Source organism: Danaus plexippus, chromosome 17 (assembly GCF_018135715.1).
Source record: "Danaus plexippus chromosome 17, MEX_DaPlex, whole genome shotgun sequence".
NCBI classification, from domain to species: Eukaryota; Metazoa; Arthropoda; class Insecta; order Lepidoptera; family Nymphalidae; genus Danaus; species Danaus plexippus.
Genome location: NC_083548.1, coordinates 8,636,738 through 8,695,339, shown reverse-complemented (window position 1 = coordinate 8,695,339; position 58,602 = coordinate 8,636,738). Strand labels below are relative to the sequence as shown.

At 41.5% G+C, this 58,602-nt stretch overlaps 4 protein-coding genes and 1 long non-coding RNA gene across 8 annotated transcripts; 1 reads left to right on the top strand and 4 right to left on the bottom strand.

Annotated features, from left to right (window-relative positions):
- Window positions 1-274: 274 nt before the first annotated feature.
- LOC116771590 (uncharacterized) lies at window positions 275-1,532 on the bottom strand. 2 transcript variants are annotated; one of them, XM_032663483.2, is made up of 3 exons: window positions 1,155-1,532; window positions 704-1,088; window positions 275-506 (listed from the first exon to the last, which is right to left on the bottom strand). In XM_032663483.2, exons 1-3 carry the CDS (start codon window positions 1,186-1,188, stop codon window positions 296-298), a joined length of 630 nt encoding a protein of 209 aa, XP_032519374.2. In that variant the 5' UTR covers window positions 1,189-1,532; the 3' UTR covers window positions 275-295. The 2 variants fall into 2 exon arrangements, with proteins under 2 accessions (XP_032519374.2, XP_032519376.2); XM_032663485.2 differs by having other exon boundaries at window positions 275-494; window positions 1,155-1,518.
- A 29,415-nt stretch (window positions 1,533-30,947) lies between these two features.
- Window positions 30,948-34,567, bottom strand: LOC116771136 (uncharacterized). 2 transcript variants are annotated; one of them, XM_032662869.2, is made up of 3 exons: window positions 34,032-34,567; window positions 32,662-32,821; window positions 30,948-32,539 (listed from the first exon to the last, which is right to left on the bottom strand). In XM_032662869.2, the coding sequence occupies exons 1-3, from the start codon at window positions 34,267-34,269 to the stop codon at window positions 32,086-32,088; spliced, it is 852 nt and encodes a 283-aa protein (XP_032518760.2). In that variant the 5' UTR covers window positions 34,270-34,567; the 3' UTR covers window positions 30,948-32,085. The 2 variants fall into 2 exon arrangements, with proteins under 2 accessions (XP_032518760.2, XP_032518759.2); XM_032662868.2 differs by having other exon boundaries at window positions 30,950-32,542; window positions 34,032-34,566.
- A 5,251-nt stretch (window positions 34,568-39,818) lies between these two features.
- LOC116771135 (uncharacterized) lies at window positions 39,819-42,602 on the bottom strand. Its single transcript, XM_032662867.2, has 2 exons — window positions 41,753-42,602; window positions 39,819-40,993 (listed from the first exon to the last, which is right to left on the bottom strand). The coding sequence occupies exons 1-2, from the start codon at window positions 41,886-41,888 to the stop codon at window positions 40,245-40,247; spliced, it is 885 nt and encodes a 294-aa protein (XP_032518758.2). The 5' UTR covers window positions 41,889-42,602; the 3' UTR covers window positions 39,819-40,244.
- Window positions 42,603-43,967: 1,365 nt separating this feature from the next.
- On the bottom strand, window positions 43,968-45,463 carry LOC133319289 (uncharacterized). The gene is made up of 2 exons (XR_009752970.1): window positions 45,359-45,463; window positions 43,968-45,251 (listed from the first exon to the last, which is right to left on the bottom strand). It is a non-coding gene; the product is annotated as an uncharacterized LOC133319289 (long non-coding RNA).
- A 3,588-nt stretch (window positions 45,464-49,051) lies between these two features.
- LOC116771166 (ring canal kelch homolog) lies at window positions 49,052-56,331 on the top strand. 2 transcript variants are annotated; one of them, XM_032662930.2, is made up of 10 exons: window positions 49,052-49,335; window positions 51,421-51,468; window positions 51,587-51,749; window positions 51,820-51,972; window positions 52,173-52,571; window positions 52,837-52,956; window positions 53,027-53,896; window positions 53,968-54,179; window positions 55,147-55,222; window positions 55,294-56,331. In XM_032662930.2, the coding sequence occupies exons 1-8, from the start codon at window positions 49,298-49,300 to the stop codon at window positions 54,064-54,066; spliced, it is 1,890 nt and encodes a 629-aa protein (XP_032518821.2). In that variant the 5' UTR covers window positions 49,052-49,297; the 3' UTR covers window positions 54,067-54,179; window positions 55,147-55,222; window positions 55,294-56,331. The 2 variants fall into 2 exon arrangements, with proteins under 2 accessions (XP_032518821.2, XP_032518820.2); XM_032662929.2 differs by having other exon boundaries at window positions 51,421-51,474.
- The last annotated feature ends 2,271 nt before the right edge of the window (window positions 56,332-58,602 follow it).

Sequence of the window (58,602 nt, the reverse complement as noted above, 5' to 3'; positions counted from 1 at the left end):
ACAAACGTTTGTGACTATTCTAAGCCTATTCGCTCGCTGTGACCATTCTCCTATAATTCTACTTCTGAAGCGGTCTCTGTTTCGATTCTAATAAAATTCCTCGTTTGCCACCTTCACCGGCGAAGAACATAACACGACTCAACAAGCGGTGGAATATGAACATGAGATACGGGTTCATTAAAAAACCAATCTAATGTAGTCTTGAATCTCACTGCTAGGTATATTTGGAACGTGAAGCGCAAACAGCGTTTGAATTGCAAATAATACAAGTATGTCATTTGTTTTGTACGGTTTATCATAAAAGCACTTTGGCGTTCTCCTCGTGGAACGCGATGACGTACTCCACGATGTAGAGGACGTCGAAGTACTTCTTCACGATGTGTGCGTACCAGAAGATTTGTTCGTAGACCCTCATGACCTTGGGTGACGTCTTCTTCTTGGACCTCCAGGCCAGCGTGTACACACGACGCATGTCTATCAAGATCTGCCTTAGTCTGAAACAACAACTGAGAACTATGATCACCCGTCTGCTGATAAGGACAGCGTCTTATTCAAGTATTCTGGAAATGCTAAACTGTTATCGGCAGTATTGACTATTCTCTAGAACTGAAGAATCACCTCGATGTCGGCGAGTCATTCCTCAATTGTTCGTTCAAATTATTAATTCTGAAGACTACGGGCAGTCCTACTTTTGGGAACGAACCTGTTAAAGATGAAAGCCATCCTGAAGCTAGCATCGTTCTCATATCTTCTCAATATCGGAATAAGGTTCTCCATCCTCTCTTGGGTGGTGTATATGGCTTGTCTCATCAAATCCAGCATTTTATTTTTCTGGGGCTCTAGTTTAGGCGGAAAGTATACCGGATAAATTCTCAAACTTCCCTTTGTCGAGTTCGCCGGTGGATACTCCGAGATGGAGGAGTTGAGGAAGCTATCACCACTCCTCAGTCCATTATAACTCACGAACGTGTCGATATCGAGCAGCAGAGCCGTGTCCGATGTATTTGTAGTTTTCAACGTGGCGTTTATTTTCCTCTCGATAGCCCCGTTGAAGATGTCGCAAAAGACGACGGACAACGCGCTTAGAACTGAAAGGGATTAGTTTTATAATTATCAGACTAGTATATATATATATAGACAGAGAGAGTACTCACACACGGTACGAGACAACATTGTGAGTCTCAGCATCGACAACGCAACGACCGAGATTAATGAGTTTTAGTGCGGCGTTAAATTAGTTGGTAGCCGAGAATTAACGAGTTGTTACACGTTTATTAGCGTACGAAGAACACAGTAGACGGCAGACCCGGCGGCGTGCACAGAGATTTAGGATAGGGTAAGCAGAATGTGTTGAAAAAAAATATACGAAGTTTCATCATAATTTTCTCCTCTAAAACATTGACAATAATAATAAACATCTTTAGCAAGTATTCATTTAAATGAAACTAATATTTTCTGATTACTATGCGTAATTTATTATTTTTAACGGGCAGACGAGATGTCTGGCGTGATTACAGTTGCTGCGAAGTAACCGAAACGTCGGGAGTGTGTAGTTTAAACATTGATAATATTCGCGCATAAAGTTACAGCAGCCTGATCAGAACGAACATCTATATATTTTATGAATTTCTCAACTACCTCTGAGCCACGAAGGTACCTTAAAACGATTACGATCTGTTCATCACAGTTTTATAATAGTTACTTAAATCGGAATATCCAGTGGAGATCCAAGCATTCTTAATATTATTATTTCAAAACAACAAACAAGGAAAACAAAACAACTTATTTGTGTGTTCACAACCTGCTAACTAAATAAAACTGTCATGATACTTTTTATTAAAACGAATAACTTTACCTTTATTTTAGTTCACTCTCAACTGGTCACACACCTTCCCTTTGTAATTATTTTAATTGTATCATCAAACAACAACAAACCACAACGACTAATTCAAAATTCAAACGACAATTGACAATGTGCTCGTAATTAATTTCGTTAAACACATCACCAGCACAGAGCTCACAGCTATAATTTTCTATAATTCGTTAATAAATTCACTCATTAGCTAATTAAAACTTATTCACTTGCGCTCAGAATGACAAATGACAATATTCAATAATAACAAAATGGCCAAAAAAATATGTGAACAGTTTACCGACCAATCGGAGAGTCGTTTCATTTGACAGTTAACGCACTTTCTACGGCTTTTTTTGACAGTTAACGCACTTTTTTGAAGAATAGGGTTAAGAAAGCAGATTCTCTTGAACCATAACTCATGCATAGTTTTTGCACACACACGTGCAAATATTTTCTTATACAACCAAGATTTGTAGATCGTCCTTGAGAATTTTTGCATGGTAAATACCACCGAGTAGTTGTGCCTACCGCCGCGCCGCTCCGGCTGCATAGCGGCGCTAGCAGTTAGCAGCGGGTGATTGATAATGTTTCGTTTTTACATTGATAGATGGTACAAACAAACAAATCGTGAATCAATTGTTATTTTAAATGTCTGAAAACAATTAATCATTCGTATTGCGTATTGTATGATTAAAAGTATGTAAGTAAGAATTAAACAATATAGGTTTAGTTGTTATATGGGTAGGGAACCAGTGCTTATTTGCATCTATGGTGTGCACGCCACTGGGTAGACCTGACTCATTTCCAGAGTGTCGTGAAGCCAACGATCCCCTCATCGATATAAAGTTACATTCTTATTTAAAAGTCTCTTTCATATTTAAGGTATAACCATATTGAAGGCACATATTTATAACAACTGCGTCTCCCCTTGTTTCCTCTCCTTCCCTCATCCGACTCTCGTCTCCTCCGCGAACGGTTTCTCTCAGTTTGTGAACACCCGAAACTAAATTTCCGGATGTTCGATGCTCTCGGCCTTTTTCCTTTCCCTTTGAAGAAACAAAGTTCGAACCCTCGTATAGAAGTGGGCCTTTCGAGTCGGACGATTTCAATTTTTGAATGCGATAAGATTTACGATACTCTATAATCATTTTTCAATAATATAAACTAGTAGTGTTGAGTCACAACATTCTGATGGGAGAAAATAATATAGTGATACTTACACTCTGCATGTCCTCCGAGAAACGGTTCTTAATATTATGCTAATTGAGTAACATTTGTTCTGCTACTAATATATCATATCGTCTTCACGAGCTGTGTATATCACTGTTAGTACGTTCGCCCGTCTTTTCTCATCCCTACACCCGACTCTGTCGACATCGCTTATTGTTCAGCACAAATGTCAGTTGATCGAAAGTGAACAGTGCGCTCGGCACTCGTGTCGCTCAAATTTGTTTCTAAAATATTTCTCTTTGAAATCTCAGGCTATTGTTACTGGAAATACACAAATGGCCTTCGCAGTTATCAAACGAGCGCAGTACAAAGGGTGATCAGGGAGGGGGAGCTCTTCTCAGGAGACACACCAATAGACGCTTCAGATCTCTGGAAATAGGAGTCAGCGAGGACAATGAATCCTCCCACAGTGAGAGAAACGAACACAACACGCGGCGATGGAACCTGCAGCCGAGGAGTCGGCATCACGAAGCAATTAGCTGATGGCTCACTATAGTATACAACCGAAATACGTGTTCCCACAGTTACAATAAAGACGATGCTTTGGAGAGCATTAGCTTAAAATAATGAGAATCACGCTCACGGCTATTATTAATATTTTAAAAGTTAATGTTATACGAGGCAGTATGGATATAGAAGAGACCAACACCGTTGATATAAGAATATGACAGAAATAATAAGTTTCAACAGGACCGGCATTTCATAGCGTGTAAATATTTCATGCTAACGATAAATCGGAAACCGATGTCAGCCACCCTTCTATAATCTATTAATAATATAATAATCTATTAATAATGTCCCGGTGACCTCGTGTCTCCGGTCCATCCCCGATCCAGGTTCCACACTCGAAGACAGATATCTTCCTAAACCACCTTAAATATCTCGGTGATTAAAAGTCACACAGTAAATCGTCGCCAATGAACCATTTATGGAATGAAAATTAAAAATCGGCCCTTCCCGACCTAGAACCCCCCATCCTCACTGAACTATCCCCGCTCCTCCTCCCCCGCCCCCACCTTTTCCAGGTGAGCTGGGTTAGTCTCTGCCTACAACTACACATAACGTACAAGTCAATACGAGCTCTCCAAGATATTAGTTTCTTTAATATATTAACGGGACAAGTTCAATTTAAAAGATAATTACTCATGTGTGTGCGACCCAGAGGTCGCAGAGACGGTGCAGCACCTCCTATTCGAGTGTCCGAGGCATGACCGCGACAGATGCGACCTGGAATTAAGTACAGGAAAAAGCCTAAATGAAACATCTATAGTTAGTATGATAGCAGATAAACACTCCAGGCCGCATCTGGAGCGGTTTTGCCTAAAAGTCGTAAAGATGGCAAACGATAGAAATAAAACGAGATAAAACAGGAGGATGCTGCACAAAGTATAATTTTAACCATTCAATTCCAATTTTGTAATTTTGTTTTATCATTTTAATTATTTATTGTTTTAAATTATTCAATTCTAATTTTTATTTATAATTTTAATTTTATTGTAATTTACATTTTATAATTCAATTTTAAAAATTTTATCGCAAATCATTTTAAATGTAATTTATTTTATGGTTTTACTATTTATTGAATTGAATTGTATTGAAATTTGTCGGAATGGTTTTTATAGTGTGCGACCGAGCCATCGGCAAGGCCACAGTACAAAAATGTAATTAATTTTAAGTAGTTTTAATAAAATCTGTACTGTTGGTAAATCAATAAATATTCAAATTCTTGCCATGCAAGAAAGATAGGATGGCAACAACACCCTGCGATGGCGGGTGCCTTTAATAAATATATATATATATATATATATATTAACGGGACATGCGATACATTGAATGTTTTAAATTATTGCTTAAAGGAATTCCCTTATTTTTGTCGGACAGCCTCCATTCTCCGTCGGTTATAATTAATTCTCGCTTTCACTAATAACATAACAAGGAGAATGTCTCAAACCCTATTCTTAAACTTTGTTTAAGACACTCGATGTTTAAGACCGAACTGTTGTCTTCTTTCCTAATGTTATTCTTGTCAGTCTTTGTATATAAGCATAATCTACGTACACATAGACCGCTCCTTATATTGCACTATATAGACTGCTGAGCTCAGTTTTTGAATTGTTTTGTACTTATGTTTGTAACGTGCAAGAGGGTATTAAGGTCTCAATGACTTACTCCATTGAGGGTCTGCACCCCGTCCCTCCGCAAGCGCACCCCCGCACCCCTCCGCCCCCTGCTTCGCCTCCTCACCCTCCGTTATATAAATAGCCGTCCTCGTTCAGTGTCAAGGTCAGCTCTGATCGATGCCATGCTTACGTCAAACAATGCTATTGATTTAATAATATTAATATGAACTAATTTATTTTCAAATATTTTTTGTATATATAACAATCCAGCCTCAGTCGGATCCTCGTAGCTCGGGTCCAGGTCCTCGGGTCATCATTGTTTTGTAACTTGTCTTGTTATATCAGCGAGGCTGGATGGCTCCAGCAAAGTTTTTTGGAGAGTTTTAAAATCTCCGGAGCATGCACATAGGTTTCTGCGTCCCACCCTAAAGTTAGAGTCAAGGTGACACCTACAATACATTATATGAATGGTATGAGCTCTGAGCGGCATGTCTTATAAGGTTAGGTATAGCCAGGTATAGCCAGGTATAGCCAGGGTTCAACTTGTTACCGTTTAATCGTTACGGAATATATTTTCTTGTAAACTCTTTTTACTACTTTAACATGCTCCTCACACCATACTCTATGTTTCTACACTATATTTTGAAGTTTGCTGATTTCTCTAAATGTCTGTCTGTCAGGGGGTCTGAAGATGAGGTGACTACATAGTCCATGATTTACTAAAATGATGGCTATAGTTAGCAGGTGTTGGAGGTGTTCGAGGAGCGGCCCTCAGCTCCCCGCGACCTCGCTGAAGATCGTCTGGCATATAATGCGATACTTATTGTATATAACGTTATGGTTGTCGGTTCCTATGGACCCTCGCGGTGACCGCTTCTCATCACGGCTGGTTCGACTGGTTCGACTCAGCTATCCTCATGAGATATCCCTGTCCTATCTTTTCTCAGATCTAATACGAAGTTTGTTTTATTATGAACGACAGTAATCGATCAAATCAAATCCCTCGTTATATTATTGTATGTATAAAGGAGCGCACTTCTCCCTCCCCCCGCGCCCCAGCACCCCCACGCCCCTGCACCCCCCGCGCTCCAATCATCCCGTATCTCCTTTTCACCACCTCATTGATATGAAATCTTTGCAATGAAAGTAAAAATAAGTAGTCTTCAATGAGAGGGACGATCAGCTGATTGTTGCTGGGGGAGCGGGAACCAACCTCGGGTAGTCGAGGATGGTTCCCCCCACCGATCGAGCGACTCGTCGGGCGACAGGTCGGCGGACCGGTCGCCTGGCTCTGCGCAGGTCCAGTATCGTCTGCCGACTAGAGCTCGGTGACCTCAGGCGATAACCTACCTTTAACATCCACGATAAAGTTCTCTGTAAGTTGCAGTCGATCCTTTAAGGGAGGCTTCGGTAAGTTACATCATGACGGAAACACGCCAAAATAAACTTTATTACCTAGCTGTAGAGGTCACCTAGTCAATGAAAATTATCGCCTGCGGGTCTCCATGTAACACGCCCTTCGTCCGTGTCTCAGAGTAAGGCTCGTAGAGCAACTAATTAGAAATGATACTTTGAGCTGCGACCCACTTAACTTTTATGTTTCATAAAAATTATGAAATTATTCTTTTGATACACGAATGGTCATAAAAAATATATTTAGTATTATAATTACTGAAACGAAATGAGAATATGTCGGACACTGGGTGAGGGGAGGGGGCGCGGATGGTGTTGCGGCGTCTGCAGATACCGGTGAATCGGTTAATGACATTAACAGAATTTTCCAATGGTTTTACATGAAATGTCGTGTGGTTGGAGGCTCTGAGTTTCACGATACATGAATTAGTGAGCCATGATCTCGTACTGATGCAGGAACCCTTCTGTGGTGTATTAAATCAGTGCATCAGTTATGAACCGTCCCCACTACAAGAGACAAGAGACGGCTTCGCGAGCCGCGACCACCGTCCTGAGGTCGCGATCACTAATCTAATTCTAATAATCATTGTGTTTTACTTTCACTGCGTGTGATGGATGGCTTGGGGTAACTTTAAAGTTCCTCAATAAATCTCGTGACTCTGTTTTCCCCGCGGCACGTTTCATCAGCTCGTCCCGCCATGCCTGTAGCTCGGCCGGTGTACTTCATACTATGTTTCATTTATCAAACGCGTCCCAGACATTATTCAAATATACCCACCGTACACTACACGAACCCTCCTCGTAATTGCATTATCTTAACAGTTACATATTTCATTCAGGGTTCATTAACTCGTTACTGCCGAGATTCCTTACAGAAGCTTAAAAAATCATTTATAAAATTGTATGTCTTTCATTTTGAACGGGGACTTCGAAGGTCGTGTCTTTCATTATGACACTGTGCTCGGAAACATTAATAACGATTTCTAAGCTAGATGTATACTTAAGAGATCCTTGAACTACAAACATAGCTTTCGCGATCGATCAACCTTTCAACGGTCTGTTGCTAGGTTAACAACTTTTATGAAGAGAGTACAAAAAAAGCATGCTTTTTTCACATCGTGTGTTGGTCGCGCGTCACCCGTGCGGCGTGACCTTGAACCTTCTCTCAGCTGTCAGAGCCCGGTTCAGCTCGCGCACAGAAACGACTACAGTATACACTGCCAACACCCGACGTCGTTTATGTTCATTTATAGTAATGTGTTACGAGTATTGGAGAGATTTTTCCCAAAACATCATCTCTTTATGTATAAAATTATATTATGATTTTGACGAAATTCTAAGTGAACATATTCGGGAGACGAAGACCCGTCCGGAACGCTGGCAGCTCGCCTGATCTGGACTCTTCACTGGGACGAAGCCAGAATGAATAATACAGTCCGCATCGGCTTCATGGAATGTTGTAAATGTTATTTGGATCCTTTTGCCAAATACACTTTTTTTCTGAGAGATACGACAGCAACCTAATAAACTTAATATCATACACGAGAACAGAAAATCCCCACAAAAGTTACAAATTTAATATCACCGAGCGAATTGTTCTCTATCGAAAAACATAATATAATTATTAGAATAACGAAGCTCATTCGCTCCCAGCAGTCGATCTAATCTCGGAGGGTTCGGAGCATGGCGGATGTAAATCCACGCCGAAATTACTTTTCCTTACAAATAAGCTGCTCCAAACCGTAAGCGACTAGAGAGCAGAGGCTCCTCGCGGGGTTTTAGGGCTGCTTTCTGAGACCTTCAGTGTTAATGTCGCCACCATAGCTATAAAACTTATGACAAGCATCCGACCCGCTTTCGATGTATCTTAGAAAACATACAATTAATTATTTAGGTAAATATAAATATTATAAAGTTTAGGTGATTCAGAAAATCGAGATAACAGATAATACGTTTAGTGTCGCCTGCAGCTTGGACATCGGGACGTTCACCGAACAGTATACTCTTGTTAAACGTTTCTTCTGACGTGCGATGTGTTTCGAAGATCGTAACTTTAAACATGATTCCGAGAAATTTTGGCTCGTCTCAACGGCGTAAATTTGTTACAAGATTACTGTCGCTAAGGGATATAGAGAGGAAGCGAGGTGTGGGAAGGGAGAGGGAGGGGAGAGGAAGATCTGGTAGACTTGACGTCCGCAGCGGTGGTGATCAGCGGACATGTCCAGAGATGGCGACCTGCCAGCGTCGCCCTGTCTGCCGCTGCCATACACCCTGCCCTGCCCTGCCCTGAACCCTGTCCACAGTCTCTCTATAATTACCTGATGACGTCTATCTGATGTCATTGTTATATTCAGTGATCTCTAGCCGCCATGGGGCCACACCCGTCACAACGATAAGGATATCGACTCTTAAATTAATTGAATATTTAATTTTAAGTCAATGTATTGGCATATTTTCCAATTGTTTAATGAAGCCGAAATATATAACCCAACCTCGCATTGTTTATGATAACATTCTTACTCGTCTGCGAAAATATAAACTTTGTTAGCGACGGATAGCTTCTGAGGGTATCCTCAACATTCAACGCCTGTGAATGTAGTTACACGAATATAAAACACTTTGTATGTTCCGCGACTCTGGGATGAGTCTGTTGAAATAAATTCGGGATTAAACCGACTCATCTCTAATCTATTAGACTGAAAACGAGTCTCGATTAAGTTGGCTCTGAGAAAACGGAGAGTGAAGTGAAGAAGATGCCTCGGATATCACAAAACACAGCGTAGGTTAGTAAATTCAAAGGAAATATTTCGGTTTTATTATTCGGTTTCAAAAACGAGTAGCTGACACAAGCACAAAGTGGACTTAAATTAGTTTAGCGACGAGCTGTCATCAATCAGCAGACCTTTGAAGTTCACATTGACATCATCAGTTAACGTCAGATATAGTATGAATCTTTTTCCCTTTTGCCAAAATTTACAATTATGTGTATAGAAATAAATATGTCAATATTCAGAAGCACCTTCATTATGCAGGCATTGAATCTTGACATCAGGCACACTTCTGTATTATAATAATTAATATTTTATTATGCTGTTTTTTATTAGACGAATATTTTTACTAATTTAATAAACGTAATCGATCAAGATTTGAATCAGTTGGTGTTGCCAAGTGAATCACTTTGATCTTCTATTAGATTCAAATATAATTTATTTTTATGCGAATTCGGTATGTTAAGTTCTCAAGTCCCTGTCAACACATGTGAAAAGCACTGAATCATGTACATATATAGGGTTTTCCATTAAGGGCGCTTGATCTTAGAAATGCAAAAAAAAATACATGTAGGAAAGATATTTGCAAAATTTTTTTTTTTATTTGGAAGGTCTATCGACCCCATTATGTATGGAATATGACATCATTCAAATGACCGCCACGGCTTCGGTTGGTGGCGCGCACACGAAAGGTCCAATTTTCGATGACTCTGGCGCACAAATCGGGCTGTATTTGATCGATGGCGTGGCGTATGTTGACTTTGAGGGCATCGGTGGTTTGCGGCTTGTTGGCATAGACCTGCGACTTAAGAAAACCCCACAAGAAAAAGTCCAGCGGGGTCAAATCGCACGATCTCGGTGGCCAGTTCACGTCGCCTCCGCGCGACATGACCATGTCGAGAAATTGCTCGTGCAGAACTTCCATCGTAGCGTGTGCTGTGTGGCACGTAGCGCCGTCCTGTTGAAACCACATGTTGTCCAGATCCATATTCTCGATTTCAGGCCAAAAGAAGTTGGTTATCATCGACCGGTATCGCTCACCATTGACGGTGACGGCCACACCATTATCGTTTTCGAAAAAATACGGACCAATCACGCCTCCGGCCCAAAATCCGCACCAAACAGTCACTTTCTGCGGGTGCATTGCCACTTGGTGAACCTCGTGTGGATTGGTCTCGTCCCAAATACGGCAATTTTGCTTGTTGACATAGCCATTCATCCAAAAATGCGCCTCGTCGCTGAAGATGATTTTTTTGCCAAAATCGGCGTCAACTTCCAACTGCTCTAATGCCCAGTCAGCGAACACACGGCGCTGTCTATGGTCATTAACCTTGAGCTCTTGGGTCAGCTGGATCTTGTACGGGTGCAGGCTCAAGTCACAACGCAAAATTCGCCAAGTTGTCGTCTGCGAAAGGCCAAGTTCCTGTGCGCGACGCGGAATTGACTGCCGCGGGTTTTCGAGGACACTGTCGCGCACAGCGGCGATATTCTCGGCAGATCTCGCGTTACGTTGACGCACGGGAACCGGCTGATTGTTAACTGACCCGGTTGACTCGAATTTGTCCACCAATCGACGGATAGTCGACTCGGCAGGACGATCATCGCGACCGTAAAACGGGCGAAGTGCGCGGAACGTTGCTCGAACTGAAGACCCATTTTCATAAAACAATTTTATGATTTGCACGTGCTGCTCGACACTGTAACCTGCCATGGTGGTTTGGGAGGACGGAATGAATATAACACACTGCATTTAACAGCTGTCACTCAAACAACATGGCCGCAATCAGCTGTCAAAGTTCAAGCGTCCCTATTGGAAAACCCCATATATCGGCGCAAGCAGCTTCAATGACGGATGCAACATGGAAATAACTTAAGGCTGGCATCAATTATTATAACAACTCATTGGTCGTCGTTACTATTGTTAAAAGTAAAACGAAATCAAAGAGAATAGAACTATGTTTGAATTCTGGTATAAATATGACGTCTGGACGCACGACAGCGGACTGCAGAGTTCAGACAGTGCGGATCATAAAGAATGTGATTATGAAGAACCTTCCAGAAATACAAGAACATTTAGAAGAATTGAAGTTTCATTTTGAAATATCTGGAACGTACTGAAACAAGTGACCTTAGTGACGTCAGCGAGGCTGGCGTCCCGTCTTTAAAATAATGAATTTGTAATAAATCCGATATCAGAAGTGGGATCGCTCTAGTGATCAATTACTGCCGGTCTTAGTGTATTTGTAAATCCTGATCCAGCTCAAGAAAATAATCATCCGGAGAACTTGCGTAATGAAGAACGCTCCTCAGTCTTTCATGCAAAGGATGTCAACAATGTGCAGAGCGTGACCGAACGTTTGCTACTAGAAAAACAAGGGATACGATTAAAATTACTAACAAGATCATATTAATTTTATGATATTTTGACTCCGGTGATAGTGTGTGTGTTCGGGATTGATTCAAACGCATCTTTACGGCTGGAAATACGTACCAAATCAGTAACTACGACATTCGAATTAAAGTCTTTTAAAGGAGCGAGCTAGAAAGTGTGCAGACGATTGGTTAGTTACAACATCTACACAAGAGGCATTACGCGAGACCATAGCTAACATTTGCTAGTATCCTTTGAGCAAACCTCGTGTCCATGATGTATTCTCAAGAGAACCATGAGATTCTGTAAGGAAGCCTTGTGGTACCGTGACAAGACAAGTATACATCACCGATCTGGAGAGCGTGACCTCTAAGCTAATCACGTGTTACCCATGAGCTAACCACGGGTCCTTGATGTATCCATAAGAGAACCATGAGACTCCGTAGGGATGCCTTGTGGAGCCGTGAGAAGACAAGTCTACACCACAGATGTGGAGAGCGCACCCCTGAACTAATCCCGTGTTACTCTTGTGCTAACCACAGGTCCTTGCTGTATCCTTAAGAATACCATGAGATGACGTAGTCAGGCCTTGAGAAGACTTGAGTAGAGAGGTATTCACTCGATCTATAAGAACTTGCATGATTTAAATACGACAATAGACATACTCTTCACAGTAATATTTGCAACATGACTGGTTAACACACGGCAGTGCCTCTACAAAAACGATGCTGTAATTCAAACGAAAGGATACTCGACTCCAAAATCCTGATCAAATACATCTATTGCGAATATAACTAATTTCTGTTCCTTTTGTGCTAACCGTGATCATGCGTTTGAATCGTGGTTCCGACGAGAAAAAGAAGATCACGCCGAATTTCAATTCAATATCGCTGGTAAAATGCAAGAGCGCAGTGGTGCAAGAATCAATTGCAAATGAAATCTCTGGGTGTAGAAAACAAATCTTTTCCTGGTTTTGAAACGACTACTGATATATTAACCGGAGCAGATTTATTACGTGATAAGAATACATGTGGAAAATTTAGTATCCTTGCCGATGTTTTGCACATAGGAACAAGTCAATTATGCTTTGACAGTTTAGATTACAATTCGACAATCAGTCCGTTTAAATCGAAGTAATGCACCAACACATTCAAAACAGGATGGTCGAGGCGGAGAGAGGATACAAAGCTAGGTTTTTGAGAGGTCGAGCTACGATTAAAAGATTCCAGAAGGGACATATTGTAATAATAAAAATTTAACCCCAGAAATCGGATATCCCTATATTTAAAATTTTGTGAAAATACAGAAAATAATTGAGAATGATAAATATCTTGTAAAGTGATTGCAGGCCATGGATGACTTCGAAATGTGGCACATGACCAGCTACGAAAAGTCTCACAGCATCTGAGAGTCGACACAGAAATACTACGCAAGCAGTGAGGTGGACTGTTCGCCTACCTAATAGTTATCCGGTGAGCGTATTTCATTTTGTTCAAATTACTTCATTCAAACGCATTACCATTAATCATTGCTAGTAATGTGATTGTCTAACACTTAGTTTGAGATATATTACTATAAAAGATGCATTTGGCGTGCGGATCGGAACCATAACAAAAAAAATAATATATTAATAAAAAATAATGTTGTAGACAGGTGGAGACGTCTTACGACAAATAAATAAAAAAAATAAATAAAAAAAAATAAAGAGAATGTTGTAGGCGGGTGGAGACGTCCTATGACATATGTTATGAATGTTCGTGTGATGCCCCAAAGCCATAGTAGCTTAGGTAATTGGACCTGATATTATGATTTCGTCTCACGATGAGTCGTAATAAACAACGTCACCCATACGACCACAACAAATTTGTTAACCATAACTATAACAATATAAAGTTATCTAGGTTTACTGTGGAAGTACCTAGACTACATAAGTATCTCTCTGTTATCACAGAAAACAATGCAGAGCACGCATCAGTATAACCGTATCGGCATGACTTCGGATGATGAAGCATCAATTCTTGAACCTGGCCCATCTACTCTACGAGACCTGCAACGGGTACGAGAACATAACGAAAGCTAAGCAAGAGAGAACACATCACCAGGCAGGTGCAGAGCACGCACCGCCTGCCAGAATGGACGTATCGGCGCAAGCAGTTTCAATGACGGATGCAACATGAAAATAACTCAAGACTGGCATCAATTACTATAACAACTTATTGGTCGTCGTTACTATTGTTAAAAGTAAAACGAAATCAAAGAGAATAGAACTATGCTTGAAATCTGGTATAAATATGACGTCTGGACGGCCGACAGCGGACTGCAGAGTTCAGCGAGTGCGGATCATCAAGAATGTGATTATGAAGAACCTTCGAGAAATACAAGAACATTTAGAAGAATTGAAGTTTCAGTTTAAAATGTGTGGAACGCACTAAAACAAGTGACATTAGTGACGTCAGCGAGGCTGGCGTCCTGTCTTACAACAATGAATTTATAATTAAATCCGATATATATAATTGTAATTTTTCTCAGGATCGTTGTCTAAAACATATCCCTGCTATATTCTGGGACACTGACGAGCCGATGATGTCAAGTTCAAGTGTCAAAGATGAGTCTATTTCTGTAGATGTGTTCCGGCTCAGATCTTGGCACTTTGGACTTGGCGTACTGACAGCGATCGTCAACGTTCACCCTTTCATCTGTCAAACACCGTAATGGAAATCCCTAAAGTATTTCGATTGTCACTCGTTACACTGATTATATCATTTAAAACATGTAAAGAGTGAGCATTACTTCTGACTTTAGGATATTGATGAGATGCATGAGTGATTAGCGATCATCAGCTCAGAACAAACGAACTCGCAGATCATATTTTTAACTTTGTACATAAGATCTGTGTGCTCACTCCAAGTATTCATGTCACACTACACAGGAAGCTTTTACAGCTTTCCCTTTCTAAATATTTTTACACAATCATTATAGTAGAGTATTAAAGTAGATTATTAACTAGAATAATGAACAACTTCGTGTGTAGTGTGAGGATGCTAACTTTTGCTAAAAACATTGGCGATTATAAAGGCCTTACAACAAGCGGCTTCCAATATGTTACGCGACACACACGCACACACACACACACACAACACACACACACACACACACACACACACACACACACACACACACACATCTATCATCCATGTATCCGTCGTCATTCGTAATTTGTCTGAAAGTATTGTTTTTTGGAGCACAAGTCTATTGTAACCACTAAGACTCCGTTGAGATATTACACAATTCTCATATCATATTATATTTTTCTAAATTGAAATACTCTTTTTCTTTTGCAAAAAATATAATAAAAGAAAATGTATCTGTATGTTTTAGGAAATGACCAATGTAACTTGGAACGTCACGTGTATTTCCGTGGTCCAGTTTCTGTTCGTTTGTCAGAACAGTTCATCTCGGATATATTGAAGGAGACAGACGAGTGTTGAGTGAGACAGAGCTGTCATAGAGAGACCTCTTGAAATTAATGGTTACGGTTAAGCCTGAGGTTCTTTAAGTAAGTCAAGCTGTCGGAGTTAGTTCTGGTGAAAGTCATAGACAGGAAGTTGCAACTGATAGTTATCTTACATTATTGCCAAATACTCCGTCCTGGGTTCGCTCCACTAATGAACGCCCCGAATAAACTCCAGCATCCAATTTCATCCTCTCCAGGGTTACGTCTCCTCGGCGATCAGTTCCTGCCTTCCTGTTTCATAACACAGTTCGAATTCTCTTAATGTGAAACGATGTCTTACATTCATTTCCTTTGAAATGTTCACCTTGTGTCGGTGATCATAAAGTCCAAAGTTGCTCGTCGCTGTGTCGGTCACTTGTATGAGTATGATTTAATCTCGTCTAGTGAACAATCGTTATGATATGCCCGTTCAAATAATTTAACTCTGAGCTAGTTAAATATCCTTCTTGTTTATAGAACGTTAAGTAATTTTTATCCAAGCATTGTGGATAAATTGAAGCACTTTTGGAATGTAATGAAAATTGTTTCTCATTCGCTGATAATGTCAGGTTATAAAGACAGGAGACGGGAAATGATACTAGCTGGGTGACTCCATCCAACGATGTGAACAACTTCAGAGGTCAGGTATGAATGTGTGGAATCGTTTAATATACGAGACTCGTCTCGTTCTCAAGTAAAGTAACTCACCGAGCACAACTCTGACCTTACAGCGGCTCTAAGCGGCTCGGCCGAAGCCAGGACTGAGAGGGCACTTCACTGTAACTAATATAAGTCAAATACACAGTTAGATGCTGTCTTGTATTTCTACCAATCGGAGGGAGCCAGGAGCCTGCCGTGCGCCCGCAGCCGGTTGCTATGGTAATAGCGCATTGTCACCGTTATAAATACAACATGACCTTTGCCTTATAAATACATCTCTTTATCTGTTAAATATAACCTGTATATATTTTAGTGCTCGCGTCGCCCGAACGCTCTCCGGTCACTGTGTGTTCACACACTCACAGCTCTTAATATATCTTTGTGTGTTTGTTTTTATAACAGTGTTTTATTTATTAATATGGTATAAAAAACTTTTATAAAAGAATTTAAGAAATTGCTGTATTGCAGACATAGCTCGTCCAGCTGTGAAGTCCTCGAGAAGAATTTCCTTAAACAGAAGCCTTACATTTATCGTGAAAAAATAGATGTTTTACTCGTCGCTTGACGTCAAAATACAAGACACGACAGGTCCTCCACAGACACAGCAGAAGTCACCGCACCCTGGTGACTCCTACCCTGACTGCTCAATTCTGTCGATCATTTTAAAATGTTATATTGCTCGTATGGTTGCTATGAAAATGATGTGAAAAGTAAGAGGCAGCCAATCAGTTGTGGTTTTATAAGAGCAGTGACATGATTGTAAGTAATAATTGATAATATGAATCTGTACGAGCAGGATCTGACGCTGGGACCTCCGGAGTGTCATGTTTTAGTTACTTTATCAATTAAGTAATCGTGACGTATATCGTATGTTACTGCGTGTGTGTGCTGCGCATGTCTGTGGGTGTGTGTGTGTGTGTGTGTATTTCGGATGTTTTAGGTTTCAACCGCGCTTAGTTAAAGATTATTTGGTTGTTTAGTTAAAAGATATTTTGAAACTGTTCGTAAATATCATCTATTATAATAAAGTTCAGCCACATGAGACTTGAATCCACCGCGCCTGGGTATAATGTTTGTGACCATTCAAAACTTTAATTTTCAATTTCCTGTTTTGTTAAAATTTATAATAGTTTTTGTTCAAGTTTCTTTTTGTAAGTGTTGTAACAGAGGAGATGGCATGTGCTGCCTCTCCGCCACGTCTTCAGTCTACATAAATTTATATTATCAACAATCATCGGAATGTGGTGACAGCGAGCTCGACTTAAAGAAAAGGATGCGGTGAAGCAACAGGGATCGAAGGGTTGGTGGCTGGGTGGAGGGCGGTGGTGGTAAGGGTGGATGGTGGGGTGGGGGGCTTCCGATAGATATATTCGATGACGTGCGGGTAGATTCTATTCATCAGGTAAATGTAAAGTCCCGTATATTCCTCCCGTATATACCAAACCTCGACCAGTTCACAGACAGCCGACTTCATCGATATTTAACTGTGTCTGTGTATTAAAATAATCCTTGTGATCCACGGTATCTGTATTCTTTGGTAGTCTTTATCTTGTTGAATACAACACACACACACACACACGCACAAAGACACACGCTACTGGGGACATTAATTATAATTTAAAACATTCAAATATTCACCAAACTGAGTAAGATAGACTTCAATGGATCTTATAATGTATGTATATTGCACTACCTAATGTATTTCTCTGCTCCTCCAGCACCAGTTCGTCTCATCACCGTCTTTCTTACTGATGTTCCTCCGTCAATCAGACTCAACTAACCGTTGTGTCCAATCGAGGAAGTCCCGTCTCTACAATCCGTCTTACCATCTTACCATCACTCCGAGGTTATGGCCCGATCTCTGTAACCTCGACCTCGTAATTTTTAATAGGCTAGTGACTCCATTTCTTTAACGTTGAAACTCTGAACATTTCTCATCCACACGCACCCTAAGGTCTGAGTGTTGATGTTCTGGTCTCCTCTTGCAGGGTGAGTGTTTAGTGTGACTCTGTACTTCTTCCTGTAACCAGCATAGGTTGCGTCACTGTCCTTGACTGTGTTATATGTCAATCAACCGTCACCTCTCAGATCGTTTGAGAACTAAATGTGTCCTAAAGTATAAAGTCTACTTATGACACGTGTTATGTAATACTGTTTCCTGTACAAACATCGGCTTTCACCTCGTCCGGAGAACGTTACTTTCTGTTAAAACACGTTGTTATACATTTCCTGTTGTGGTAGAACTTATTTGGCACTGCACCAATACAAGTACTCACCGAGACATACACAGGAGTGCTGTGAGCCGTCGCGGTGTGGCTTGTGTACAAACAGACTTCTTACAACTATTACTTACCCTCGACGCTGTTAAATAACAAACTTTCTGACAAAAAGACGTTCATTAATTAATATTGTTGTGTGAATCGTGTAAGTTAATTTTAATATATGTAAAATAAAACCGAAACTCGTTCCACCGCAAGCTCAGCTCCTGTCATGATATGTATAGTTAGTTATATATTATCAAAAGCTGCAAACTGACGGAAACAAGATTACTGAGACGAAGTAATCAAGTTCTGTGAATACTTTAATGGATGCCAAGACGCATCGGATGTGACGCGTGCTCCCTCGAGGACGGCGGCTCGGGGGTCGGGGGTCGGGGGTCGGGGGTCGGGGGTCGGTAAGTGGTTTTGTTTCAACCTGTAAGTCGTCTCTATGACAGCTTATATTCCTCCCTTCCATCGTATAATTCGTTGTATTCGTAACAGAATAAAATTCTCTAAGACCCTCGGCGCGGATCCAATCTATTCGGTATTACGTCCAGATTGTAAGGAGCAAAACAATAGAGTCTTTTATCCCGGTTTAATCAGGGCTCCGTTGAACGTCCAGTGATTTACGGTCTGAAGCCTGTATGTATGTATGTTTGTGGACTGTACCGAGCCTCACTCCTCCGGACCCGCGGTCCTCCTCCCCGTGTGTCCGTCTGTTTCTGTGTTAGTCAACATTGACTCGCGGGGGTTTATTCTAAACTCATATTCTGATCGCTGTTAATGTTTTGTAGCGATTTATTTACATCCCGATGTCTAACATAACCATAGAGATTCGTCGGAGGTCTTCAATTAATGTATAAGAAGAGTCGGTTTTTTATCAATTAATGTATAAGAAGAGTCGGTTTTTTATCAATTAATGTATAAGAAGAGTCGGTTTTTTATCAATTAATGTATAAGAAGAGTCGGTTTTTTATCAATTAATGTATAAGAAGAGTCGGTTTTTTATCAATTAATGTATAAGAAGAGTCGGTTTTTTATCAATTAATGTATAAGAAGAGTCGGTTTTTTATCAATTAATGTATAAGAAGAGTCGGTTTTTTATCAATTAATGTATAAGAAGAGTCGGTTTTTTATCAATTAATGTATAAGAAGAGTCGGTTTTTTATCAATGAATGTATAAGAAGAGTCGGTTTTTTATCAATTAATGTATAAGAAGAGTCGGTTTTTTATCAATTAATGTATAAGAAGAGTCGGTTTTTATCAATTAATGTATAAGAAGAGTCGGTTTTTTATCAATTAATGTATAAGAAGAGTCGGTTTTTTATCAATTAATGTATAAGAAGAGTCGGTTTTTTATCAATTAATGTATAAGAAGAGTCGGTTTTTTATCAATGAATGTATAAGAAGAGTCGGTTTTTTATCAATTAATGTATAAGAAGAGTCGGTTTTTTATCAATTAATGTATAAGAAGAGTCGGTTTTTTATCAATTAATGTATAAGAAGAGTCGGTTTTTTATCAATTAATGTATAAGAAGAGTCGGTTTTTTATCAATTAATGTATAAGAAGAGTCGGTTTTTTATCAATTAATGTATAAGAAGAGTCGGTTTTTTATCAATTAATGTATAAGAAGAGTCGGTTTTTTATCAATTAATGTATAAGAAGAGTTTCGCCTGCGTCTCGCTCTCCGCGACTTTCATCTGCATCTTTGTATCGGTCACTATAACAGAATCTTTATTTACTGAATCTCTGAAGAAAGGAACTTACAAGCTCTCCCACCGTACAGTATAATTATTATAAAGGTCGTGTCTCTGTCTTAATCTCACAGACCCGCGCGCGTCACCTGAACCCCAATTTCCATTTAAATTTTCCCCTTTCCCACTTTACGATCGTGTTTCATACAGCTGTAGTCGTCTTATAGATGTTAATTCACTACATAATAGATCCTTCATGTTAGGAAAGTGACCGAAACTCGTTTGAAATATGATTTGATTGAACATTTTTCTATATTTCTTCAACTATTTCAATGAATATTACAAGTTCAGAGTATTCATTTATTAGAAAACACATATTAAAATGTTGCAGCCGAGGAGAGAAGGAAAGTTAGTTACCTACAGGTAGTTTGATATATGTGTGAAGTAAACAAGGAAGATATTAGTTTACTATATGTTTACACGCGAGTTACCACCGTCTCGACGTGATGTGGGAGTAATGACGAATGTGATTGAGAGATCGTGTCGGAGCCGGCGGTGGTCGGCGACGCGCCGATGGGTTGTACGCTTGATGCTATGCTACTTGTTAAAGTATAATAAGACGAGTAACAAAACTACCATCAACTTTACTCCATTTTTATTTAAATGAAGGCTTTATCGAATCTTATAATGGTGTTCATAGGGTCGTCGTTGTTACGAACAATTCGACTTTCCCGAACCAGAACGAGGAGGAAATGATCGGGGAGCCCTGCAGCCAGCACATGATATATACAAGACATTAATTTAGACTTTGACATCGTTAAGTTCATGGCCGGCCGTCCCCCGGGAATAGCTTCCCCGTTACCCTAATTACCACGGAGCCGGCGATAGGTCACGACTCCTCTTCTGTGTTATAATCGAGCCTCGGATAATTATTTGGTATCATTCCTATTGTCAAGCCGCCTTGTCTCCTTTTGTTTGATGCGACCTCAAAAATAATGACTTCGATGTATTTTCACGCATCTCAAGTTCTCGGGTCTGAGGTCTTCTACAGAGACCGCTTCACCAAAACTAATGATCAACATTTGTATTTCGATGGATCATCTGGGTGGTTCTCTTTAAAATACACTCAGTCGTAATGTCTTACCGTTGGACAACGAAATCTTTCTATTTCATGTTTTCTGATAATTTTGCAATAACATTTTATAGACTTAAAACACTTAAAAGATCCTTACAAGCCGTCGTTCAAGATATCGCTCATTGTTCGCCGTCTTAGCGGGACACATCTTTCGGTTTTATAAAACGTGTGCCTGGATCGTTTACAATATCAGAAGTGGCCTTTGAACTCTGAGTGTTCTTTATTTATTCCTATCAACTGAAATCAACGGTTTCAACGGTGTAAAAAATATCAAAATTAACAATAAACAAAAAAGAAGCAGAATTGAGGATTTCCCTTTTTCTTAGTCGGTAAAAATAAGCTGGCAATATTATATAGTAGGTTGGTACCAGCATCCAACGGCCCTGTATGTTGGAGGAGTGGTATAGTTTATTGTGTCAAAAATAATTTGAATCTTAAGATGTGTCTCGGGGGGGGGGGGCAGGGGTCTACACACGGGACGGGGTCTTTTAACTGGTGCCGGCCACTCCTTATTAATGCGTTCTTTCTAGTAGTGATGCTGGCATCTCGCGTCTCTCGTGATAATACTCTAAGATTACTCTCGGGATCATCATCGATAGCTGTCGTTGTCGTGTCACATAGGAGTGAGGAGCAAGGCTGACGGTCTCAAGTTACCAATGTTCATAATGAGTGGAATGATTGGATCAGATAAGATTAGTTCACTGACAAAACGACACAAATCTAATAAATATATAAATAAAATACACAATAAAAGATATACAAACATAATTGTTTACGCAGTTACTGAAAAATAAATATCCGGTATCCGTGTTATAAAATGGTCTATTAAGTCCGGACACGATGAAGAAATGCGTTTTATAAGAAAATGCGTTTTATAACATAAAGAAATGCGTTTTATAAGATACTTTAAACACAAACATTACGTTTGATCGACTTTAACAGTCACAAGACGGGTACCACATGACGGGCCTCTAACAGTCACTTCTTATTTGGCGTAAAGGTCAGAGGTCAGAGGTCGCAGAATTATAATAATATAAAGTGACGTCTCATGAAGCTTGTTTATTTTTAAAATGTGTTATTGCTGTGAATGCCTCACATTGTATTGTTTCAACTAAACTCTTTATCGGTATAATAGCTTCATTTATTATTTATGTTACTTTTATCAATCTCTCTTCGCTGCGAGTCCTTACTTTGTGTTCTTTCAGCTCCGTCGCATATTATATAATGTGGTTGTCCCACTTTGATTGTTGAATGACTTTTTCAAGAGCATAAACTTTTTAAACGGTCGTTATTATATATATGATGTTTTATAACTACATAGTTCCGCTGGCACGCCTTGCTCTCAGAGTTTGTTTAATCCTCTAAGAGTAAAACTTATTAACATCGAGGGAGTCAGACAGTTCTGTCGCTCCCAAATCCCAACTATATAATATATTTAATTCAGTGGATACACCCCCCCCCAGCCCCTTCCTTTCCCCCCTCCCCCCTATCCCCGGACCTCCCTTCCTCTCCTCCCCGTTTTCTTATCTGAGCTAAGTGTTATTTACTTCGCGAAGTACATGTGTGTTTTCACGCACGCATCACTGATACGGCTCTCCAACTTTCTTCAGACGACGTTGTTTATTGTCGGAGCGTTCGTCATACACTTTATTATAAACATTAAACGTATATTAAACGAATACATGATACTTTTATTTTAATGTCTTATAACATGTTCATGTTGATGTCGGAGTTGTCTTCCGAGGAACATGTTCGTGTGTTAAAACACAGAGTGATCTGACATCCCATATCACGGTATTGTAACACGGAACATCTTTCCGGGATCTGTGTCGCTTCCTCTGAATATCTTGGACCCGCCGACTATTCCAGACCTGCGATGGGTGTGTACAAAACCAAATACATACATTATATATATATATAGAATGTAGTACACGTTTATTCTTAGAAAAACATAAGAATTATATGAAGCACATTCCAAATGATGTCAAAGTGTTTCCTCAAGTCGTGAATTCAAACTCCAAACACTTCAAGAAATTTAAACTTCCTCCTCGAGGTCGTTCCGAGTTAATAAAAGGGGCTCCTTAAAACGCTCGTCGGGATCGTGGCCTTGGGAAATTTAGAGTAAAGTGAAACGCACACCAGGAGTGTCGTTGAATGTAGAGCTCTCTCTCCCGCAGGCTCTGACGAGACGGTCTCATGTGGGGCTTGATGATCCCGTGACATCATGAGGCTATCGACAGCGAGATTGTAGGAGCAGACCGACAAACACAAACAAACACATATTAGAACGAGGAAGGAATCTTTCGTTTACTGGTTAGTTGTTAGGAGACAGGGACGTTCAAGTTGGTCGACATTATTATAACAAAATACGTTGCTTAAGCCGGTCTCAAGACTGCTGTTTGTATTTTTACAATTCTCTAGTTTTATATCAAGATAAGTCAGGAAGTATCAACGATGTACCGCAAACCGAGACAGTGATCATGTTAATATTGTGTCCGGGGATATTTGTGTCCAACCGAGGCCCATACGATCCGTGGACTAATGACCCGAACGGACCCCACATTTACATCAATCGCTTCACGAGTTTAAATTCAAATGTTGTTATTTATTTTTTATAACAAAATATTATTTATTTTATATTAAAACGAGGTGTATTCAATGTTTATAGTTTATTGTTTTTGAATTATAATATACAATTTCAAAAGAAAAACGTCCCCAAGAGTCACACCGACATCAAATCTCTTACTTGCTGTGTTCACACTTTACAACTAGTTTGTGTGTGAAATAAACATTTTTAATGTGTTCTTCTTGAATGATATAAAAATAAATACATTGGAATAAGGGATCTATAACACTGAGCGATAGATGTATGAGAAGCATGCCAAGTGCGAGTCCAACTAACACTCAAGGGCTCCTTACATTGATTTATAAAAGCGGTACACAAATTATGAATTTTGTATTAAGGTGTGTCATGAGATACAATTTAGTGAAAGATGAACCCAAAGTAGAGGAGCAGTTTTAGTAATAGGGTTCTTTGGAAGCGGAAACCTAAAAACAAGATGACTTTATACCTACATATACTAACCACACGTCGTGCAACATAAAAATTATTGTTATTTAAAAATATATAAGGATTCAATATTTCAGTCATCTAATTCCATCTGAATCAAAGGTTTCGCGAGTATTTTCCATTTTCCCAGTTGAAGTACAACTAATCAACCTGGCACAATGTAAGCAGCATCACCGGATCAAGATGCAACAGAAAAAAACAGCAAGGGAATTAATGGTCTCTGTACATTCAAGTTACCAACACACGGCGATGAAATTAGTAGGGACAACATTTAACTAGACTACACCAGCGACGCCACCAGCGACTCCTCCGACGCGAGAAGCTTCTGTATCCAAATATGTGACTGGACGTCATGCTGAGCAGACTTGCACTCAGAGATCTAGCCGTTCTCCATGAAGGTCCGAGGCGTTTCATTACTGAATATTTCACCCACTAATGATGGTTGATACAACGAGTCACGCAGTCCAGTGCGGGCTCACTCGCGTCACGTCGCGGAGCTGGTGGATATTTTTAAATATAATTAATATATCACATAAAAATAAATTAGTACACGGTAACGATGTATTTGTGTTGTGGAAAATTTAAACAACTTTCTAAAAATATGTACCCATCCTTTTTTTAAATTGAAACGTTTAAATCATCACGCGAGCACAACCTCCGGCAACATCCATCATCCAGGACTACTTAAAACATTTAATGATGGTTCCGGGAAAATAAAATGAGAATATTGTATCGTTATCGGAACTAGCACTTGATAAATCAATACTAACATCCGGTGAAAACTACATCCGGTATCAAAATGGAATATAACAAAAATATAATAATTATAGTTATATAAATATAATAATAAAGAAACAAAACATAGGACTTTAAAGTGACATACACTTTACATGTGAAGGCAGCGGCCTGTTGTTGGTGACCGTCCTTTAATTATTAACAGTTACGTTTAATTTTTATATAAAATAAGAAACTTCAATTATAACTATGTTATTTATAAATTATTCAAGAGTCAGCTATAGTTATTGAAGTCTTAAACAACGGACTTATACGCAATGAAGAGAGCTTGGAATTATTCGAATATTTAACAGAATTGACAAAGAAAAGAAATAATAATGTATTGAGATAAGACGCCAAGAAAATTATTGGTAAAAATTAGTAATTACAGATAATACTAGAATAATGCTGAACCCCCGTAACGAAAAATAATAAGCAATGTATTCCAGTATTAAGTAACTAACTCGACAGTTACTGAGAACGGCGTCGCTAAATAATGTGCGCTGTAGGAAAAAATAAACATTAGTTACGAATCAAACGCTGAACGTGAAGAAAACTGACAACAATACTTTGTGTTATTGAATCAGGGCACTGAGTTCTATCACATTAATAAAATGAATGTCTGTCTTATTTTAGGAGCGAGCTTCGAGTGCGACTCTCCTCCCGAGTACGTTAACTAATGCACATCACAGTGATCTCTTATAGTTGTTAAGAAGAGGTTCTGTAACCTTCTGTATCTCGGTAGTGTTAACTAAAGGTATTCCAAGAGCTAGGACACATACAATCAGGCTTTAAACTGTAACTTAATGTATTTGCTACAAACTGTTCTTTGTTACTCTCGTTTTTCTAAAATAACAAATTAAACCGTCGATATTATATTTAAGTTTACCAAACTTCCGCGGCTCGCTCGATAACTTCTCCGGTCACCCTATTTTTTTGCAATCCGTTTCTGTATCTCACTCTGCGGATTATGTTCCGTACAATTTTAAAATATTTTTGTTTCTCTATTTTCTTTTATAATTATTGTAAATTGTTATTATTGGATATCTAGACGTCAACAGTAGCCAATATGGAACATTCAAACCGAGACCCGCTTCCATTCAAGACCCAAAAGATGTCTATATACCTAAGCCTACGATTGTTCTTGAAGGGTTTTATTCACAATTTATTGTTCTTAGTTATTTTGTCATTAGTTTAATAAATAACTGTAAACAATTAATTATAGAGCGAGCTGTACGTAACAGTTTATAATAAACTTATGAAATACGCTCAATCCTTACTCGCAGCATCAATAATATCTTTGCGTCTCGTCTCAGCTCCCGTCCACAGTCCACACATCTCCCGGCGCTGTGTTCAGCGATCACACTCGGGAATTTGTTACCTTCTAAATGAGTCTCTCAAACGAACACCGCTCATGAATACTTGCCATGTTTTACTGAATTGTCTAATGCTCGTATGTAACACAGAGCCCGGGCCCGCATCCGTCGGAGAGAAATACATATATTTTTTTCAGTGACACTTTTTATGTCATGATTACATCATTTTATATAGCCAAGTATAATTGTCGCCACGTGTACGTTGTTTGCGTTCATCGTTATAGTACATCTCTCTGCTATGAGTTTCTGCAGCATATTTTAATGACTCTGATGCCTGTATTATAATGTATAACGTCACACATAAATGGATCTGATGGATGATGGATGGAAGATTTAACTCATTTTAAACCCGCAATGGGAAATGAGACGTGCTACGAAGCCGCCGCCGACAGAGTGTATACTGTACAGGGGGAGTTGCGAAGATATAAAAACATTGCTCAATATTATATTAAACGTCGGGGACAGTGAGTCGACCCGAGCGACGCAGCAGACGAACACAGACACTCACAAACACACATACTTTAACAAAAAACATCATATAGGTACATACATATATACTTCACAAACATGTGTTCGAGCTGTGCTGGAGGTCTGTCGTGCATCTGTCCTGTTTAATGTGCTCACTTCACTGTACCTGTAACTGATTCCACACGCATTGAACAAGAGATGTGCCACTCTCTTACTCTCTGCTGCTACACCTCTAGGAACACAATACATGGCACAGCATTCTCTGTTTGAATAACGATAACTCTAACGGAGAGATATATGTATGAAATAAAAGTCTTATATATATATATATATATATATATATATATATATATATATATATATATATATGTAATAAGTGAAACAATTGCCAAGTTGTTGCTCTGTAAAGAGAAATTTATTTTACAGAAAACGTGTCACAAATCATCTACCATACACTTTTTAATAAACTTAACATATTTTAAAGAAATACAATGTAAATACTAACCTGTAAAGAGAAACAACATTAAATGCTATTGCTTCAAACAATCTTATTTATTTATAGTTTCTTATTAGTTAACTTATTAGTAAGTAATTAATTAAGTGCAATCTCCATATTAGACAATCCAGCAAAAAACCTGCCTTTGCCGTCACCACAGATAATATATGGAGAATGCGCGGTAAATTTAAATCACGAACCAAAGAGTTTCATTTACATATATATATTTATAAGAATATTGAAGACAGTGTAGTAGTTATTATAATCCTCTTCATGAATCATCGCAGAAATTACAAAATTGACTGTGAAAGATGTTATATGTACTAGAAATAAACATTAAACGAGACGTTTCACGAGCAGTGGCAGATGAAGCCGGGAGAATGATTTAAATACTACCCGCCACACCCGCCTTACTTTTGATTAGGGTAACTATTGAGAAATGTAGAAGTATTTATTGCGTATTATAATTCTATATCAATAAAATATATAAAAGCATCAGAAAACATCATTACTCACTTCATTTCAAATAAATACTAAAGAGATTTTAAATCACGTGAGAACAAATAGAATTCCTAATTAGTAAGAATAAACTTTTAACAGGGAACTACGAGAACAAAGCTCTGAGAGCAAGGACTCAGACGGGAAGAGTAATGTTGAAGAGAACTAATCAGAAATAACGCTGGGACTGTACTCTATACAGGCATGAGTACTGTACTATATAGAGATTCAACCAAGAATATTTAATCCCGGGACAGAACTTTCTCTGGAACCAATCCTGTACATGATTCAAGACAGCAGTTACATTTAATGAACAACCTTGACGCTCTCCGAACCTCCGCCTCATCTGAAAGTTAGCAAAAAATTCATTTAAAATCTTTAATTTTTCTCTAAAGCCACCGACGAGAGCCGGAACACTTGGAGTAATGAACGGCCACTAACGATTCACATCTCCCGTCCTCTCCAACCTTGTATATATAAAACATGTCAGCGTATATGTATGTCATTTGTCTGAACGCGTCGTTTATTTCGTATTATTTATATTTCCTTAAGGGATCCACCACCATCTGATTTTCTCGATCGTCGATTTGCTTGAAATTTAATTTTATTTTTACCCTCCGCGGCCGGATGTAACACGGGTACACGGCGAGGGTTCCTCACTCCCCCACTCCCCCACCCTACACCCCCCGGCATAAGTGAGATAAACCCGGTGGATAGAATGCCATAACCTACCCACCGACACATGCGAAACGATAACTCTATTTGAATGTAAACCTCGGCATCCTTCAATATTCATTAATATTCATCGTGTTCTCGTGTTTACAACTCGCTTGAGTTCAGTTCTTGAATGACACCTTACGTTAGTACGCTGTTTGCGAACGTTAAGTTTATGTCGTCACACTATACACGTGGCGTTTCGCGTTTCTCGTTCAGTAATCTACGTTAATAATAATGTGTGAAGATTTATGAATGACAAACTGTTACTGTTCCGTTACCGCACCCTATGTACTCGTAGTGTGACGAACCTGCACTAAGTAGACAACTTGAATGTGAACACAATCCTTACTTAGAGAATGTCACGTTTATATAAAAGATAAGTTCTTTTTAACACAAACCCTTGATAAAGACTCTGGTCGTCTCGTAAAAGATGTAAGTGATTGAACACTGAAGAACGACAGTCCGTAAGTCTCACGGAGTCGTAACTGAGTAACAATCGGAGAAGGAAAAGAAAAATCAAATTTAAAATACTTTTTACGTTGATTGAAAGAGTAAATAGATAATTCTAGCAGGAAATGCTTATTTCATGGTTAGAGAAGCCTCCAATATCCAGAGGCAGTCCACAACACATACAAGAATAATATGCTTAGGAAACCTTCTTCTCAATTAGTTAATCTCTATATTCTACATACACAGTTGTATAACGTGCCGTTGCCTGCCACCCTTCATCTCATCCCCCTCCCTTCTCCCTTTCTCTCTCTCTCTCTCTCACACCCTCACGAAACGCAGTCGGTGAATGTTATTTTGTTATTTTTAAAAAGCTTAAAAACCATACAATAATTGTTTGTGACGTGAATGTCCGTCAAAAGGACTTACGATATTTTGTGAACCCTCCCGTGATGTTTACTTGAGCTGTTTCTGAAGCGTCCTCTGCGGTAGAGTTAATATATTTTATGCTCGTTTCACTAACCAGACATTGATTAATATTTCTTACAACCAATGAAGGCCTTTCATGGACTAAACAGTTAAATGGACACGTAGAAATATATAAAGATATGCATATATACAAAATAGGCATTTGTGTTAGTTACATTATTTATAAGTCAAGGACGGCTGTGAGGATTTATCTGAAATTTAGTAGGGATCTCGCTTGGAAGCAGGCAACGAAAAAATAATAATTTAATAAGCTCCAAATCTATTTATTTACTGCTTCTAAGGCGGCACAGATCTCTCCCGGTCTGCTATACATTTCTAATTCTGAAACTGAGGCAGACACAGGAGCGGCCAAAAACTAGGTCTTCATATATATATATCACCGTCCACCGACCACCGACTACCGACCACCGTCCACCACCGGGCTTGTTATCGATTCATAAATCAAAGTGTGTCCAAACATAAACCAGTCGGTGTTCAGATGAGGCTGTGCATTCAATCTTCAGTTCTATATATATATATATATATATATATATATATATATATATATATATATATATATATATATCTTTATAAAAACAGTTAACTGCCCTATGACTTGATCGTAACATTAATTTGTACTTTAATTCGCAGCACTCTGTAATGTATCTCGTGAGCCGCCATCAACGCTCAGGGCTCCTCGATAGTATTCCAGCAGTCGTTTTAACTTTGACTCTTACCTTTAATGTCGACGAGTTCCGTAATCCAAGTTGTTTCTGAGATGAGTTATAAGCAGTACCTAAGTAGTAATGGATCGGGATCCTTACAACTCTTAACATTAAATGCAGTCCACTCACAAACAAACACTCAGGGTCCTCATTCTCACGTTCCGTTAAGTATTACATCTAAGCACAACAACTTGTCTACAATGTACATATATTTGTTTTGTATAATTTATTATTTTTTATATTTGTGTGTTGTTGTGAAGTGGATGCAGTTGAAGAGCTGGTGTCTACACCTGTGACTGGAGCGACGAGTTCGGTCACAGGACAGACGACCAGACCACAGACAACATCATCGCGTGACTACGACTCATGAACAGCTTTATTGAATCCATTACTAAAGCTCTCCATCACAGCCCATCTCCAGCACACACCACGCCACCACAACACCTCACATTCACAATATATGAACTTCAGTTCTACTACATGTCATCTTTTTTTTAATCGGAAACATTGTTACTTTAAGTTCACTCAAACTCCTCATACTGAGTTGATATGACCATGATTTTCTGCCAAATAGCGACACACAATACGTGTTCGTGGACTCGTCTTTAAATAAGATACCTTTCATAGTATATGTTGTCAGGTGTGTGGTGGAGTGGGGTGCTGTAATTAGTATAAACAATATGAAAGGAGGCAGTTTATTAATCTATAACAAAAAACGCATTCAAGAAGATTCCTGTCGCGGGTCTTAACTCGACCTGTTACCGTCGCGAGCCTTCTGGGCCGTCATTACTCATTATAATCTAAGAGAGAATGTAATTGATATCTGAATATCGATTAACTGATATGACTATTGTGATCAACAAGTCAACTGGCACTTGGTATGCTTTGAGGTTCTCGTCTACGGTTTTGGTGTCTCAGGTCTCAAAGGTCAGTTTTGTTTAATGTAAGAAGCCTTCATCAGCTGGTCACCGTTAATTTATATATTAAGTTTCAAACCGACGCCATCTACACTATAAGTGTCGGTGACTGGCGACTGGCGACTGGCGACTGGTAACGACTAACGAGTGTTCGGACTTCGGCGGGACGGGAAGGTTCGGGTTCGTACAAATTAAAATCACTTTATACAATTGATTCGTTTTAATAGTCATCGGCTTTCACTTTCATCACTAAAGCTGTGAAGTGTGCTTTGTTTATTCTTTATACAAACTTTTTTATTTTAAAAATAATAAATTTTGTTTAATTAATGCTTAAAGAGGAATACATTTGTTTTGTATACATTTTCATCTCGTTCGTGTTCATAATGTTTACAGTTATTGTGACCAACTTCTATACTCTGGACACAGGACTGAATGTACTGAGTTAATGTTTCATGATGCACCATCCACCTGACCCGCTCGCAGTGACACCCTGGACACCCTGACACCCTGAATACAGTCGACCACACAAACAATCCTCACAGGCCCCGTGGACGGACGACAGGTAGATGTGCAATGAATATATGCAGTGAATTATTTCTGTCACTGATGTACATTCAGACGATTGTCATTATACAATTTATTTACTTTCTCCACCAAACGACACTCTGCCGTGAGCCGACCCGCGGCCGTTTGTCTCTAGTTCTCTACACTACAGTGACAACACTCGTGGCGTCCTCCGTAAACATGACAGGCACACTCTGTTTACATTGATGGTTATTCAGATATCGACTCTATTACAACTAAACATATAGCCTACATCAGAGTGACCGTGTGAAGGTGTGCACTGTACTCCGTACGATTGTTTGTCATTATTTAGGACCGCGGCGGATGTAATCTTTGGAGACTATCACGACGTTAAAAATAAATAATAAGTATTAAAACAACTTACTAAACTAGATTAAAGTTCACTTACAAAGTGAAAACTGTGTGTCCTATGTGTGTCCTTAATGACTTATAACCTTGTTGTAAAGGAACTCGCGTTGACCTCTCCGTCACCTTCCACACAAACTGTGACGGACAGTTCGTCAGTAAATATTTGTCATAATTTCACTATAATCCTCGCAGCCATCAATTATTGGGAAGTATAAAACTCTCCTCGACCTGCGTCTTCTGCTCCTTGGCCTCGTCGTGCTGAGCTGAGTTGGACAGATTCAGCGCACTGTTGTCGTTAATGTACGAACTCGTCCGCTGGTTCTCCTCGCCATCCAACAGTTCGTGCAGCAGGCTGAGACATTTCCGTTTGAACACTCTCTGTTTCTTGGCCGGTAACTCTTGGTAATCGTTATGGATGCCTCTGAAGAATTGGAAATACGAGGAGTTCTCGTCGGGGGCGAAGGAGCCGGAGCTGTCGTCGGTGTGAAGGGAGGGAGGCGCTCGCGGCTCCGGCTTGGGCGAGTGCGGGGCGCTCAGGGTGAACCAGGGATTGTGGATGAACGGCTTCACGTCCACCGACTCCGGGTTAGAGGATTCGTTGATGTCCATCTCCAACATGGTCGGGGCGTAGCTTGAGTACGGAGACGATCTCCTTGTAACAGAAACACATCACTGAATACGGGGTATCGACCTCGTCTGAGTAGCGTCACGCTGGATCGCTACAATAGATCGTTAACAACGTGTCAAGGACTAGAGTGAAGTGGGTCTCACATGTCAGTGGCCATGTGTTCCCTGAGGAACTCCAGCTCGTCCGCCAGGTACCAGCGGCTGACCATCCGTCCCTTGCTGGTGCAGGCCCCGTGCATCTCATTACGGAGATGACGGGAGTAGGAGTTGCGGATGTGAGACCACTTGCGACGGACGTCCGCCACTACGACCACACGAAAACATTACACATTCAATTTATAGAAAACTGACTAAGAAGACTTTACTTTAACAATATCTCTACACTCCACAATGTTTGAAGACAGTTGTGTTTTAGGTTTCCTTAAAATAACATGACTCGTTAATAATATCAAGATGGAACGAGGACTTTGTTCCCTACAATATATTTGTATGCCAAAATACAATTCTACAATCTTTCTACTACAACCATCAAATAAACTATATTTTATAAAAATTCATATTCCGAGTGTTTTAATTGTTCGTAACACAGACCTAGCTGGTATAGAAACGTTTTTCATTTTAATTTTAAGTAAACAAAAAGTATATAATATATATATAAAAGTTTAAATTATATTTCCTTGTTTTATAATCTCCATATATATATGATTGGTCGGTAAGAGAGGCTTCAGTGGCAGAGAGCCGAGAGGTTGCCACTTGCCAGGTAGAAGCTAACAACCGTTTGTTTAATGGGGACGGTAACATTTTTGATATTTGAAGAAAAACAAAAAAAACAAATTCTGGAAGATTTAAAATGTTTTGAAGTTATCACTCAAATGACTTTTAGTATATTTTTTATTTTCTTATAATAATGAGGCAGAAACAATGAACTCTACAGAAAACAGCTGTTACTAGAGACTGGTCAGATCACTTCGGCCCATTCGCCACATCTTGAATGAATGGTCTGAATGTACAAACACGTACAGACACCACCCGTCACGACCGAGTGCGGGTCTGTTCACGTGTTCCGGACTACCACAGACACCGGACTACTAATGAAGTGGAACTATAGTATAATAATATTATTAATACATATTATTCAATATAAATTATTGGGTTCTATTTTATTTCTTTTAGTCATCGATTAAGATGAAGACGATAAAGACACGCGTTTAACCGACTCCGTAAATGATGTCCATCTTAAAACATATTTTTATATACGATAATTATGTAAAGTGTTAACACTCGCAGCAGAAACGCGGCGAGTACAGTGTAGTGAGCAGTGTGTAAAGCCCACGACTCCGCTCGTAACGAACGTAATGTATTATCAGCAACAGTAATAGTAACGTTCCACACAAACACGTCCCGCCGCGCTCACCCGCCCGCGGTCGGCTCGCTACCTCTCTGTCTCTCTCTCTGTGTCTCTGTCTCTCCCTTCGGGTGTGTGTGTGTGTGTGTTTGTGTCTGTGCGTGTGTACCGGTCCATCCCATGGCGGCGGCGACCTCGTCCCAGAGTGCCTTGACCTGCGTGTAGAAGCTGGCGACGGGCATGTTGTTCCTGGCGTACAGGAGTCGCCGCTCCCTCACGAGGCGTATGAGCCGGCGGTCATCCGCCTGGCTGCAGTCCACCATCCTGCCCACGTCGCCCTTCGCCTTGGGCTCCTCGTCACACACCATCTGCGAGAGCGAAACCCTCTGCCTCTTCTCCTTCTCCATGACACACGTCACCTCCAAGCGGCGGCGCGGCGCACACAGTCAGACATACGCGCACGCTAGCAAACAGACACGCGCACGAGGGGAGGAGCACACGGCCACAAGCAAGAGCGCAGGCGGCCGGCGAGCGGGGGCTGGGGGTCGGGCCGGGGGCTCGGGCCGGGGGCCGGGGCGGAGGAGGAGGCGGCGGGCGACACGCGGCGCTACTTTTATAAATTCCACATTGGTATCGATTCGCGCCGGTCCTCGGCGAGCAAACCATTATTATTTTTTCTCTTCATTTCGAGTATCATCAATGTATCCGTATCGTACTGTACCTGTACTTCTAGCGGCGGACGGTCGCCTCACTCCTCGGTCGCCTCTTCATCCGTCCCGTCACACGTTCTGACCTCCCCGTGCTCGACCACGTTATCTCTTATCTCAGCCAGTCGCCAATACGGTCCTGGTACACTGTACTCGATGTTGAATGATAATATTGATAATGATGTTATTTTGGATCGTAATTAATTAGTATGAATCGATAAGCGAGCTCCGACCGTGAGTAGGTCAGTTCACACACACACACACACACACACACACACAGACCTGTGGAGTGTGAGCATGTGCTGTGTGTGTGAGGGTTATTGTAATGTTGTTGTTTCTGTCAATGTTACATAGAAAACACAAAGTGTTATCTCACTATAAACTGTCTCGTATTATTTTGTCAGCTGTTATAATACTCGTATATTACGTATGAATATAACATACAAGATCCCTAACCACAAATCGGAATGATATCTGACAAAACCTATCTGAAGACGTATAATGAAATAAAAGTGCAACTTCTAGACACAGCTCGCAGGTCGCAGGTCGCAGCTCGTCGTAATCTGAATATATATTACGTTTTAGAAACGCCGTGTTTCCATCGAACTGAGTAAACATAGAGCTCAGGATTACGGCTATAGGTTTCAGTAGGGCTGGGGACCCTGAGTCTTATTGAGACGTTAAAGTGAATTGGATCGTCCGGATTCCGGGGCTCGGGACTATTTTAATAACAACGTTTTCTACCATAAGGGAAAGATACTTGCAGTTCCCTAAGACATGAATATTTTCGTTATCGCTATAGTCAGACAATCCGGGGGTCTTTTCATGAGATGTGAGACGACCTAAAGATATCCAAAAGTCGTCCTTAACAACACATTAAACACGAGCAGTGTTCAGGACAGACAGCTGCCTCAACTTTCTCACACAGTATATAATGTATATTTCAATGAGCTCCTTTACTTTTCATTGTAAACAAACGTCACACGCCACTCGTTACCAACTCCACTGCAACGCGATGGACCCGGCACCCGCACGGTGAATCCCTTGAATGCTAAGAGGTTTCGACTCTCTTACTTAGCTTTTTATAATATTAATATTTTTGCTATATTAATGCAATGTCACAGCACACGTCTCAGCTCTACAGTAGTGTGAGGGGGTCGCGGAGGGAGGGGGTCTCGGAGTGAGGGGGGTCCGTCTTCATCATCTGGACCCTCCCAGATTAATTGAATAGATACCTGTAGCACTTTATTAATATCCGCTCCCCAGCTGTGCGGTACCGTCGTTTTACGACACTTTTTAAAAAGCTCTTAACTTTACAACGTTTCTTAAAAGTTAGGCAATAAATTCGCGCTTCCATAAAAATAGCTGAATAAATATAGCTTTGTGTGAAGCGGAAAGGAGTACGGGGGGTGAGTTGGGAGAGAAAGGGGGTGAGGGAAGAGGGTCGCAGTAAAACTGTCATGATGTGATCACGAAGAAACCGGCCGGGATGCAGAAATCAGCTTCATATCGTAAATTCGTATCACTTTTACGAGCGACGCGCCCGTCCTCCGGGTTGGCGAATTGGAATTTGAAAAGTAATTTCAGAAGTCATTTCTTCCCCTCCCGGCATTCAAATGATCTGTTTTAATTGTCCCTCCTCACTTCTGTTGTAAGTCGCTCCACGCTGCTCGCTCCTCATTACACACACGTCACTCTACTCGTCCCAGTCCCAGGGTCCCAGGCACACACGAACACACAAGATCACCTTAGCAAAGCATTTAATTTGATGAACGAAAAATGATTGTGAAATCAATTCTCTTAACAACATGGTTCCCTAGGGTACAGCAGACTCGTAAACCACACATTACCTTAACCAAAGCATAGCTTTTGGAACATTCCCCTTGAAGATCCCTATATCTAGATTTATCGAGGTACGAGTAGGAACACTTTCTTTCCCTGACTTAACGATAACTGCCTAATTGTTAGGTCCCGAGCGTTTGTAGAGTTACTGTTACTGTTCTCCGAGCAGCGATACGAGTGGCGCGCCATTAATTATGAATGTAAATCTTTATTATGTGTATTTATAAATGAGCTTTGTATTTATAAGATAATTAATTACAGAATGAAAAATGTTATTCCGCGTCCATTACTCTGAAACATAAGAAATCCTAATAGAGACAGTTTGTAGATGACAAACGATCTGACAGAACTCGCGGGAGATAGATCTTATATTTAATGATGTTTATTTTAATTATAAACGTCCTCGTCGTCTGTTTATTGAATGAAAAAAAATACATTAATGCATAAAAAGAGGAATGAAAGGATGGACGGATGGATGATTGGTGGGCTCAGGTCGCTCAGGGGGCTCAGGGCGCTGTTATAGTAACGAACAATCTCAACTTTAATAGGTTTCAGTGGATATATCGGCACGTCGGCCTCGGCAACAGTAAGTATTATTTCTTCTGGACATTTAAATTATAAGAACAGATAGTGACACATGTCTGTTTTATAAAAACTTAGTCCGAATAGATTCACCCGCCGTGTCCTCACCGTGACACACACTACCGCCAACACGAGTGCACTCGTTGAACAAGAATTTGTATAAAATATATCAATCACAACAATTAAAAACTTATCTAGAAGTTCTTATTTTTGAGGTTAAAATATAACCAGAGACTAAAAAGGTTGCCTCGACTGACCGTGATCTTAAAGGATAAGTTACTGTATAATTATAATTTTTATATTAGATAACGATGATGGTGACGAATGGCAGACAGAATAAACAAACTTCACTGTCCCAGTTAGTTTATCAACTGCTGATAAAACTCAATAGTAACCAACTATTTTATAATTATACTAAAATATTAACGTTTTCTATTCTCGTTTTAGTTAACACATAAGTAAATTAGCGACTTTAAGTCTACAGGAAGTCTTATGCAGGTCTAGGATTCCCAGGGATCTCAAACAATGCGGCCTATGTGCGACGCAAACTTTGTTATAATTAGTTTTAGTCGACTCAGAAGTTTAATTATTTTAAGTGTACTCTGGCCACTTCAGCTCCCTTCAGACAAAAGATTTTGCCGGATAGACCTAACTCACTCACTCACACGGAACCCACAACTGGATCTTCCTTTACGGGCACTCTCGTATTATATATGTTATGCATTATTTCACCATTAACAAGCACGGAGCAACGTATATAACAAGTGTAGATGGCAGGAATCCTCACTTTTTCTCGACTCCTACTCGGTTTTCTTTCGTCCAACGTCTCTTAAAAATAGAATCTTCCTGGAGACGGCTCTCACTCCGTAACTCTATCTTAATTTACGGACCAATTAAGGGACGAACAACACATTTTTTCGATGAACATACGCCCGTTTGGTTAGTTTTTTTTCAGTAACATTAAACACGGCTCCGATTTCTCTTAAAAAATATAGTAAAGTAACCTGCGTTTGCAATAAGTTACTAAAACTTATAATAAAATGTTATACTACCAGATTCCACAGTACGCAGAGTAGCTAACAGTCGCCTGTAGTCAGCTTTATTCCAGGTGCTGCGTCATTTAACTCAACATTGATTTAAAGCTTGACACAGTAATTTTGGTATTTTTTGTTTGTTTCTTGGCAGCGCGTTCCGTGCAAGGGTATGCAATTTATAGTTTGAAAAAATAAACAGGAACCAAAATGTTCCGTTCCATGAACGTGCTATTACTATAGGAAGGTGCGTTACACACACAAGCAAAATAAACATATGTTTCCTTTGACAGAAAACAGCTGTTGAGCGTTCCGAGAACACGTTTTAACGCTTGGGCTCGTCATAACGCGTCTAGGTAATAAGGTTCATTATTACAGACGAGGCGCGGCCGATTCCCGGATCAGCTGATCGCGAGGCGGACACTCCAACATGGCCGGCAGTCGGTACACACGGGATGCGATCCGCTCTAAGACGGTTCGCCGGCGAGGGGTTCCTACTTCCAAAATTAGTTTATTCATTGGCGTGGTTTGTTGTCGCTACCTGCTGCTCGGCGATTATATTAGTGCCGCCTTCCGGAACAGAGAGTGTTCACGGAACTTCTCATCATACAGGTACATGACCGGGCCCTTCACATCGTTCTATTGATATTGAAATACATTGTAATGTCAACAGTACCTATCACTTTTATTATATCTGTGATTTATGACAACAGTTCAGACCTATGAACAGTTAGTCGGCACGTGTAATATCTATTGAAGAGATTTGAATCAAAACTAAAAAGTGTTCTTTACATAACTGAGCTGAACTCTCCTGAAACTTGTCAACGGTATTATTAATGTTGCACGTCCAATGATTAACATATAGCTGAAGGAAATAGTGGACATCACATGCAAAGTAGAAGTACATTTATTACCAATTATAGAAAAACAGGAAATGTCTCTAAGAAATACATATCTAATATTATAAGACAATAATATTTGTAAATGGAACTCTTTGTAACACGGCAGGCGAATAAGAAGTCTGTTCTTAATTGTTAATGGGAAGTCTCGGAGTGACGAACACTCGATATCTATGTTTGTAGTTACTACTAATGGAAACATTCATAACTAACATACACACAGACAATACAAGACAGCTTTGTTATTTCAGACTGTGATAACCTCATATTATAATGTATCTCGTGTCGCTTCATCAATGTAATCTGCACTTTCTGTACTGTAATGTAATCTAAACTTCACTCTCATGTGAAGTTAACGCCTCTAGGCACCAACACTACTAGCGTTCGTGAGTAGATTTAAGACAGTTAGAACTGTAGACGAGCAGCTCAGTTCGCTGTCGTGGAACAGAAATATAATAATAAGTTTCCTTTAGAGATCTCAACCATTACAAACGATCACGAAATTACTGAATACTAATATATAGTTAGACAATCGAACACTTATGATGGTCTGAAGAAACGTAACACCATGTAAAGTATGACACCCGGCATCAGGGGTGTCTGTCATCTTGAAACACTCCAACTGCAAGAGAGAGAGAGAGAGAGAGAGAGAGAGAGGGAGAGAAAGAGACGGAGAGTAGCTCGACAAGAGACAACATATAATGTGAAAAGAATTAGCAAAATCACTTACTGAGTGAAGAAGACATAAGAGAACATGGCATTCAGCTGGTGATTGTTCTTGTCCTGATATTATTTTAATACAGTGAAAAATACGACAATCATTACAAAATGTAAATGTTGTGTGACTGGAGTGACTGGAGATCCTACTTACAATAATAATAAGGTACACAACTCGTCGAATTACTTCAAACTTTATATTATATTGTTTGTCGAATACAAACACACAACACAAGTATTACAGACAGAGCTCACGGCCACGGATCCCTGGCTCGGCTTACATCCAAACTAGTCGTTAGTTCCACTACGTTCCTTCACTAAACATTTAACGAATACATTTGGTTTCCATCAGTCAGTCGTCCGCGCTGCACTCGAGGAACTCATTTCACATGTTATCTAACACACACAAACTGGACCGAGTCACATTTATCGCGAATAATAACCGTTCTTTATTACTACAATACTGATCAGTGGTAACCTCCAGCCTCCCCTCTCCCGTCTCCAGCGGGAACACACAAAGCATACGACACGAGGGGGTGAGTCAGTGGGGGCGGAGGCCGGCGTAGTGCGCGTAGCTAGCGTAGTAATAGCGGAGAAGCGCGGCTCAGGAGGGCTTGCGATCCTGGTCGTCGTCATCGGGACCCTCGGGACCCTCTGGGCCGTCCGGACCCTCGTTTTCATCGGCCTCGCTACTGGAGGAGGTGCCGGCTCCTCGCGCCCACAGACTGGCGTAGTTCTGTTGCTCGGCTAGCAGTGCCTCCTCCGCCTCGATCACGGCTCCGAACAGAGTCTTCTTGATCTTGATCTGCGCAGGGTAAGGGAAGCGCTTCGTGGACTGACACATGCTGTTAAAGAAGATATCGAGCGGATCGGGCGCCGCGGGAGGGTGCTCGCGCTTCCGTTCCCTGTACTGAGCGTCCGTGTACCGTCGCTTGCTCTCCGCCTTGCAGAGGTAGTCCAGCTTGCGGTCGATGACGGTTAGACGCTCGCTGCTCTTCCGCTTGGGGGAGGACTCGGGCTCGGAGTCGGAATCGTCGGAGGATCGCGGGTCTCCGTTGTGTGCGTTGTGGGACATCTGCGAGTGGTGGAGATGGGCCTGGGAGCCTGCAGACCCGCCCACGCCGCCTGAGCTGGCCTGTTGCTGGTCCGCGGGGCTCGCGTAGTGCGGGGATTCGGCCGGCTTCTTACGGACGCTCATGTGGGGCTGCAGGAACTGCATCAGGCCCATGTACTTCCAGGGATAGTTCTTTTTGGTGGAGTTTCCGGGGTCTTTAGCGAGCATGTCGTTCTGCCGCTTGAGGGCGTCACGGTAACTGTCGCGGAGTTTCTTCCATTTGAGTTTGACCTCTTTCACTAAAACAAATAACGAGACCTCTTCCTTAAAAACATATCATAGATGTCGTTATACAAAATATTACTGTTTATGTGAAATTATATCAAACGTTGAAAGGTTTGCAAATTTAATCGAAACATCAATGAGCGAACGTAACATAACGGTCACAATGACTACACACACAACTAACAATATCATGCGATATAAAAATTTTACCAAGAAAAATCATAAGCCAATGAATTGAATATTACTAAGACTTTATCGTTTACTTTCAGCCACACGCCAGTGCGGCGACCACTCTCCTATCTCCACATCATTTACGTATCATTCGATCAATCAAAGCATTACTCGATTGCTAAAGTTCGGATTTCACTAATTTACTACAACTACTTATGTTAGTATTTATTCATTACAATAATAGTTTAACGACAAACGACAATTGGCGACTGAAAAGGACTCATCATAATAACACCGTATTTACTCATTATAATAAGTAAGTAAGGTGCTGTGAGAGGAAAATAATGGATGAAGTGAAAAGAGTATTGGACGGATTCATTGTATAGACGTACGAGCCGCGCCTGGCCGCACGACGCCTTGAAACTTCGCTTGGACCGGGCTCCGGGCTAACGGGCCTGAGGGTGGGGGGAGAGACGAGGAGGAGGGGGCGGCGGGGTGAAGGGTGGGGAGGCGGTGAGGAAGGGTGCGCCGTGCGGTAGACTCGGCCGGCCGGAGCGGGCACGAGTGTAGAGACGACATGTCAGCACGCGGACCGGACTCACCCGAGGATAGGTCGGTGTCCTTCATGACTTCGGCCCAGGCGGCGTCCTTGAGCTCCTGGTCGCGGTACTCGATGGCCGCAGTGTTCCACAGGCAGGGGTACTTGCGGACCGTCTCTATGAAGTGTTCCATCTCCATGGCGGCGGCGGCGGCGGACTCCGGGCGCGGACTGAGAGCGCGCAGCGAGGCTGAGCCCGCCCGGCGCCCGGCCCGCGGCCCTCGGCCCGCCGCACACCGCACACCGCCGGCCCGGCTCGCGCTCTCCGGCCGCACGACACGACACGACACAAGACTCGACACGACATACGTACAATGCTAAACAGGGGACTCTGGTTACATTACTCTCAGTTCGTCGCAGCTAGTATCTGAATCGTACACTCGGTGGATGGTCATGTTAGACATCTCAAGGTCACCTGTTACACGCTCGCACGTTACCTGTGGCCGAGTCTCCCCCCGGCTCTCTCTTTCTCTCTCCCTCTCTCCTACTAAGTAGCCTCGTTCAACCCACTATGACTGCCGCGTCTCGTCCTTGGGTGACGTGACGTCACTTCTCATAATAATCCTATGTATATTTATAATTGCGCTATCAGGGTCTAGTGTTGTGGTTTGATAGAGTCGAGGGAGGGAGCGGATCGTTTGATGGTATTTCTGTATGTAGTGTGAGTGAACTGAGGAGCTGATACGTCCAGAGAAACTCGACGACATGTTTCATTCAAAGAGAAAATAAAAATAAAATCTTTTTCAGCCGACAAGACCATTTCTTAATATTTTAGTTGGCGAAAAATGTCGAATAAAATGATTCGCAGCTTCCCGAGGAAGTTTCATTTCCTGAGCGCCGCCGCGTCAACCTCCCGCAACGTCCCTCAGACTTCACTTCACTTTAACGTTAACTTATTTTTTGATAACTCACAACGTTCACCAACTTAGGGTTGCTGAACGGCAAAATAATATTCAGTAAGAGGAAAATTATATAACGGCGAGTATAATTATTTGTAAAAAAAATGCGGTCTTTAAATAATATTTAATTTTAAAAACACCATTATATAAGTGTGGAGACGTCTAGTCCTACACCCAGTTGAGCGTTACATATCCCGGGAGCCAGCCCTGGCCGGCCGCGGCGCCTCCCTCTCTAGTAAAACTTTCCGCCAATTTCCTTGTTGTGTTTTATTTTATGAGCAGTGTTTTATTTCATCGCGTCACTCACATAACGAAATTATACAATTTACAATACGTTACACAAATACATTCATTATTATTACGGACAATGAACAATTTCGGAAGTTAAAGGCTTTATTTACTTAAAGAATTAAAATAAAATTCGAACAAGGAAATGAGAAAATACGGACCTCGAGGAGAGGGTCACGTGACCTCGATATTCTGTGATTGTGACCGTCGTACGTTCTATGTGACCTTGACATCTCGACCTGCTGTACTGCAGAAGTTTGTGTTTAACTGATGCGAATATTAGACGTCTCCATGACAAGAGGGGAGGATGAATGCTATTATTTAAGTTCTGGAGACAGTCAACAGTTTTGTGAAAAAGGACCTGCGGCACCCGTGTTGTGTACAGCTCTCGTGCTCATGTCTGTAGTGTTAACAATGACCAACTATCTTCGTTATTTGGTCGTGCGAGTGTCACCTGAGGCTTAGGAATGACAGACTGTTGAAGCACCGTATAAAGAGTTACAATATAACTTGGACTAAGGATACTGAACTCCTTCGAGTCATTCCGAAGATGTTTTTAAACACGGATTATGAGATTGAATTGTATGTCGTATCATTGATGACAACCATGACAAGTAGTGTCTACGTCAGGAGTGAGGAAACTATTGTTATTGTATAAAATATACCAAGTCGGATATTACTCAGATTCATGTTTAAATCTTGCTTAGAATTAAACATGAAACAACGATTGCCACAGTCATTCATAGAGCTTGTTTAATCTTTACACAATCGGAGGTCGTTTGATTAATTATTGTTTTTTTAAGTAATTGAATTAAGACGGTAAAGTTATCATTGCTCCAGAATTAATTTATATAAATCTGCTTCCGTCTGTTTTAATATGCGAACAGGTCGGCCTATTGTCTTATCTCTGTGATGGCGAGGAGTGAGGAGTGGGAGGTGGCGCACGTTGATATAAACAGCACAGAAACAATTTTATATATTGCGTGTCACTTCTTTCAGTACGTTCAATGATATTTGAAAATGAAACTTCAATTCTTCTGAATATCGTTCATGTATTTCTCGAAGGTTCTTCATGTTCCTATTCTTCAATGGTCCGCCCTCACCGAACTCAAATGTCGTGCGCCCAAGCGTCGTATTTTACCAAAATTCAAACATTGTTCTGTTCTCCTTTTACTTATAACAATAATCATGCCCACCAATAAGTTTTATAATAGTTGATGACAGCCTCAAGTCATTGTTACGCTGCATGCGTCCTTGCTGCTGATGGCGCCGATTTATACATAATAATACATAACATGTTGTTGGTCCTGCAATTACTTTTAGAAAACATTCATTTCATACATATACGATAATAGTATTATTATATTACATATATGGAATATAATTTAATATTTCGTCGGACAAGTAAAAACATGTGACATCGATATAACCATTGTCATATTTTTTATTTTTTGAGAAATATTAAAATCGTACATATTTTAGACGATCTGCGAGACCACTGTCTGAAATATTATTAGGAACAGAAAACACAGTGGATTTAAATATATTGTGATTGTATTGAACGAGGACAAGAACTGACACATCCGAGCTACTGACGCGCTACCTCATGAGTATGCAACACACGTATTAGAATTAAATACGACAATTAAGATTGTGAAGAATTTGTGATTACTCTTAAAAAATACGTAATCTTTATTTTCAAAAGAACATATCATCATTAACATATAATTAATATAATAATTAATATATATATATATATATATATATATAGTTGAACTCCGAGGCTGCGGTGAACGGTGAACCGTTAGAGCATTCGTATAAAAAAACTCTTAAGAAACAGAGTAACCAAAAATATGAAATATGTATGTAATTATTCCAGTAGATAATTAATTAGTGCTAACAATCGCGAAGACTAGCTCTTGGTCTAACGCCGACTGTTTATCGTATTTTAATAGGAGGATAATATGTAACCGTCCTGGTGTCTCATACTGGCCCGGACTCCTCGGAGCGGTTCCTCCTCCAGGACAGTGACGGACTACTGCACTGAATGAGAACGGAAGCGTCATACATGAATAAATTTTTTAAAACTTTCCTCTACTAGGCATAGCGTTAAAAATTATAGCTCAGTGTACACAATAAGCCTCGCTACTATCAGCGCTAGGTATGCACGCCCCCCCCTCTTTCCCCCCCTGCACCAGTCCTCTGATCAGCTGATCCGCTGTTAGTGTCTCCCACCATCCGCCGCCAGCCACCGGTGTCTCCGTCTCTCTCTCTCTCTCTCTCTCGTCCTCCACACACGACTGTCCCCCTCTTCAGCTGTCAAAGAAAATCCTGATTCAGATAAGACACTTGCATGCAGTTAATCTCAGAGCGTAAAAATACCAAAAATATCGGTTAAAGTCGCACTAGTACAAGTTTCGTACCTAGTTATAGGAATGTATTTTAAGCCGGTAATAAATTGAATAATAAGCCTTGTCGGGATGTGCTCACAGCTGTGCGCGATCGATGGCGACCCCCTCCTCACCCCCTCACCCCCCGAGCCAGGAGTGCCCCCTCACCCCTCACCCCTCTCCGTCGCGGGTCCACGATACACCGCGCCCTCGGCACCCAGCAACAGTGTAGAGTGCAGGCAGGCAGATGTGTAGGAGCTATTAAAACAGTGAGCGTTAACTGGGGGCTACAATGTTCCTTTGTTCTCGTCGCGTGGTGTGCACGGAGCACCCGACACCACCTCGGACCCCACTACATCACTTCATCGCTCCGTTGCTAGCCGCCCACCGCCACCCCACCGACACCCGCCACGTGATGCCCCGTATGCACTTTTCGCCCTTGACACGAGTCGATGTTGCTCAAGGGGTTACGAAAAACTTTTTCTAATACAATAAGAAAGTTTCGTAGGAACTTCAGTCACGGCTGAAGAAACACATTATGTATGAAGATTGAAGACAAAAGATTTATAAACAAATTAGGAAATGCCATTCAGTTTATACCCAATCATATTAAATGATACATTGCAATTATTTTTTGTAAGGCATTCAATTTTTTTCTCGTTAAATTCATATATCAAATGAATTGATAATAAAGTAAAACGATCCATTGTCATATTAATCATGTTCCTTGTTACTTTAAAGAAAAGATATTAAGCGATGTTCCAAGTGTTCGTTTTTATCGATAGAGATATTGAATCGTTATTGATGGACTAAAACATACAAATGACAATACAATTACCATATAATATAATTATAGTTTTTATTTATTATTTACCTGAAAACATTCTCTTAGAAACTGCAGGACATCACATTAAACCAATACATTCAGATATCATTATTGGTTGTATATCAACTGACAATGTAACAAATGTTTTGTTCTCAGAAACGTCCACACGTTCCGTGTGAGCTCCGATGCAGAGTATAACATCAGGCGTTCCGTTTAAATTCACCCTCAAAAGATGTCTAATGAAGTTTAGTTACAGAAACAACGCTAAAAGTGCAAACTAATAAATTAGAAACATCGTAATCTTATAACACATTTAAAATATTAACGGTCGGTATACATCTGTTTGTTTAATTCTAGAATAAAAAAACACTATTAGTTAACGAAGACAACTAAAACAATGAAAATTGAGAATACACAAGCGACTTGAAACATGGCGGATGTGACACGAGTATACTTGTACAGATCAAAATACTGAGTCAGATAAAATGAGAATGCAAAGGTTTAGATTAAGAGTAATAGATAGTAGATACATAATGATGTTGATATAAAACGAAATGTTTGTTCTGAGAGGACGTTGTTTAAAATGTAATCTAAATGAGTATATTTTATAATTATACACGTGAGTATAAGCCGTTCATGTAACTGAGCGGTTAGAACTCTCCTGACTTTGAAAGGCTGCGGCGCCAACTATCCTCTTAAATGTTATTTTCAGTAATTCAACCGCTGCTTTCACTTCCTTCGTTTAAAATATCGTATTATAGTACTGATTTCTATTACTCTTGTATTTCCTAACTCTTTACGCGCAGCTTAAACTAAAACTCAGCTTCATTATTTTGTCTGTTAAAATACTTATATCACAGAGACAGGCTTCCATCCCCTCAATTCTCAATGTTGTGACAATAACATATTTCATAAAATATTGGAATATTGTATGTCGCTGAGGTGTTCTATGAATTCTATGAACTAAAAAAGTGGATAAAAAGAAAACTTTCTAACATTTAAGCTGTTCTTAACGGTACCTGTGGTAGTCATGATGTCGGTCGTGTGTGATGACTGACGACCGTAAACCTCAAACTTGCTGCAAAAACTCACAATCTGAGGTCAACACGGACTCTAAAGTCACTGTTTTATTGCCTTACTTTCATATAAAAACAGATAAATGTAAGCTTCAAGCTTCAGACTTAATATATTTACTTTAACAAACAAAACATTTTAAAATTCCTTCCGACATTACAACCAATAACATTATAAGATACGTGTCGGGGTAGACTATGAACAAAATTGTACTTCAGTTATGGAGAAACAAGACTTTAAGTTACATGACCAATTTTGAAAGTTAGACTGTACTTCTCAGCACGCACACGTAGTAATTTGAACCATTTGTAAAACTAAACCAATTGATAGAAACAGAAAGAACTCTTATAAAATATTACTCGAGTACTTCCACAAGCAATAGTTCATTTAATAACAATGAAATAAAACATTATGATGTACACACATGTCCTCCCAAACCAGAAGCTTCCCATTTGGAAGTAACCTCTCCTTGCCATACAAGGTGGGTGTAATTGGATCCGTGCTGATCTCCGATCTCGGAATCCAACCAATATCGAAGTCTCTCTGTACAGCAACTTTATCAAAAGAATGATAGGCCTCTTCATACTAATAGTCCTCAAGTGACAAGAATAATCGTTGATTATTTATCTATGTCTGTTTTCTGTAAACACTGCCATAGTTGCGTGTGCCAAACTTCTGATCTTTTTGTGTCTCATTTAGTTGTGGGAATTTTACAGCCTATGGAGAACTTCAAGTATCGGTCTACTTTTCACCTTCAAGAGCTCAGTAATAATCCCACCATTCTTCCGTGCCTTTGCAATTCTCAATTCTGTTGATTACACGTCCATTGTTGAAAGTGTGGTTTTTGTGGAAGAGGACGAAATCAGTCGTGCGAGTTATGATAGGAGTATTTCTGTATTAGAATCAGATATGAAGATATCCTAAAGAGAACCCAGGCCAATTTTTATGGGCAACGACAATATTCCGCAGGGTTCGTCAGTTGTTGAAGGGTGCTATTTATATCGGCAAATTAATTAAAAATCATAAGACACAATAACGAGCTTCGTTGATAAGTTATTGACCTAAAACTAGTTAAACTAGTTTAACTTACCGTTACCAAATACGTGCCCTAAGAGAAAAGTGAATAATGCTATGAAATTATCCCAAAATATTATAGAGCGAAATAAGTAGCTATTAACAGACGTTGTTTAAACAAATTAAAGATAAGCGACAGGTGAAGTTAATATTACAGACAGGGTGGGCGACGGAAATTCCTTATAGCTCCAAATGTGAAAAAAGTGAAATGAAACTAGTAGAAGCGCAGAAAGATAAATTGGGGTAAATTTGTAAATGAAGGTAGGTATACAACATGTGTATAAATAGTCAAATACTAGCATACTACATGGTGACTAGTCTGCATAAAAACATATGTGTGTAATGTAATGGAATTATAAATTTCAGATGTATATTTAGGTTTTCTTTAGTTATACATTTAGTTCTTTTTGGGACCAACAGTTTGTAGTCTAAATAAAAGACCAACATATTATATGTTTGGTGTTTCTCTAAAAAAAATTAATCATTATTTATTTAAGCCTATGAACGTTAAAAGTATTTTTAAAGTTGATATTTTTGTACTATAAAATAATTTAAAGATTAAAAAATAATTTTACGGCTTCTCGAACTTCAAATAGATAAATGGTCTTTGTGTTAATTTGTTTAGTTGTTTTTATATTTTATTCCAAATTGTGAATTGCATTTATATATTCATTATATATATTTTTTAAATATCACAACATTAAATGTGCTAGGAACCCGAGAAGCCAAGCCTCATTTTTAAGAAATGTAATGTCAAACCGTAGTATACAGATCACAGATGATACCTTTTACTGGTTTGATATTAAACTTATATTTGTTTTGTTTTGCTATAAAAAATTACATGTTACTAGAGATTTTCTCCTAAAAATTAATGAAATAGATGGTAAATTATAATAAATAAATAAATTATTCTGATGTATGTTATAAATCGAGTGTTTTGTGTGTGATAAAGTGATAAGAGGATAGTGATTGTCGTATGATTTTGTAATCAAACTGCTATGGAAGGCAACGGGGACGCAGACAGGGACCGAGGCTCGTGAGTTCTTTGATGTTTCACAGTATTTGAAGAGTTTTTTGAAATAATCATAAAAATGTTTTTTTTTTGTCATATAATTTTGACACATTAATGTATTTGATAATATGTGTCCTGGGCTTAATTAATCAATATTTGCATATATTTCTAGACTGAAGCTGATTTCATCTTTGTTTCATGATTGAAACAATATGAATATTTAGTGTAATATTGTTAATTAAAAAAATACACATCATTTTATATTTTGAGTGTGAGTGAATTTGTGTAACCAAAACAAGTAACAAATGGCAAGAAATAAGATACTATACAATATACTAGGTTGATGAAGAATGTATGTAATGTGTTAAAACGGGTGTCAGTGTCTATAAACCTTAAGAGAAAGAATCTTATTACCTGGATATTGATTTGATTTACTTTAGAAGAGTATTTTAAAGTGTTCTTTAATCTATTCTGCAATGTATTAATAACTTCATGAATGTCATATAGTAATGAAGATATTATGAAAAGTGGAGCAATGACTGTTTATTACTTACTAACACAAAGATGATGATGTGATACACCTGGTGTGGCGGGAACCTGGGGATATTATGTCCTCTTAACATTACCATTACAAACCATATGCTTGGTTGTCTCTAACAAGGTATATACTGATTACATTGTATGAACAGTTTCAATATTAAACTAAAACTTGATAATCTTTTTAGTTTTATTTATTAAAACTGAAAAACATTACAAGGAGACATGGGTTTTAACCAAATCATATTGACTGTCGTAGCCTTGGACCCAACAGACTGCGTAACACTGAAATCTACACTCTATTTAATTCTGGCTGTCCCTAAAGCTGCGTTGATACCACTCTACAACTATCATTATAAGCATAACCATATCATAACCAAAAACAGCTAGCAATAGCAGATGGTGAATGTTCAGCAAATATTTAGTTGCGGAGACCAGAGTTCCTTGAGGTACCCTGTGTTTGCTTCCATTGGCTTGGACAAACAAACACAGCAAGTAGCCTGATGAAGGTCAGAAATAAACATCTAGCTCAAGGTCAAACTCAGACCAGGGAATATGTCTCAGTCAGGAGGCTTAGCAATGAGGCTTTGATTATATATTGTTAAAATGGAACGCACATGAATACAGATCACTCCTCATATAAATAAATATTAAGAAGGACTTACGCATGGATGAAGCTACAGAATATTGTGAGCCGCTGGAAACTATCTTGGAAACTTATCAGGTGTTCTGTGGACACAAGCTTATTGGATTTATGAATCTGTTAAGGTCACCGACGGGAGATACAACAGTAATATAACACTTTAATGGTAGGGGACAAACATACCAGAACATACATACAACAGCAATCAATTTGACATGTGATCACAGCACACATGCATTCAAATCAAAAGGAACACGAAAACAGAAGACATCAATTGACATTCAAATTATTATGAAAAAAAAAACATTAAGAAGTATAATTAACTATTGAAAATAACGACGAGCATATCAATAAAAGTAATGTTCACAATCTGTCATGAAACAAACAACATCTATACTAATACAATAAATGTTCTTAATACTTGTATTTAAAGAAATGTGCTAACTTGAGTCATATCAAGGCTGGAGGTCTGGGACATGCTGTTAGAGAAGTTGTGTAACCAGTTGCTACTCGCCAGTAGACTCAACTTTTTTGATATTTGAATGATTCAAGAATTTTAGAGGAAACTAGCAAGTTATTGATAGGTCGGGTTGATGTCCTGTCCGAGACAGTTCTCCGTGAGCCATCACTCAAGTGACGTGACGCTGAACTCGTCTACGCTAGATGGGGCAGAAACTGCTTTTATATTCTTTCAATTCCTGCTTTAAGAAGTCTTGTTGTGAGACTTCCAAATTTGGCTGCTTTATTCTGAACTACTCTAAACTAGAGTTAAATTTTAATGATGACAGAACAGTTACAGAATATCTTTGGTTATATAGAAGTAGGGGCGGGATGCTGTCCCGTCCACCATTTTTGGAAATGTCCACCTTTTTTGTTACATTACCTAACTTAACGATAATATAAGATTATTATACTGGTTACTGTTGCAGGGGTAGCGTGGAGCACAGCGCAGCAGAGGGGGACGGAGACAGGGGCAGGTACAGGTGTGGTTCCAATTATATATTATATATGAAATATTTCGATGAGGAGGTCGTCCGTGTCAGAGGAGTGTACAAATGAAATCTGAATGTATACAAAAACTGAAGCGTTTTCCAGCCTGGTGCGGTGCGCGTCGCAGTCCTCGCTGGACGAATGTTCTCAACGTCGTGGCGCGGGCGAGGCGGGCGAGGCAGCTGCGGGGGCCGTGCACGCCGCCTCCTTACTGCACTCGCTGTCGAGACTCAGGAGAGACGATGTGCTCTGCGACGTGCGGCTCGTGGTGCGCTTACGTCTCCCAGTCGACCGAGCCCACTCTATGCGTGGAGTCCTAACCATTCGTTCTCGTTCAGGCCCAGGCGCCGGGGGAGGCGGCCCAGTCCGCGGAGTCGGACGAGGCGGTCGGCGTGTGCGCGCACCGTGCCGTGCTGGCCGCGTGCTCGCCGTACTTCCGGGCCATGTTCACTCAGTTCGATGAGCGCACACAGGCCGTCATCACCATACAGGTCGCGAGCTAATCCAACAATTTTATTAACATTGTGAATTTCTCTTAATATTGAAACTGCAAATTCGATTTAACTACTTTCTGTATTCGATTTAAGAAATATGAGTAGTAGCCTCCGGGGACCACACTCCAGGAGCCAGCTTATGACACGTAATCAAACGTGTTCATAGAATATAATCGAAGGGTGTCCGTCGCTTGCAGGACGTGGAGCCGTCGGCGCTGGCGGCCATAGTCGAGTACGTGTACTCTCCGGAGTCTCTGGTGATGACGGAAGACTCGGTCCAGTCCCTGCTGTCGGCGGCGTCACTGCTGCAGGTGAGGGGAGTGCGCGCCGCCGCCTGCTCCTTCCTCGCAGCGGCGCTGGCTCCGGACAACGCTCTCGGCATCAGAGCCTTCGCCGACCTCCACGCCTGCGCCGACCTGGCCGACGTCGCCGACCGGTTCGTCAAGAGACACTTCGTGGAGGTTCTCGAGTCGGAGGAGTTCCTGGCGCTGGACTGCGACGTGCTGGCCGCGCTGCTGGACTCGGACAGGATCACCGTCCCCAACGAGGAGCTCGTCCTGGACGCCGTCATACGATGGATGCAGCACGACCCTGAGGTTAGTGACACCGCCGACGATGACGCTCCCGTTGTCATTGATTAAATTAAATATTTAAATAACACAGTAATTTATTCATGAACCTTTAGAACAGACTGTCCTCAACAGTGTCATAAATAATTAAGTCCTCTTTAAATAAACATCGCTTTGGTTGTAGTAAAAGGATATTTTTAGTAAGTAATCACACTAAAAGGCGCCCGAATCAAGCGTCAAGCGTTCGGGCGTCGCTTGAGGTCAGTCCGTGTGAGCCCCGATGATATTTCAGAACCGCCGCTGTCGCCTGGGAGCTCTGCTGGAGCACGTCCGTCTGCCGCTCCTCCCGCAGGACGTGTTGGTGGCGCGTGCGGCCGCCGAGCCTCTCGCCTCCGCCGAGCTGCGAGTCAAGGTGTCCGTCGTCCTCCTCGCGAGTCTACTCCTCAGTCTCGGACTGTCCTGTAACTCGGTCGCTCTTCCAGGACCTGGTCATCGAGGCTTTGTCGTTTCATCTCCTCCGTCCGGAGCGTCGTGCCGCCGCAGCAGCGGCGAGCGCCCGTGCCCGTCCCCGGCAGCCTCCCCGATCGCCCAAGGTTCTGCTCGTGGTGGGCGGGCAGGCTCCCAAGGCCATCCGAGACGTGGAGGCCTTTCACATGGAGAGCGGGCGGTGGCGGGCCGCGGCCGAGCTGCCGACCCGCCGCTGTCGCGCCGGCCTCGCCGCCGTGGGCGCGCGGCTGTACGCCATCGGAGGCTTCAACGGAACCCTGCGCGTCCGCAGCGTGGACGTGTACGACGTGGGCGCCGACGCGTGGTCGCCCGGGCCGCCGCTCTGCGCTCGGCGATCGACGCTGGGAGTCGCCGTCGTGGGGAACGTTATCTACGCCGTGGGAGGCTTCGACGGAGCGACCGGGCTGAGCTCGGCGGAGGCGCTGGACGTCCGCGAGGGCGTGTGGCGCTCCATAGCCAGCATGAGCACGCGGCGGTCCAGCGTGGGCGTGGCGGCGCTCGACGGGAAGCTGTACGCGGTCGGAGGTTACGACGGTGCGTCCCGCCAGTGTCTGCACACCGTGGAGCGATACGACCCCGCCGCGGATGCCTGGGAGCCGGTCGCCGAGATGGCGGCGAGGCGCTCCGGCGCCGGCGTGGGCGTGGCCGGAGGCGCGCTATACGCCCTCGGCGGACACGACGGGCCGGCCGTGCGCCGCTCCGTGGAGCGCTACCGGGAGCGCGACGGCTGGGCCCCGGCGCCTCCCATGATGCACGCGCGAAGGAACGCCGGCGTCGCCTCACACCACGGCCGCCTGTACGTGGCCGGCGGGGACGACGGCGCCGCCAACCTCGCCACCGTGGAGGTGAGGCGATCGGTGGAGCCGCGCGCCTCGCTCTTCCGACCTCTCGACTCACTCCTCCTGTCCTTCTCCAGGTGTTCGACCCCGCCACGGAACAGTGGTCGATGCTGAGCTCCGCGATGTCCGTGGCTCGCTCGTACGCGGGGGTGGCGGTGGTGGAGCGAGCTGCCTGACGACACGCCCGCCGCCACCTCCCGGACCAGCTCGCGGACCCTGACCGGGATCACGACACCGACACGGACGTGGAGCCCGAAGACCGCGCCCAGCGCCCGGACTCCGAGGCCAGGTACGTGTGGCGTGTTAAGTCCGCTCGGTCACGACGTACATTTCCTTGTCTTCACGTCTCAACTGGACCCGACTCCTCCCGATATAGTTTATGTCCACTTAATATCTGACAGCTTCTTTGTTCGTTTCGACTAAGATTTTTACTTAATCCCAGAAATATCAGCGAATTTGTAGAAAATTTTGTGTAAAAAGAGCGCGGACGTTCTCTGAATGTTGTTTGTGCCATTTGATGAAGCCTCCTGGAGTGAAGGAATGTATCCTTGGTGCAAAACCCTCAGAGGGCGGAGGGTGAAGGCCGACAGACCGTGGCCGGGCGTAACAGACAGACACGAGAAAATTGTGTTGGCTGACAGGTGCTGGGAGCTGAAACATACTGACTGGACCCTGGTGTTCAGGCTTAGACAACCGTCGACTTCTGTTCCATTATAACCCCGCTCGCACAACTGTAATGGCTGAAATTTTTTTGGCTGATCTAGTTTTTTTCTGTTCGCGAAACTAAAGATCCATTAAAGAATGACGCGGAGCTACGAGGCAGGAGACGAACACGGCGTCGAACATGGAGCTCCACATCACAGAAACGTGAACCGTCGTTGAAGAGCCTCGAACAAATGAGATCGCAAGACTCCAATGTCTGGCGGAGACACTTGAGGCGCACCGCGATGTATTCAAGACTACATCATTATTATGTTTACAAAACTGAACTAGCGATACTCCCTGAACAGCCTCGGACACGAGCACCACCGGCCGCTGGACTATTCTATTAATTTTGAGCCAACGCTGAGCTCTTCGCGCCGCGGCGGTCCCAGGGGCCGGGTTTATTATCTCACAAACATTCTTTAAAACTCATTATTTATTCGTTCGTTATTTACTGTGAGACAGATTACAAGCGTTTACTTTCGTGTCCGCTGCAGGTCTGGTAAAGGACATTACGTCATTTCTATATTTATCGAATGTCACGTCTGTTACAGCTACGTCAACGTGCACGTGTACGCCAGCGCCGAGGGCTCCGGGTGGAGGCCGCTCGGACCCAGGGAACGTGAGCAGGTACAGAGAGGCGGCGGGGGAGAGGGGCCGGGGGCAGGGAAGCGGGGGAGTGTAGCGGGGATTGGTTGCAGGTGGAGGAGAACGTGTACGAGAGTGTGGCGGCGGCGGCGGGGGGGAGGGGTAGGGGAGCCTTCGCCCCGCTCGGCGCGTACTGGTGGATGCGGGTGGCGCCGCCCTGCAGGAGGCACCGGCGGGTATCGCAGACCGTGGAGTTCCACGAGAGCCCTCCGGCGCCCGCGGCCGGCGCCTGCGTGCAGGGCACTGTGCCGCGGGCCAGGCGCCTGGTTCGCGGCGTGTGCGGTGTGCGGCTGCAGCGGGCGCCGGGCCGGGGCGCGCGCCTGTCGGCCTCGTGCGGGACCATCGGCGCGCTGGCCGCCCCGGACGCCCCGGCGCCCTGCGTGCTGCTGCTGCCGCCGCCCCGGGAGAGACCGGACCCGGAGGAGGACGAGGCCGCTCCTCACCATCGCCACGAGCACTCCTCCGACTCCGAGACCGAGGAGCGGCGCTGACTCCGCCTGCGGCCAGTACCGTGTATAGTGTAATATTTCACAGCGAGATGAATCTCAGAGCCGGGCGTCGGACGGGTCCCGCTTCATGAAGACTGTGCGCGGAGGTCGCGGGGCCGAGGTGTTATCTTTCGTCTTTCTTAGAAAATAAAATAGTAAACGCTGCAGAACAAACGTAGCGAAATAAAACCTGTCCATAGTTTAATTTAAACGGTAAATGTGACGTTGAAGTTTCCTCGCGGACGAGTCTAATGTATCGTGCTCATCTCCGTTTGAAACATTCCTCTCTAGACATTAACTAGCGTCGTTTACTTGACTTTGAAGTATTCACTGCAGACCTTCCTCGCCGAGCTGGTCGGGAACTCGACTCTACTCTCTCCGATCGTTGTGTAGAGTCTTTAGCACCGGACACGTTCAGGTCGGAGTGGGAGTGAGTCTGGTGGAGTGGTCTGCGGACTGTGACGGAACTTATCCTTGTAACTGTGAATGCGAGTTCATTAGTTAAACGTGTAAGAGTTAGTTTAAACGCTACAATATAATTGTCGTTTGTATGTAAGTTAGTGTAAGTAGTGATGTGCTTTATTAAAGTCCGTTTCTGTGATATTCGTTTCATTTTATTTCTTGTGAGCTATTCCCGCTTCGTGTTGTTCGTCACTACCGCTTCCTGCCGGTCTCGGACTAGACGATTCATTATTTGCTGATGTGATTACGAGTTAGACTTATTATAATTTTAAACTTATTATATTTTTAACATTTATATTCTTGAATGTGTTTTTTGTTCCATGTTATGGAAGCGCTCACAGTTTCAGTCGCGGAATTCATCGGGAAGTCGTAACAGGTTCTCTGACAAACGAAAAGTCAAAACTTCGGCGAAACTTGAAAAATGGTCTCATTCAAGACAGGGACAGCGCTCCTAGGAAGATTTGTTGTTAAATTTGCGAATTTTGCCCAAGAAATAAATGAGACGAAACCGCTCAGCATTCCATGGATTCACCGTGTGCGTTGTCGAGTCCATCGCGTTGCAGGGAGAGGAGCTTTAACAGTGCCTGGGACTTGCGACCCAGGTGTAGGTTTAAGGGGCCTGTATCTAACGCGCGTTTAATGCTCACCTCCCCTTTCCAAGCTTTCCAAGCTCCTATCTAACCAAATTCGAAACCTATCCTACTAGGGCTGCCTTCTAAGTACGTTCCAAGAATAAATTGATGTTAGTTCTGGACAGGCCCAAGTCTTTGAGTAGGTTGTAGAGAGCTTTAGCTGTTATATCTCTCGGTCCCACTTCCATTGCGTACAAATGTTCGACGAACCTATTCTTAGTGAGTTCGTTAGTGAGCTGGTGATACTTATTGACGTTGATTTCATGGTCTTTGGGATGTTGGTTTCCCAAGGAACCGTGAGCTCTCTTAACACAACGCGCTTTAAAATTCGCGAATACATAAATATGCCCGGTCTGGAGGCCGGCACACAAAACATCCTCTGGGATTTTGTATTGTTTCTCATACTTATCCATCATTGTAGTCTAATCCGAAGCCGCTTTAATAATAGAGTAAGGCTTGACGCTTGATTTTGTAGCCCTAGTGCCTTCTCTCACAAAACCTATTGACCGTTGGTTCGTGGTTATTTCTTTTTGCGCTCTGGCCTTGGATCTTCTACTTAGTATTCTCATCTTGCCGAATAAAAGTTTTAATAAATCCATATCTTTGGCCCTCCTACTTGATCCTAACCCTACTCTGTTACATTATGCACCTATCATAAACTATTTATGGAATTGAAGTCTTGCCTCCAGCTCTGGGGCATCTTTGTCTTTCGGGAGCGATGTAATGACGTCATCATGGGATTTTCCCAGGATATGTCTCTTGGAAACTCTGAGGTGCTTATAGAACTCCGATGGCCTTTTTAGATTCTACCCAAAATTATAGCGATCCTGGACGAAGCAGCCGATAGCGCGAGCCCGAGTCACAAATCCAACACCTTTATGACGCTTCCACCTAACTTTAACAAAAGGGGTTCATTACAATCATAGACGAGGAAAGGCCAATTCAAACGTGATATTAGATAACTATCGTAGATCCAAGCTTTTTTTACATTACTCATCGGTTGATTATCGACCTTGTCAATATCGTTCAAAAAGCTATTTACTATTCCTTGTAAGGAAAGAGTATGACCTATATTATCTATTTTACGATCAACAAATTTAAAAGGAGCTTTTTCCGTAACCGTAAAAATGCATTGACCGCCTAATGATAATCCCGGATCGTATGAGGTACATATATCTCGTGTTCCGCCGAGACAGACATTTGTTTGGGTTTGTCCTCGATCCATCCGTCCACTCGCAGAATTTATCCATCTCATCCAATATTACTTGTCATTGTTTGGGGTTACGTGTCAGTGTTGCGATATCATCAACGAAGGCTAAAATGGATTCTGTGTATTTAAATGAAACTAATATTTTTCGGATAAACTACGCGTGATTTATTTTTGTAAAAATCTACATACTCCTGACGTTTCGGTTACTTTTCAGCAACCGTGATCACGGGCAGACGAGATGTGAGTGTCTGTCAGTTGTCCGTCAATATTAGTTTCATTTAAATGAATAAAACTCGCGAAAATCTTAGATCTCATTATGGATTCTGTGTATTTATTATTAAACTGAAGCCGATACTCCCATTTTTTCTCATTGCTGATTAGTTTATCTACTGAGATATTAATTACAATATTAAATATTATTAGAGATAAACAACAAATTGAGGGAGTCCTACCAAATTGTAACTCAAAGTTTTTGAAAGTCCTTTAGTTATTACAGAAAATTTTAACTTTAAGTAATATGACGCGATCATATCACTGACTAGTGTTGGAAAATTGCACCGTCTTAGCGCG

Excerpts from the sequence above, each read along its gene's own strand:
- LOC116771135 (XM_032662867.2), bottom strand. The coding sequence starts at position 41,888 with ATGGAGATGGAACACTTCATAGAGACGGTCCGCAAGTACCCCTGCCTG. Across the intron at positions 40,994-41,752 it reads GGACACCGACCTATCCTCGG|TGAAAGAGGTCAAACTCAAA; the intron begins GTGAGTCCGGTC and ends TATTTGTTTTAG.
- LOC116771136 (XM_032662868.2), bottom strand. The coding sequence starts at position 34,269 with ATGGAGAAGGAGAAGAGGCAGAGGGTTTCGCTCTCGCAGATGGTGTGT. Across the intron at positions 32,822-34,031 it reads CGCCGCCATGGGATGGACCG|TGGCGGACGTCCGTCGCAAG; the intron begins GTACACACGCAC and ends GTGTGGTCGTAG. Across the intron at positions 32,543-32,661 it reads GAACACATGGCCACTGACAT|GAGATCGTCTCCGTACTCAA; the intron begins GTGAGACCCACT and ends TTCTGTTACAAG.
- LOC116771166 (XM_032662929.2), top strand. The coding sequence starts at position 49,298 with ATGGAAGGCAACGGGGACGCAGACAGGGACCGAGGCTC. Across the intron at positions 51,475-51,586 it reads GGAGACAGGGGCAGGTACAG|CCTGGTGCGGTGCGCGTCGC; the intron begins GTGTGGTTCCAA and ends AGCGTTTTCCAG. Across the intron at positions 51,973-52,172 it reads AGGCCGTCATCACCATACAG|GACGTGGAGCCGTCGGCGCT; the intron begins GTCGCGAGCTAA and ends CGTCGCTTGCAG.
- LOC116771590 (XM_032663483.2), bottom strand. The coding sequence starts at position 1,188 with ATGCTGAGACTCACAATGTTGTCTCGTACCGTGT. Across the intron at positions 1,089-1,154 it reads AATGTTGTCTCGTACCGTGT|TTCTAAGCGCGTTGTCCGTC; the intron begins GTGAGTACTCTC and ends AATCCCTTTCAG. Across the intron at positions 507-703 it reads ATGGCTTTCATCTTTAACAG|TTGTTGTTTCAGACTAAGGC; the intron begins GTTCGTTCCCAA and ends CATAGTTCTCAG.